Source organism: Schistocerca cancellata, unplaced genomic scaffold (genome assembly GCF_023864275.1).
Source record: "Schistocerca cancellata isolate TAMUIC-IGC-003103 unplaced genomic scaffold, iqSchCanc2.1 HiC_scaffold_1148, whole genome shotgun sequence".
Classification (NCBI taxonomy): Eukaryota; Metazoa; Arthropoda; class Insecta; order Orthoptera; family Acrididae; genus Schistocerca; species Schistocerca cancellata.
The window spans coordinates 5455734-5527822 of record NW_026047147.1 but is presented as its reverse complement, the minus strand read 5'-3'; the positions used below and the strand labels follow the sequence as shown (position 1 = coordinate 5527822).

General features: G+C 42.2%; 1 protein-coding gene across 1 annotated transcript; it reads right to left on the bottom strand.

The window, feature by feature from the left end:
- Nucleotides 1–15956: 15956 nt before the first annotated feature.
- Nucleotides 15957–71009, bottom strand: LOC126159859 (ankyrin-3-like). Its single transcript, XM_049916669.1, has 6 exons — nucleotides 70926–71009; nucleotides 51221–51355; nucleotides 51051–51098; nucleotides 36731–37283; nucleotides 32075–32224; nucleotides 15957–16619 (listed from the first exon to the last, which is right to left on the bottom strand). The coding sequence occupies exons 2-6, from the start codon at nucleotides 51306–51308 to the stop codon at nucleotides 16133–16135; spliced, it is 1326 nt and encodes a 441-aa protein (XP_049772626.1). The 5' UTR covers nucleotides 51309–51355; nucleotides 70926–71009; the 3' UTR covers nucleotides 15957–16132.
- Between the last annotated feature and the right edge of the window lie 1080 nt (nucleotides 71010–72089).

The window sequence follows — 72089 nt, the reverse complement described above, 5'->3', positions numbered from 1 at the left end:
GGCATAAAAGACAATAAATTGAATCAGTAGTTGCATGTAGTATACTCTGTGTTTTATTGTGCATTGTGCACTTGGGCTTATGAACATTTCTGCAGCAATATCCCCACTCTAAAAACCGCTGAGCTTCGTGGCAGTATGTGCTTCCCACTGTACAACATAAAAGAGCTCCTCCTGTTCAAATCATATATGTGGTGCTGGCAGAATGACTGCTCAACTGAATCCGTGCTTGCTGTAATTAGTCTATCTCCACTTCACTGTCCCTCATGTAGAGGATTGTAGGATATTCCTAGTATTCTCAAGCAGGAGTACGTATGTAGGCTTTCGGGTTAGCTTTCAAGACAGAGTTTGCGTCCATTTTCAAGCATCTGCCAGTTCCAGTTTTTCAGGATTTCTGTGGCATGGATGAAAAAATCTGTGATCACTTCTGCAGCCTTTTCTCTAAATTTCTAATATCTCCCTTTTGTTCTTTCTGCTATGGATCCTTGATACTAGAACAATATCCAACTACAGATTGTAAGTGAGGTACAAGCAATCACCATTGTAGAATCACTGAGTGTTCCTGGTATCCTGCCAATCAACCAAAGACTGTCATTTGCTGAACTTCTGACTGAGTCCCTGTTATCGTTATGCTGGTAGCTCTATAAACTGTTACCCCCACATAATACTGTAAGTCGACTGAATACCTTTTTCAATTATTCGTACTGAAATCAAACAGTACTATTTTCTTCCAGTTTTTGAAATGCATATTTTTGTTCATTTACAGAAAGCTGCTAACTTATGTACCACTATTAAATCTTTTCAAAATCTGAGATTTGCGCAATTTTTCTATCGTATTGCACCTCATTGTAGATAGCTGTATCATCTTCAAAACCTGAAACTTTGTATAGGTCATGCCTTTTCACTGATAAACACAGTGAAGGGTACACATGCCCTTGGCACACCTGAAATTATTCCTACTTACCTCGAATAATTTTCATCCAAGATGAGATGCTTCGTCTTCCCTACCAATAAATTCTGAGTCCTGTCACAAATTTCATTTGATATCTCATATGATTTTATTTCAGTTAAGAAATTTTGGTGTAGTACCGAATCAAAATCTTTTCGGGTGTGAAGATATACTGCATGCACCTGCGGCCGTTAATCTATTGCTGTCGGGGTATTCTGGTAGAAAAGCGTGATCGAAATCGTTTCAACTTGCCATATACGAGGTCATTCTTTGTTGATAATCATTCAGTGAACATACACTGAGGCGACAAGCGTCATTGGGTAGCGATATGCACATATACAGGTGGCGGTAGTATCATGTACACAAGGTACACTATCTGATCAAAAGTATCCGCACACCTGGCTTAAATTGACTTACTAGTTCGTGGCGCCCTCCATCTCTAATGCTGGATTCAATATGGTGTTAGCCCACCCTTAGCCTTGATGACATTTTTTACTCTCGCAGGCATACGTTCAAGCAGCTGCTGGAAGGTCTTTTGGGGAATGGCAATGCATTCTTCACGGAGAGCTGCTCTGAGGAGAGGTGTCGATGTCGGTCGGTGAGACTTGGCACCAAGTCGGAGCTATCAACAGGAGCTATAGCGTGATGAAAGAAAAATGGTTCAAATGGCTCTGAGCACTATGGGACTCAACAGCTGAGGTCATAAGTCCCCTAGAACTTAGAACTGCCCGCATCTCGTGGTCGTGCGGTAGCGCTCTCGCTACCCACGCCCGGGTTCCCAGGTTCGATTCCCGGCGGGGTCAGGGATTTTCTCTGCCTCGTGATGGCTGGGTGTTGTGTGCTGTCCTTAGGTTAGTTAGATTGTAAGTAGGCTGTTTAGGTTTTTTTATTGGTAAAGCCACCTCTGTATGAAAATCACTGGCTGTGCTGTGTGCAGTCTGTGGCTGCTTTGCATTGTTGTAATACTCGCCATTGTAGTGTTAGGCAGCTGGCTGTGAACAGCGCGTAGCGTTGCGCAGTTGGAGGTGAGCCGCCAGCAGTGGTGGATGTGGGGAGAGAGATAGCGGAGTTTTGTAATTTGTCATGAACTGCTATATATATTATGACTATTGAGGTAAATACATTGGTTGTTCTCTATCAAAATCTTTCATTTGCTAGCTATGTCTATCAGTAGTTAGTGCCTTCAGTACTTTGAATCTTTTATTTAGCTGGCAGTAGTGGCGCTCGCTGTATTGCAGTAGCTTGAGTAGCGAAGATTTTTGTGAGGTAAGTGATTTGTGAAAGGTATAGTTTAATGTTAGTCAGGGCCCATTTTTTTGTAGGGATTATTGAAAGTCAGATTGCGTTGCGCTAACAAAATATTGTGTGTCAGTTTAAGGACAGTCGTGTATAATTGTTCTAAGGGGATGTTTCATATGTCGACCCTTAGCCGAGGATACCTCACTGGAATCTTCTGATTTTTTCTTGTAGTTTGTGTAATTAGTGTAGATTTTGTTTATTGCTAGTGCGTAATTGTAGAGAGAATCTCCTTTGTAGTTGCAGTCTTTCATTGTTGTACAGTAAAACAGGTGTGGCACGCATGTAAATTTGCACCAAGTATTTCGCAGCTGCGCTTGCAATTAACTAGATATTATTTTCAGTGCTATGTTAATGTGTTCTCTTATTTTTGCTCTTCAAACTGTGTTTTTCTGTGTTGTTGTGTGAAATATTGTGACAATAATGGCGTGTGAAAAACGTAACACTAGGCTCCAAAGTAAACTGAGAAATAATAGTGACGACGAGCGTAGCTTATCAGCACCGCTGTGTAATGAATTAACAGACATTCAAAGTAGTAATTTGGTAACTGTGCATAGGGAAATGGAGCGGGCGTCAAATAATGGTGTAGACAGTGAAACAGGTAGTGAACAGGGAAGCATTATCGATCGATCGGTCGGCAACAGCTCGCCTCAGGAATCGGGAATGACAGAGCACAATATTGCAAATACTGTAGACTCAGGTTTTGGGTTCTCACCGTTTTCTCAAATGAGTCAAGACACATTTTCTGCTTGTCAAAATATGTATGTTGCCGGGGCAACTTCACTGCCTAAAAGCACTGAGGAACATGTTTCAGACACCAGTGCATTGTTATTACAATTAATGCAACAAATGGGACAAAGGCTACAAAAGTTAGACACAATGGAACAAAATCTACAAAAGTTAGACACAACGCTTAAACAAAATCAGAGACAAACACAGCAAAAGCTTCAAAAGTTAGACACCACACTTGAAAAAACACGTGAAGATTTAACTACTGAGTTACATAACATTGAATCGAAATGTCAAAAAGTCTTTAATGACGTAAAAACACAAATTTGTGAGCATTTTCAACCTATTTATTCGCGGCATGAAAATGCATTACAGAATCACAAAGCAGCCATAAAAGAACTGCAAACCATTGTTCATGAAAATCATGAGACCTTGTCGGCTAAAATTGACTCAGTTGCATCCACCGATTCGGTTACGCAACTTGCAAAAACACAAGAAAACTTAAAGGACACAGTAGATTCGATTTCAACACAAATGGACACTCTGAAACTTGGTTCAGAAAAACACACTGAGGAAATGTGTTCACTATCGGAGAAAGTAGCCGAACTTTCGGATCAGTTCACTAACTTATCTACGAAGGTAGATGATAATCTGAACGACACAAAACTGGTAGTCTTTAATGACACAGAAGAGTGCGAACAAATTAGGAAATTCAAACAAAATCAGAATCAAATTAATACGCAACACCAAAGAGAAATCCGGGAAGTACAAGATCAGCTGACTCAGGTAATACAAGAATTACGTATTTCAGAGGCCACTCGCGCTCCAATACGGGAAGAGGGACTTAGAAATACGGAACAACCACAAAATAATAACACAGGAAACTTCGGAAATTATGAAAGAAATTGGCAAGGCGCATTGAATTATGAGATGGAACCGCCGAAACGAAGTAACAATGAGCGATGTGCGACTCGCCGACACGATGATTTTGACTATATGCTGTTCATTACTACACGTAAATTCAAAACATTTAAGAATTCCGGCAACGACATTCATCCACAAGCGTGGCTTTCTCAATTCTCTCATTGTTTTCCTCCCAACTGGTCATTAGAGCACAGATTAGAATTTATGTGTGGCTACTTAGAGAATGAACCAGCTGTAAGAATGCGGTCGGTCATTCACGATTGCCACAGTGAAGGAGAGTTTCACCATGCCTTCCTCTCAGCATATTGGTATCAAGCCACACAAGACCGAGTAAAACATAGCATCATAATGATGAAACATTTCGAACAATCTGAATTTTCCAGTCTTATGAAATATTTTGAAGACATGTTGCACAAGAATCAGTACCTGTCAAACCCATACAGCCCCTCAGAACTCATCCGCATTTGCTTAATCAAATTGCCTGAACATTTACGACACATTATTTTGGCAGGACGTTGCAAAGACGACATTGAAGCTTTTCAGGGACTGTTATAAGAATTGGAAATTGACACTGACAATCGCGGAATGCGGAAACAGGAACACTATAATTACAGGTCACATCCGTCACAATTCCGCGATAATAACTGGACACGACAAGGCTATTCTCACAACACATATCGTGACCAAAACAGACACCACCCTTATGACAACCGTTGGCAGAGTTGTAATAATTACAGGGAAAGATCTCCTCTCCATAGTAATGACTATCACAGAGACAATCAGAGAAATAGACAATATGGTAACCAGAACTATTATTATCAAGGGAGACAGAATAATTTCAGACGCAACAGTTCAGCGCGCAGTTACGATTCAGGAAGAAATTCTCCACCACGTGACCGACAAGAAAGAAACTGTGTAAACTACCGACAAAACAACAGACCTGAATTCCATCAGAACTGGCGAACTTCAAACAGGGCAGGGCCTTCTCGTCAAGGTGAATTTGTAGAAGTTAGGTCTCCTAATCCCAGTAACGGCGCGCGCCAACAAAGAGACAGACAATGACTCGCACAGCAGGCAGCCGCGTGCGCCCGCTGGCTCTGAGAAAAATAACATAGACGCTAACCTTGAGAAAAATTCCAGCATTCTTTACCGACGTATACCACATGATAATTGCATTAAAGTTGAAACTCTGCGTACTAGGAAGAGCAAAGGGTTACACCACATTTCACATGTAAAACCATTTATTGAGAGATAATCTGCTTTTTAACTTAGTCTTTGCTATAAAATTTTTCACTTCACGTTACTAGTACTCTTTTTCAATCTTAGAAACTGTTAACATGAACTATGTTTTAAAGTTAACTATCCAGTCAAGAACCAAGAGAACGTATTTAAACAGAAATTACGAATGCATTGTTATTGTGAACAGACGACACAGTGTTATTGTGTGTGTGCATTCTTGCTTGTTTGTTGCACGATTACGTAACGACTATAAGGCTCACATACTTAGAACATTTACCAGTACTGCTAATGAGATTTTAATGCAACATTTTGGTTTATTTGAAAATACATTCTGAATTTAAAGTGCTTTCTGAGAGATACCAGACGACACAGAGGTTAGTTTATGTGACAGCCACACGATTTTTATCACGACACTACTAATGAGTGACAATTTACAATGTTGCTTTTGCGGTGTATCCGTTTTATATCTGCACAGGTTTCTGAATTCTTCTGGAAAGAAAAACATGTTTTAGTAGTAACTTTAGTGGTATAGCAACAATGAGACAGCCTTTTTCGTGGCGCAACAATACGTTACAGTACAGTACTTTCTTCATCACAACAATAAGCGTAATAACTACGATATCTATACAAAAAGCATTTCACTTTCGTTTATCATGAGGTAAGTACATTGACTTCTGCAGAACTTTGCTTTCGGAGGACGATAACTACGAGACTTCCACAGAGATTATCTTACAACATGACACACAATATTTTGTTAGCGCAACGCAATCTGACTTTCAATAATCCCTACAAAAGAATGGGCCCTGACTAACATTAAACTATACCTTTCACAAATCACTTACCTCACAAAAATCTTCGCTACTCAAGCTACTGCAATACAGCGAGCGCCACTACTGCCAGCTAAATAAAAGATTCAAGGTACTGAAGGCACTAACTACTGAAAGAAATATGGTTAGAATACAGAAAAGAGGTGTAGATAGGACTTTTTGGGAATAATGATGAACGAAGGGAGATCTCGAAGAACAAAAAAGGTTTTGTTTGCAAAATACTGCAGTAAAACCAACCCTGTCCTTTCCTCTTGTATTATTATGCTATGTGTTTGTGTACCCTTGTGTATTTGTGTACTTCCTGTCTTTATGTGATATCTGATAAGACTTATGTTGTAGAATTTTTCTAGTACTAAGCTACATTCACTATGATGAGGAATACTGTTATCCTCAAATATATTTTCCATTAATAATATGTTATTTTCTTTGTAAAGATGTTTATAGACATTATTAATTCTGTTTTGTTTCAATGCTCATGTGTGAAATTAATGTTTCGAAAACTATTCTCATTATTTTATGTATTTACTTATCTCATAATTCCTGTAACACTGATGTATATGTTATTTCGATTCTTTTGTAAAGCCCATATTACTACAAAAGTTATCTGTATTGATATGTTTTTAATTATGTATTTTGACCCTTTGTTATTGTATTCTTATGTTATAAAATTGTAATTGACACCAGTTCAACAAATTATTAACTTGTAAGTTACATTTCACTGCACACGTTTCTGTTGGTCATAGTATATGGACAATTTGTGAGAAGTAGGGACTGTTAGTGTTTGCACGTGTGTTAATAATTCAGCAAGGGACTGGATAACAGCATTGCTGGTTCTAAGGACAATTAAAAAACTTTGTGAGTGCACAAGTGGTGGTTTATGGACTTGCTATATTATCCGCAAGACTCTTCAATGATGATTGTGCACCTGCACAGTCACAACAGATGGCTGCTGGCCATCTCTACAAGGACTACAGTGGGTCTGCATCTTTGATGGCCCACCAGTACCATTATCTCTACAAGGACTACAGTGGGTCTACATCTTTGATGATCCATCAATACCATTATTTCTACAAGGACTGCAGTGGGTCTGCACCTCTGGTGGCCCACCAATACCGTAATCTCTACCAGGACTACAGGGGGTCTGCTCTGTGATAACCTACCTACCAATATTCTTCAAAACTTCGAATGACTCTGCTGTGGGTTTGCTCTGTTGTGGCCCATGACCCGTCTGCATGTCGAGAGTCAGCACTGTCTTTCCGTTGGAAGGACAACGCTACTTCTTCAAGACTGCATGGAAATCCACTACTTCCGTGTGCATTTTCTTTTACTGCTCAGACTTTGAGAAAAACACCGCTATTTTACTGTGATGAACGATTAGGACTGTCTTTATGGACTGTGAGAAAGTTAGCTTTTGACCAACATTGTATCAATAAGTGTGTGCAATTGATATCTTTGTTATTGTAATTATGAAAAATTTTATCAAATCACTATTGGCCACTGCCCAAAACAATTTGTAAAATTTTTTGTGGCGAGCATGGGGGCTATGTAAGTAGGCTGTTTAGGTTTTTTTATTGGTAACGCCACCTCTGTATGAAAATCACTGGCTGTGCTGTGTGCAGTCTGTGGCTGCTTTGCATTGTTGTAATACTCGCCATTGTAGTGTTAGGCAGCTGGCTGTGAACAGCGCGTAGTGTTGCGCAGTTGGAGGTGAGCCGCCAGCAGTGGTGGATGTGGGGAGAGAGATAGCGGAGTTTTGTAATTTGTCATGAACTGCTATATATATTATGACTATTGAGGTAAATACATTGGTTGTTCTCTATCAAAATCTTTCATTTGCTAGCTATGCCTATCAGTAGTTAGTGCCTTCAGTACTTTGAATCTTTTATTTAGCTGGCAGTAGTGGCGCTCGCTGTATTGCAGTAGCTTGAGTAGCGAAGATTTTTGTGAGGTAAGTGATTTGTGAAAGGTATAGTTTAATGTTAGTCAGGGCCCATTCTTTTGTAGGAATTATTGAAAGTCAGATTGCGTTGCGCTAACAATATATTGTGTGTCAGTTTAAGCACAGTCGTGTATAATTTTTCAAAGGGGACATTTCAAGGTTTAAGTAGTTCTAAGTTCTAGGGGACTGATGACCATAGATGTTAAGTCCCATAGTGGTCAGAGCCATCTTAGAACTAATTAAACCTAACTAACCTAAGGACATCACACACACCCATGCCCGAGGCAGGATTCGAACCTGCGACCGTAGCGGTCGCTCGGTTCCAGACTGTAGCGCCTAGAACCGCTAGGCCACCTCGGCCGGCCTATCGTGATGAAAGATGCAGTCAATCTCTCCGAATAACTCGTCAACAGTGGGATGCAAGAAGGTGCTTAAAACATCAATATAGGTCTGTGCTGTGATAGTTCCACGCAAAAGAACAAGGGGTGCGAGCCTCCTCCATGAAAAACCACAACATACCACCACAGCCTCCGAATTTTACCGTTGGCTCTATACACGCTAGCAGATGATGTTCACCGGTCATTTGCCATACAAACACCCTGCCATCGGGCCGCCACATTTTGTACCGTGATTCGTCACTCCACACAACGCTTTTTCCACTGTTGAATCGTCCAATGTTTACGGTCCTTACAGCAAGCAAGGCGTCATATGGCATTTACCGGCGTGGTGAGAGGCTTACGAGCACCCGCTCCACCGTGAAGTCCAAGTTTCCTCACCTCCCGCCGAACTGTTATTGTACTTGCAGTGAGTCATCATGCAGTTAGGAATTTCCGTGTGATGGTCTGGATAGATGTCTGATTATTACAGATTACGACCCCCCATCAACTGTCGGCGGTTTCTGTCAGTCAACAGAAGAGGTCGGCCTGTACGCTTTTGTGTTGTACGTGATCCTTCACGTTTACACTTCACTGTCACATCGGAAACAGCGGACCTAGGGATGTTTCGGAGTGTGGAAATCTCGCGTACAGACGTATGACACAAGTGACATACAATCACCTGACCACCTTCGAAGCCTGTGAATTTCACGGAGCACCCCATTCTGCTCTCCCACGATTTCTAATGACTACTGATATGGAGTACCTGGCAATAGGTGGCAGCACAATGCACGTAATATGAGAGACGAGTGGTTTTGGAGGTGTCCGGACACATATGATCACATAGTGTATGAAAGCGCCGTGCACTGTGAGAGCTGTCTTTTATACTCAGGTCATTCGTGTGAAAAGGTTCTCGTCGTGATTGGCCGCATGGCTGTAATTAACGGACTTCGAACGCGGAATAGTAGTTGCAGCTAGAGGCATGAGACATTCTATTTGGGAAGTCGAATTCAATGTGGCGAGCTCGAAAGTGTCAAGACTGAACCGAGAATACCAAATTTTAGGCATTATCTCTCACCACGGGCAACGCAGTGGTCGCAACCTTCACTTAACGACCAAGAACAACAGCGTTTGCGTAGAGTTGTCAGTATTCTCAGACAAGCTAACCTACGTTAAACGACTGCAGAAATCATTGTGAGATGTACGATGAACTTATCTGATAGGACAGTGGTGGAGAATTTAGCCTTTTGCCAATAACACGACATCGCATGCACCACCTCTCTTGTGACCTTAGACTTCTGGAAAACCGCGACCAGGTCAGATGAGTCCAGATTTCAGTTGCTAAGAGCGAACCCCGCAAAACCACGGACCCAGGTTGACAGCAAGGCGCTGTGCAAGTTGGGGATGGCTCCACAATGTTACAGGCTGTGTTTGTATAGAGTGGATTGTGTCCTGCCGTCCAACTGAACCGACCATTGCCTGGAAATGATCTTGTTCGGCTACTTGGAGACCATTTGCCGCCATTCACGGACTTCATGATCCCAAACTTCAGTGGAATTTTTATGGATGACGATGCCCCATGTCATGGGGCCACAAATGTTCACGATTGGTTTGGTGAACGTTCTGGACAGTTTGAGCGAGTGATTTGCCCATCCATATTGCCCGACATGAAAGGGAAAATATGGGAATTACAGTTACGAGCAACTTATATAAGAAGAAACACACCGAAAATGTTGTGGGGAAGGCTAACCAAAGACTGTGTTTTATTGGCGGGACACTTAGAAAATGTAACAGATCTACTAAGGATACTGCGTACACTACGCTTGTCCATCCTCTTTCAGAATACTGCTGAGTGGTGTGGCATCCTTACCAGATAGGATTGAAAGAGTACGTCGAATATATTCAAAGAAGGGCAGCACGTTTTGTATTATCACGAAATATGGGAGAGAGTGTCACTGAAATGATACAGGATTTGGGCAGGACGTTATTAACACAAAGGGGTTTTTCTTTGCGACTGAATCTTCTCACGAATTTCCAATCACCAACTTTCTCCTCCGAATGCGAAAATATTTTCTTGACACAGACCTAAATAGGGAGAAACGATCATCACGACAAAACAAGGGAACTGAGAGCTCGTGCAGAAAGATACAGGTGCTGGTTCTTGGCACGTTATACGAGATTGCAACCATAGAGAATTGTGAAGGTCGTTCGATGAACCCTCTGCCAGGCACTTAAATTTGATTTGCAGAGTATCCATGTAAATGTAGATGTGGTTGATACTCCCAAACTGAAGGTCAACAGCTGTACAACTGAAGTATGAAAGCCTCATTATCAGTAGGTAATGATAGCTTAATTTTTACAAACGTTTGGGACACATATTACGCTTTACCATTCACTGAGAGTCACAGAAGCTTTTCAGTTTCCATCAGTATGGTTATCAGCAACTCAGCTGACGTATGACTAACGTAATCAGAATTATTTACTTCATTTATGGAAAAAGTAGCACATTATTTCCTGTACTTCTGTTATTTAAATTACCGCCTCCGTTGCACCATTCTGCCTAGGGTGGGTCCCATTTCATGTGTATCTTTGTGAAATTTGTGTCTTGTGTTCATAGGTCGCAATTTCACTTTTGCCTTAATGGGAACTTCTATCCTTTTGACAACTTTATTTGGATGGTAAAATGTGTGCATGATGAAGTGAAGATGCTATCAATTTCATTTTTAATGTGTAATATATTCCATTTCCCACCCATGAACCGTGGACCTTGCCATTGGCGAGGAGGCTTGCGTGCCTCAGCGATACAGATAGCTGTACTGTAGATGCCACGACAATGGAGGGGTACCTGTTGAGAGGCCAGACAAACGTGTAGTTCCTGAAGATGGACAGCAGCCTTTTCAGTAGTTGCAGGGGCAACAGTCTGGATGATTGACTGACCTGGCCTTGTAACATTAACCACAACGGCCTTGTTGCTGCGAACGGCTGGAAGCAAAGGGAAACTACAGCCGTAATTGTTCCGAGGGCACCGCTTTACTGCATGGTTAAATGATTATGGCGCCCTCTTGGGTAAATATTCTGCAGGTAAAAAAGTCCCCCGTTCGGATCTCTAGACAGGAACTACTTAGGAGGACATAATTATCAGGAGAAAGAAAACTGGCGTTCTGCAGATCGGAGTGTGGAATGTCAGATCCCATTAATCGGGCTGGTAGGTTAGAAAATTTAGAAAGGGAAATGGACAGGTTAAAACTGGATATAGTGGGAATTAGCGACGTTCTTTGGCAGGAGAAACAAAACTTCTGGTAAGGTGAATACAGGGTTATAGAGGTAATGCAGCAGTAGGATTAACGATAATTTAAAAAATAGGAGTGCGGGTAAGCAACTACGAAAATCATATTGAATTCATTATTGTAGCCAAGATATACAGAAAGCCCTCGCAGTGGTTGAGAAGGGAGTGAGACAGGGTTGTAGCCTATCCCAAATGTTATTCAGTCTGCATATTGAACAAGTGGTACATTTTCTGCAGTTCATCACACTGCTGACTAGGGCACCCGCCCTGTCAGAGTTGCGGCACCTGCAGGCGCTCTGCCGCTGTGACGCCTGGTGCAGGGAGATGCACAGACGACGGATGGAAGGCAAAAATTGAAAAAGGGAAAATATGCTGCAGCACCCTGCAATGTCACCGTGAAGGTCTATTTCACCCCACACATCGTAATGTGTTGTGGAACTACAGTTTTACAGCTCTGTTGGGACACATGTTACTAACGGTTTTCTACAATTCGTTATAAATAAACATAAACCTACTATATTATTTCATATTATGCGCAAACGATATGGTGCAAATATTGGTAATAACGCCATGCTATGAATACACTAGCTTTCAAACCATCTCTACTGCTGACACATGAGTAAATTTAGTCTGGGATCAGAACTAAGCGGTGTAAATATTGCTATTAATGTCAAATTATAACAGAGGTCGCCAATTAATGCATCGTCTGCACACACAGAAGTAGTCCTAGATTTGAAGTTAAAATGCATTCTAACCATAGAGTTCATATGCCAGTAATATGGATGTGCCACACACGTGTTCTGTTTTCTTGGCACCAGTGTGTATCAGTAGCTCACGCGCACTCTTTGCTTCCAGCGAAACTAAGAGTCCCTAGCTCCGCTGGTCAGCTGTAGGTGCCCGAGCACAGGGTATTTTGGGCACATGAAGGACAATTTTACATGGCCGATGGAGAATTTCGTAGTCAGAGTCACGGACGCTGAGGGGGTCCTATTATTGCTGTGTTTGCGGTTATTGGACTTTGCAGAGTCTTGGATTGTAGGTGAAAAATGGAGCTGTGTGATTAATACATCAGGCCTTAGGCGGAAGGAAAATGCTTTGGACTGCCCGATACTGCGATTCTTCTAATTAACTATGACACTTGATATGTCTCACCAAGTACTGGTTTCACATCGGAGTAATCCATCGCATTCTGGTTCCACCTCTGTCTTTGTTCAGTTAATGTTCTCCTCTATGATTTTGCTAGCTCCTTTACCTGGTCAATTTGTACAAAGTTTAGCAGTTATATATTGCATGCAGTGGTGGAACTTCAGATACATTTCTGTGTGGTCAATTCATGGGCTGTGAGAGTAACTGATCTTCGGTGTTAACTGCAGATTTCGTTAGTTGTGATTGATTTGTGTTAGTATTCCGCGCTTCTCTTACAGACCTATGCTCTGGTTTACAATATGTTTTAGTGTGAGCCAACTGATGGACTGTTCTGAGAAAACTACTGATTTGGCTGCTTGTTATTTATTTTTGTTGTTGTGTACTAATTCCTACTATTCTTGCCAGTGACTTAAGATCTAGTATAAATGTCCATTATTAAATAAAAATACGAATAGTACAGGCCTAAGCCAGGTTTTGTGACCAAGGTCATTACTTGTCTTAAAGAGGAGTCTGGCTAACTTCAAAATTGTACTAATCCATGTAACACTGTTTATCCACCGTCACTCATTCTTTGTTCGTATCGTAATTGAGGTATTTGGATATGTTACGTTTCCTTTAATAGTAACCGTAGGCCAGTGTGTATTAATTGCATAGTGAGCTTATTTACTCTTCCTCGTGAGCCTCCTACAGGTATCCAGCGTAGTGTTAACTTTACTCTGTTTGTAACCTGTGGAACGCTGTTGGCTGTTGGGCACTACTCTGCCCAACAAGACTTCTGCTAAGTCGTTCCTGTTAGAGCAATTGGTTACTTAAGTTTATTTTCGTCTTCTTTTTATATACCAGTTTCACACAATAGGTAGAAGTTTATGTCAAATTATATGTATGGTCACATTTGACCGACATATATGAAGTTCCTGTTCATACATTCATTTATTTACAGAGAGAAGTTAAGCAAGAGCGCCTTATCTGATGCCTCTTGACCAGCTAAAACGCACACATCAAGAAAAGCTTTGCATCAACTCGGTTTCGGAGAGTTTCGGAATATGTACAGAATCTGGAATAGAGCTCAACATAAACATCATTTCCTCCCTTTTTATTGCCCATAAAAACCACACACTGCATGTTGAACCACCATAGAGCGAGATGTTCAGAGATGGTGATCCAGATTGCTGTACACACCGGTACCTCTCATACCCAGTAGCACGTCCTCTTGCATTGATGCGTGCCTGTATTCGTCATGGCACACTACCCACAAGTTCATCAAGGCACTGTTGCTCCAGATTGTCCCACTCCTCAATGGCGATTCGGCGTAGATGCCTCAGAATGGTTCAAGGGTCACGTCGTCCATAAACCGCACTACCTATCCCAGGCATGAGCGATTGGGTTCATGTCTAGAGAACATGCTGGCCACTCTAGTCAAGCGATGTCGTTATGCTGAAGGAAATCGGTACAAGATGTGCACAATGGGAGCGCAAATTATGGTCCATGAAGACGAACGCCTCGCTAATATGCTGCCAATATAGTTGCACTATCGATCGGAGGATGGAATTCACGTATCGTGCTGCCATTATGGCCCCTTCCATGACCATCAGTGGCGTACGTCGGCCCCACATAATACCACACCAAAAGAGCAGGGAATTTCCATCTTGCTGCACTCGCTGGGCAGTGTATGTAATGCATTCATCCTGACTGTGTCACCTCCAAACACATCTCTGACACTTGTCTGACTGAAGGCATATACGACTGTTTTCGGTGAAGAGAACGTGATGCCAGTCCTGAGGGATGCATTCACATATTGTCGGGCCAAACTGTACCGCACTGAATGGTGTCGTGGTTGCAAAGATGGACCTCACCATCGACATCTGGAGTGAAGTTGTGCATCATGCAGCCTATTCCATACAGTTTGAGTTGTAACACGACGTCCTGTGGCTGCACGAAAAGCATTATGCAACATGGTGGCATTGCTGTAAGGGTTACTCCGAGCCATAATCCGTAGGAAGCGCTCATCCACTGCAATACTAGCCCTTGGGCAGCCTGAGCGAGGGATGTCATCGACAGTTCCTCTCTCTCTTTATATCCTCCATGTCTGAACAACATCACTTTCATTCACTCTGAGACGCATGGACACTTCCCTTCTTGAGAGCCCTTCGTGACACAAAGAAAAATTGCGAACGCAATCAGACTGCAGTACTGACCGTCTAGGCAGGGTTGAACTACAGACAACACTAGCCATGTACCTCCTTCTTGGTGGAATGACTGGAACTGATCAGCTGTCGGACTCCGTCCGTCTAATAGGCGCTGCTCATACATGGTTGTTTACATCTTTGGGCGGGTATAGACAACTCTGAACAGTAAAATAGACTGTGTCTGTGATACAGTAGCCAAAGTCAACATCTATCTTCAGGAGTTCTGGAAACTGGGGTGATGCAAAACTGTTTTTCATGTATGTAATTGGCTTAGAATAACATGTAAACATAATCTTAAATTACTCTGGATGGGATGCAGCTCTGAGCATTGTTTGATATATTGTTACATTGTCTCTTAAGGTCAGATTAATAATATTTTACCTTTTCTTTCTTACGGTTTGCACTTTGTGCAGCATACTACATGGAAGAACCAATCAGTAATTGTTTTACCAAAGATGATTTATTTTCATGATGTGGACTCCTTCAATGAAAATTTCTGTGGGTGTATGCCTTATCATGAATTTCGGAAATTGTTGCATTGTGAACACATCTTCATCTCCGCAAGACATGGATATAATTAGTGAGTGTGTGTTTGTCTTGTAAATGCTTGTCTTGGCAAATAAGAAAATTCTTGATGTTTTTAAGAAGTGCTGTAATATCTTTATGGTATTGTAAGAGGAATGGTTTGTTTTGAGTAATCATTGTTATTTTTTCGACAGCAGCTGTGATACTGTATTACAGAATGCTGAGGCACAAACTAAGCCTCTGGGGTTTCCTTGGGGATGACTGATGTTCCTGCTCAATACAACATGCTCTTCTGTTCAGACGACTGTCTTTGGGCTTTCATCATAACTGTTTACTTAAAGTCATACTTGGCCGACCTGCACTGGCAGTGTTTACAAACTGCACAGTTGGCTCAATAAATGAATTAATCTTGATTAAATTAAAGATTTATTGTTACTGTGGTCCAACAACTTACCGCAACAGTACAGCGCCTTACTGCCACACTGGAGGTGGTGTTATTTGTAATAGCATATTCTTACCAATTACCTTACAATAATGAATTTAGTTAAAAACATGTTTATTATTAATGATATACGTTTCGATTATTGTTGAGTTTTCATGGAAGGAAACTCGCTTCTTGCTACACACATTAGTTTATATGAATCTCACATTGTCGCTACTGTTGTGATTTTGGTAGACTAGCGTTGTTTTTACTTCAGAGGTGTGTATTGTACTGCTAGTCTCGTCTTATCCTGTCTATCCAGTGTTGGTGGTTGAACTGCCTGGCGCGGTCCACTGGGGTTTTCCCCTGGTGATTCCTGGTCCCGCTGTCAGCCCCTGCATCGAGTAGTGCAATCGCCTCCTCTGTGCGGCCATGCTCTGCCGCGAAGTGCAGCGGCGTGTCCCCGTCCACATTCCTGGCATTGGGGTCTGCAGAGGCCGCCGCCAGCAGCCGCACCACGGCCGGCCGGCCGCCCCATGCAGCCCAGTGGAGCGGCGTGTCCTGGACCCAGTTCCCGGCGCCCACCTCCGCGCCAGACCCCACCAAACAGCTCGCCGCTTCCACGTGACCCTGCCAGGCTGCCCAGTGCAGCGCAGTGTTCTTGTTCCCATCCGTCGCACCCACATCAGCCCCAGCTGCCAGCAGCATCTGCAGCTCTTGCACTGCCCCATCGCTAGCTGCCTTCATCAGCCTCCTTCCTTTCTCCGCTGCCGAGAGGGTCCTACACAAAACACAGAAATTCTCGTACTTTTGTTCAAACACACACTTCTGATGAAGAAACGTATCATAGTGGTACAACTGTAAGCAATTCTATAACTCATCTCTCTGACAACTGATAAATCTCCCTTCTGTGATACAAAACACTGAGAAAGTTCTTTTATACTAACGTACAGATGCACAGTTACGTCATCCTCTCAAATTCTCCATGCACTCTCCACAAAAAATTCCTACACTCCAACTCTCAAGATACAAAGTTATCACATTTTGTCACTTTAATTCGTGATCGTTAGATTTTTGACCTTAGAATTCAGTCGTTATAGAAGTTGTTGCCTTCCACTTCGTTCAGACCATTACTACGTCTCTGTGTGCAGCAGTCCTCTCTGACACTTGCAAATGTGACAAATAATGCTAATGACGTCTCCTGCTATTTAAAGAGAAGTTTCTGTTATTACAGGAACAAAAGTAAACCCAATTATCAACAAGTTTCTTGACACAAACTCGTCAAACAGGGAAAGCTACTGTTAACCAGGAAACCATTTAGTAGTTACGTTTCGGATACAGCAATAATACCAAACTGGACTCCTCTACCACTACACACAATCACACTCATTGACAGATGCACATACACACAGGAACTAACACAAACAAACAAACACACACACACACACACACACACACACACACACACACACACACACACAGAGAGAGAGAAACATACACATAGAGAGAGAAAGAGAGAGAGAGACAAAGAGAGAGAGAGAGAGAGAAAGAGAGAGAGAAACTTTCGTCTTATATTCCTCTGGCTGTGATGCGCCTTAAGGCGACAGCGAGATCATGAGAGTAAATTAAAGTTTAATGAACTTGTCTTGATATGACAACCGTTGGAAAGTAAATCTTGTTTCCTGGAAAGTGCTGAAGTATGTAATTTGTATGCGACAATCTCGCTAGGACGGGTCTAAACGAAAATACCTACATGCTGATACAACGCACTGTGCGGCATGTGCTCAGGGGAAGAATTTAGTAACATTTTCTGAAACTAAAGTCAATTAAGAAGTAATTATTTCCATTATTCTGGTAAATGACGTATTAAAATAATGAATCCAATATCCGCTGATCGATAAAATACATAATTCCTTTTTCTAGAAATATTTTGGGCAGACAGATTTGCAAATGTTGCTGATTCTATTGAAAATCATACAGTTGACATACTCAAAACTCATTTTATAGTTCTGATAACTGCATCAGATAATAATGGATGTTTTCTATATAGAGAGAAACAGACGTGAATCCTGAATGACTGTACAGGAACGAACAGCTCTGAAGCCCTTTTGACTCCCACAGCGCTTAATTTGGTGTGGTCCTGGTGAAGGCAGTGTATTTATGTTTGCCTCGCACACATGTTTGAATGTGTGTGTGTGTGTGTGTGTGTTTTGTGTGTGTGTATGTGTGTGTGTGTGTGTGTGTGTGTGTGTGTAGTCTGGTGAAGGTGTACCCACGGTGTGACACTGAATGTTTGAAGTAGTGCTACTTAGTTTTTAAATGCACAAATCACTGACAGACGTCAATTCAAAAAACTCCTACAGATGAGAGCCAGACTGAGCTGTTTGGGCAATTTAATACGGAGCTGTGGAAGCTGCTTCACAAACAGGCGTTAATCTATCATTACTGGTACTTTAATGGTAATCATTTATAACCTGACCAGAAGCAGTGACGATTTAAGACACTTAAACTACTACGGTTTCTCACTACTACTGAATATGTTATGGAATCCCCACTTTAATTACAGCTCGTTGCCTCATGAGTACACCCAGAGCATGATCCCCTCTCCTCCAATCCAACAGATTTTCTGGGTGGACAAGATGCTGTAATTCTATATTCTGTTAGATCAGTCGTATGTGGGCTTCTGTGCCACAAAGTTTTTCGCTGTTAAAAAATGATCCGCTACTCTGTACTCTAAATCTGTTGCTGAAGCAGCCACACACAACTTCTACAGAGCGATGAGTCTTTGCCTTTCATATGTGTGGTTATTGGGGCTGGTAGTAGTACCTCGCCGCATGGGCGCGCCTCAGCTGTGAACCGATGATAGCCATCTCCTATACTCGAGTGATCTCTGATGGGGTGTTGTGTAGCAGGCCGTTTGTTGAGTGGTGTTTCTAGCACTGATGTACAGTGGATATGGTGGAGACCTGCAAACCATGCCCAAAATTGCAAGCATGAAACTGAAAACTACACGTCATAAGCTTTCCTAGCATTTTCTCTCATATTTTTGACTAATATTACATACATATAAACTTTGTTAGTAATAATGAGTCACTCCCAATTCTTTCAGTATTTAGCAGCGGTCTTTCCACTGCCCAAAAAATTTCCTAACAGAACGCAGCCAGTGGTGTGTCACTTTCTATGTAATGACAGCATCTTCAAGACTGCCTTTAGCGTCACAATGCTACAGTACATGCAGATGTAGGATCTCAAACCATGGGACTGACTGTGCTCCCATAAATTAAAAGTTTGCTCTCTGCATATGGATTACTGTATGTAGAATACTAACAGGAAATGGGGTAACTTATGATTCACTCTGAAATGTAAGAATGACTTTATAAAATATTTGTTATACTTAACGGACTTTTTGCCGAATGATTCTCAAAACAGTGGTTTTCATTTATAATTTTGGCACACAATTCTTCCTCTCTAGTGATGAAAAATAATGTTTCACCTCATGAAAGTAGCAGGAACACAAACCTACTATAAAAATATAATTCAGTTATAGTAAGTAGTTTTGAGAGGCACCCGGCTGGGGTGGCCGAGCTGTTCTAGGCGCTACAGTCTGGAACCGCGCGACCACTACTGTCGCAGGTTCGAATCCTGCCACGGGCATGGATATGTGTGATGTCCTTAGGTTAGATTGGTTTAAGTAGTTCTAAGTTATAGGGGACTGATGACCTTAGAAGTTAAGTCCCATAGTGCTCCAAGCCACTTGAACCATTTGAGAGACAGTATGTGCCATAAGCAATAATTGAAGTGAAATTAATCTAATGCACTAAGAAAGAAGAAGCCAATCACACTGAAAACAATGAACATGCACTGAAGTGAAATGATATCCTGGAAAACCACTCAGAAAAGGTGAACTTGCAAAGTAATGTGATGAACATTAGTGACAGTTTAAATTTTGTTTCACATCACGACCGCAAGTTAGATTCCCTGCTTAGCATGAACAGACACTTTAACAGATTTTTTTAATCTTTCACTTTGAGAGACAGTTAATAGGATTTCTTTTCTTTAAAACAGTGATTTAGTGCATTAGTGATCAGTATATTTCGCTTTAGGAATGCACTTGAATTCCGTGTGTTTGTAAGTTGCTCTGTTGGTGAACATGTTTTTTCCACCATGCAGCTCCATTCATCGTTTGTCTACTATTCAGAATTGCAGGCAAAGTAAACTTGGAGGGATAGGAAACTGTATAATTTATCTGTGACGGGAACATTATCACAAATTACCTCCTACCTGCTGGCTCTGAGTTTTGTGGTCAGCAAGGGATTATTTAGATTATTCCCTGAAAAAAAAAACTGTGTCCAACTAATACTCAGAAACAGAATCTAGCTTGTGATTTATTAGATCTACATTGATCGAAGTGTATCTGCTAGATGCTTCATATGGAATGAGAATGCATTTGGACATAGCAATAATTTCTTGTCTTTCGTGACGTTCAGTTCCATGGATTGAGATCCAACATTTGCATTTCCTGTAGCGTTGTGACACTAAAGATGGTCTTGAAGGTGCTGTCATTACACATGAAGGAATACACCACTGCCTTTGTTCTGTTTGGAAATGTTGTGGACAGTAGAAATACTACTGCTAAATACTTTTACCAATGGTATAAGTCTTCAAGAAAGTTACCACTTGTATCTTATAAGTAATTTTTGTGTCACAGACGTCTACCCTTTCAAGCACTGACATACGGTTACGTTCCTAACTAACTCAAAGTGTATTGTGGGAAAATACATAAGATCCGCAAGCATCCTCTCGTCTGTTACATTTATGGAGATGATATTTAGGCTAGTTTTATGAGCTGGAACTGTTTCGTAGTCAATTACTGGTCTTGCTGTTCAAACGTGTGCAGTTTTCTGCAAATTTGAGTTCCTGTTGAACTGCAAACTGATTTATGAGCATTTTTCTTACATATCTTCTTCATCTTGGAAACCTGAAGTCCTTGTCATATTATGAGATGTGATTTAAAATCAGTAGCATGTGATGTTGCTGGCAGCAGACATCCCATACTAATCTGGGTATAGTGGTGTCATAAGATGCTGACTAACGATGACTGTGGATGCCTCGTTAATTATAACACTGTATATCATGTTACTCACTCATCTGTTAAATCGCATTTTGCTCACAGTCATATTAAAAATTGTTTTTCACTCAGTCATATGCATTGTCAAACCCAACTATCATTTTCGCTGGATGTGATTTACAAGCTGAGGTCTGATATAAAATATATATGTACATTCTGGCAATAGATCTGACATGTTCCTAGCTATAGTACTACGAAAACTGCATTGAGCTCGATTCTTTATGAGAAGCAGTTTTAGTTGGTTGGTTGGTGTGGGGAGTAAAGGGATCAAACTACGCTGTCATCTGTCCCTTTCCCAACATTCAAACAGCTCTCGGGTTAAAAACATTACCAAAACGATTTCGGGGAAGTAAAAGGAGAAAGACTGACTCGAAACTACACTGAAGAAGAAAACAAAAAAGGCTAACAAAAGGGGAAAACGTAAACTAAAAGAAAAAACAGTGGATGGTATCAGAATAACATGGCATATGGCCAGGACTGGGTGATCACGACAGAAATAAAGGATGAGCGAGCCACTCTGCAACACACTAAAACCTCCAGCGTTAAAGACAAGGCTAGACGAACTTGGACAGGGAAAATACGAACACCAAGGCTAAAAAACAGCAAAGAAAGAGTGAGGAAGAGTTAAAATAAAGGTAGATTGTGTGATAAAAATTCCCCTCACAAATAAAACGTAAAACGATGTCAACCATTAAGACATTGACTCCCAACACCGTTAACAATGTGATGGGAAGGTTAAAAGTCCACTACAGAGCAACTAAACTAGGTCAGTCCAGTGAGATGAGGACGACAGTCAAGTGGGACCTACAGCAACACTGAGGTACGTCCTAGCGACGGAGGAGGTGTCTATGAGTCAGCCAGGTGCGGCCGATGTGGGGTTAGCAAAGGACAACAGACTCCCTGCGAGTAGCTTGCATGGATGACTATCACAGATTCGTATTCTCCTTGACAACGCATAGTTTATTTGGTGTACTGACCGTGTGTCATTCAGCATCCCAGATCCTGAAAACTTAACAGCATAAGACCAACTGGAGATCAGTCTCCAGTGGGAAGATCTCCAGAGTTGGTTTACTGGTAGCATGTTTGGTCAACCTGACAGCAAGTTCACTGCCCAGGATCCCAGCATGTCCTGGGGTCCTATTGTAGGTCACTGAATGTCCGCTGTCGCCGAGGGTACAAAAAGAGACTGCTGGATAGTTAACAGCAAAGGGTGGTGATGGAAGCACTGATTGAGAGCTTGTATGCTACTTAAAGAGTCACTAGAGATGACGAAGGACTCACCTGTGCAGGAATGGATATGCTGAAGTGTGCAAGAGATAGCTACCAACTGTGGAGTGAAAACACTGAAGCAATCCAGCTAGGAGCTCTGTTCAGCATGTCCAACGTGAGCATAAGCGAAGCCAACAAGAGGCATTGATCCATCTGTGTAGACGGTTTCTGAGTCGAACTCACCAACAACAGATAAAAACTGCCAGTGGAGGCCACAGGTGGAACTGAGCCTTTTGGGCTTTGCGATAGGTCCAGACGAATCAGTGGCTGTGGTATGGACTACGAAGTGAACACATAGAAAAGTGATAGAAGGAAAGTGTCGAGATCAGTAAGAAGCAAACACAAACCGCAATTGGCATCCCCAATCTGTGCTGCTGTTGTCAGGGATGGATAGCCATATTAGGGTAAGGAGATCATAATTTGAATGGTAAGGCGAATAATGAATATGGACAGTATAATTCGCAAGCAACTGATGTCACCTAATTCGCAATGGAGGAACACCAGCTGTTACAAGGACGCTGGTTTGGGAAGCTCCTGTCGCACAGTGGTGTATAGAGTCCAGCAGCTGGAATGCTGATGGCAATGCTGTACCACACACCAGGCATCCATAGAAAAGAAGGGAATGCAAAGTGCTTTGCACAGCTGCAGCAGTGTAGGGCGATCAGCACCCCATTCGTTGTGGTGCAGGCATTGAATAACATTAACATGCTGCCAGCACATTTCCTTAAGCTGACGAAGATGAGGAAGCCAAGTATCAAAGACCTGTCCCAAAAAGCAGAATGTCTCCACTACATTAAGTAGTTGGTCATCAAGGTAAAGTTACAGATGGGGATGGCAGTACAACAAAAACAGAAGGGCATGACACAAGTCTTGACAGCTGAAAACTGAAACCTGTGAGTGAGGGCCGACTGCTGCACCTTTTGTATGACTTCCAGCAGTCGACGTTTAGCCACACCAACAGAAGAGGAGCAAAGGGAAATACAAAAATCATCAGCATATAGGTGGGGAGATACTGAGGACCATTAACGATGATTAATAAGACTGGAACGCTCAGGACAGAGCTGTGTCGGACTCCATTCTCTTGGATGTGAGGCGACCAGTGTGAGGCACCAGCTCGAGCTTTGAAATGCGTATAAAAATTGGGAGCGGGCCACAAAGACAACACTCATGCAGAGTAGAGAGGATGTGGTGTCGCCAAGTGATATTGTACGCTTTCGTCAGACCTAAAAAGGCGAAAATGAGGTGCTGACGCCGGGAAAAGACCATTCAGATGGCAGTCTCCAGGTAGAGTAAGTTGTCAGTGGTGGAGCGAACTCGCCAAAAACCGCCCTGGAGCCAGAAGACGCTGAGACTTGAGGAGCCAACACCACGGCCAACTCACCATACATTCAAGCAGCTTGCCCAGAAAGTTGGTGAGGCTGATAGGACGATAACAGTCCAAATCAAGCAGGTTCTTACCAGGCTTTAGCAAGCTTACTTTCCTGGCACTGCGATGGGGAGTCGCATCGCTCAAGATTCAGTTGACGATGGCAAGGAAGTGACACTGATAATCCACTGACAGACGTTTAAGCTTTTGGGAATGGATGTGGTCTGCCCCAGGGGTTGAGTCAGGAGAATTGGCAAGGGCACTGAGCAATTCCCACTCACTGAAGGGTGCACTATATGGCTCGGATTGGTGTGGAGCGAGAGATAGGAATTGTCGTTTCACCACTGTTTAATTCTCAGATGCAGAGGTGCAAAGATAATGATCCACAAGACATTCTGCAATTATGTGTGGATCGGCATATACAGTTCCATCTAGAATTTCCATGTATACCTGCAGGACTCTCATATCCATAAAGGCATCTGAGCTTGGTCCAGACCTGGGAAGAAGAGGTTTTTGTGCAATGGTGGAGATGTATCGTTCCCAATACTCCCATCATTCAATGAGCTGACAGACCTGAACACGATGCTGTTTCAAGGTAATGAGGTGCTCTAGAAATCCATGGCACTTATGATGTTGAAGGGCCCACCTACAGTCTCTAATGGCCACAGCGATTCTGATTGACCACCAAGGCACTGACTTCCACTGGGGCAACCTGAGGAACAAGGGATTCAAGATTCAGATTGGGCAACAATGGTAGTAATGGTGGTCCCATTCAAAGGAGATTCAACAGTTGTAGTGCACTTGAAAGCATCCCATTCAGCATTGGTAAGAGCCCATATGGGCAAGTGTCCAGGCGATGCTGGGGTAGGGACTGAAAGAGTGGAAAGTGGTCACTACCAGTGGATATAAAGGAGCAGACCACGACTGCAAACCAAGGGATCAATGGCTCAGTATGTGTCATATGCCACACTAAAGTGAATGGGGGCACCTGTAATGAGGAGGCAAAAGCTGAGGTGAGTTAGTAGATCATTGAAAGCCTTACCACAGCAGCAATCTTGGTTCCACCCCAAACAAGGTTAGATGCATTAAAATCACCCAGAAGTAGGAAAAATGGGAGTGGGGGTGGGACTTGAGAAGTAAGTGCAGCTAATACGTGGTGCAAAACTTCATCGTCTGGAGGGACGTATATATTGCTGATGGTAACTTCCTGCATTGTCCTCACAGTTCCCAAAAGTGTTTCAAGGGGCATAGGTTCGCTACAGACATAGACATAGATGCAGACTCCACCTTGCAGTCTGTCACAGTCAGTGCAATTTTTGTAGTACCCATGTCTGGCACAAAGGGCTGGGGTCCACATCACAGGAAACCACGTTTCCGGAAAACCAATGCAAAACGCAAATGTAATGCTTAAAAGTTGTCATAATTCAGCGAGGTGGGAGAAAAAACCGCCGCAGTTCCACAGGAGCAATAGGTAGTCAGTCATTTAGGAATGCATGAAGGGATGAAGGAGACAGTTTATGCCTCAGTGTCACCATGAGTGCTGGTATCCAGGACTGTTGCATCTGAAGCGTCAGCAAGATCTAGGACCTTGAGGGATTCTACGATCTCCACCTCGTCCTCAGATCTGGAACTGCTAGGGACTGGTGGTGTTGGGACCACTGGTGAGCCATAGTAAGGTCAGTTTGAAAAGCACGCCACAGCACGTAGCGTGAAGCAGTCGCTCTCCTTTCTCTGGCGGTGGTGCTTTTGTCGCAATTGAAGGCTTCGGTGTCTCCCTCTAGAGGGAAAGGGGAAAAGTGGGCTGTTCGCGTGGGTTTATGATGTGGCTGTATGGGCTCTTGTGGAGAGTTTGCAGTTGCGGCATGAAGAAGCGACTTTTCTGCTGGTGCCAGAGGGACAGCGCGCAGACCGCGGCACCAGCGTAAGCGACGCGAGCAGCGGCTCCATGGTATGCGGCGTTAACTGCTCGACGCGAAAGGAATCTTCCTGAGCGTGGGTCGCGAGGGGCCTACTTTGCAGTTCGGCCGTATGCTGTCGACCGGCAAGGAGGTTCTGAAAATCGGCGCGCCTTCCTGCGTCCGTTGAAATGGCTGGCAGCGGGCGGCTCGGCAGAGGTTTTGCGTTGGTTCATCCTGGGAGTCGTAACGCACCAGAAGTTGAGTATTGATTGTTACTAGATTTTATGAAGTTTAATTGAATTCAATTTACTTATTCTTGTTAATTATATCAACCGTATATTTTGTGGGTTTCCCGCCATTCATTCTCGTCTGCCCACCTGCGGGAAGGTGGTAATATTAGAAAGTGTGGTCCGTTTGTCCCCTTTTGAGGACGAAAGGGGGGGTGGTGGTCAGATTAAATTTGTGGTTCGGATTGCTTCTTTCCTCTCCCAGCTTACCTACAGGTTTGGTTCAAATGGCTCCGAGCACTATGAGACTTAACATCTGAGGTCATCAGTCCACTAGAACATATAACTCCTTAAACCTAACTAACCTAAGGACATCACACATCCATGGCCGAGGCAGGATTCAAACCTGCGACTATAGCAGTCACGCGGTTCCGGACTGAAGCGCCTAGAACCGCTCGGCCACCGTGCCCGGCCACCTACGGGTTTATTCGACTGTTAGCCTCTACTATATCTGTGAAAGTCTAATGCACCAATGGTTGTACTGTTTAAGATGCAAGGCACTAAGAGTGATCCATTCTCTCGCCTGCCATAACTGGTATTACTAGACTCACATGTAAAAGGTTCTCCTAGAAAGAAAAAAAAATTCCTTTTTCCTCGTAGTAAGAACTAGTCAATTGCATAAGGAATTCCTGCTCATCTGGAAGCTCTAACTTATGTAAATTTGTGTTTATGTATATATGGCTATAATCAAGCAAGGTTGTTAATGTATGCCGTAGTGGATTATTTTATATTGTTTATAGTCAGCAAGAACTGTTGTGTGTTTTTTCAGTTCAATACCTTTTAAGGCTTTTACTCAAAGTGCTTACGTGTTTTATACAGTAAGTTGGTTATGAGTGTCTTTTCTTGCCATGCAAAAGTTTGCCATTTCATTACGGGTAGAAATGGTTGCCTTGAAAGGAGAATGTTGTAACGGTTCGCAAGTCTCAACATGTGGTGCTGGAATTGCTGTGGGAAAAGATATGCCCAAATTACCAGCAGTTAAAGCACCATATAGGGGGTAGGACGTATCACATCGATATACCATCACCTTGATTTTTTGGGAAGTGAACCACCCACAAAGGGCAAGATGTAGGCATCAGTAGCAACCCTATTGTTTTTCAGTCCTGTGTAGATATGCCGAATGAAGTGAACATCCCACTGCTCTAAATTGGTGTGGTGCTTGTCGTCAGATTGCAAGAGAAGGTCCTGGTGGAAAATAATCCCCTCGACCATGTTGTGGGGACCATGTTGATGGGGGATGACAGAAAGAGGAATATGATTGAGCAGGTCACAGGCGAGCAATGCCCAGGGCTGGGCTGAGGATACTGTCTAATTTAGGACTGCCACATTTCTCATTTTCGATAATACAGCCACTTCGACAAACTCGTCTTCCAGGTTCTTGATAAAGAAAATAGAGGCTTTATAGCCAGAAAGCAGTGCCCATCTATTCTGCTGCAGACTAAATACCTTGGCGAACAAGGTTCTCTCTTTTCCATACTCCTTTGTTCCTCCCATGGTGCAACTACGGAGGCCAACAATTCAGGATCATATCTGTCAACATTGTAGTTTACCCTGCCCTTCTTAGAGATTGCTGGCGCCAGTCCCCAACAAGAGATGACCTGGTGCACTTTATTGCAGGTCGTGCGCCCTGATGCCACGCACTCTGATGAGAGGCTCTCTCCACAGGGCCACCCAGCCACAGCAAGCCACCTGGCACGATGGCTGTGGCCGGGAGTCCTGATTCCCCAAGAAGATGGGCATGTACTCCTTGGCAAATGTGGGGAGTTTGCAGCTCAGGCATCAGCAGTGCGATCCCTGTGTTGCTAGGGGGCAAGTATCAAGAGGGTACCTGACAGCTGCCCAAGATGGATGGCTACCATGCTGGATAGTAGATGCAGAGAAATCCTCTATGGTGAGTGGGATGAAAGAGGACAGTGGAGAATGGGATGTACCCTGGAAAGTGACATCACCCAAACAGCTGAATTGTTGGCGGAGTTGAACAGCTGTGACAATAAGAGGTGGTGAAGATCTAAATGTATAATGGATGTCTGGTGCACCATGTAAGGTGTCCTTACCAAAATCGTCTGTATGTCTGTAGAATTTGGGAAGTTCGAGGTCAAACCTTAAAAGGGGACCAGAACTTATTAGGCTGAAAAGTGGGATACTCCATTCCATCGCCTCTTCCAATAAGCAGGAATACCTTGGGTCTAGTCTAACCCCCAAATCGACAGGGGGTGCAGGTGATTGCGTCTCTCAAGTTTTCATAACTCTATAAATTGGTATAATTCCTTTTCTGTTCTGTTACGTACTTTACCGAGATTCCACTAATATATGGAAATAAAACTGACAGCTGAAAGTTTGAGCCAAGTGAGGTCGTTTGATAGGATGACCTATTAGTTAAGGCTACTGCTTGTTGCAAATGTTAAAGAAGTATTTTACACCAATTATGGCGCAAATTTTCAGTTGTTACTAAATACTGAAACGTCAAAAACTAATTTGAAGGAAAAATGCAGGAAATCACATAAAAATTAAACTTCACTCTACAACATTCCATAACCTTATTCTGCTGATGGATATTATTTTTACGTCGTTCCCTTCATAATGACCCATCATAATTTCCTTTTGACGACCATAACGAACTGGTACATAATTATTTATTCGCATTAAAGTAATATTTTAGTTACAATAATATACTACATACAATATATTTTAAAGTTTTTCCTCGACAGTATGTACACTGTGTTTAACAATATCGTATGTTTTGTGGTGTGCATGTTTGTTTGTCACCTCAAGCAGAGAGGTACCTGGCATTTCTACAGATTCTCGCTGTGGTCTGTCGCTTTAATAATTTTTTGGATACTTTCTTCTCGTTGGCTGTTAGTATGCACCTCTTCTTGTGTTACATCACCTGCATTACTTTTATGCAAGACATTTGGCAAATGCTTGTCAGTTTCCAGTTCGTGATGTAACTTAAGAATAAGTGTTCTGTCTTCCATGATTATGTATTACTGTGTGTGAATTGTATTGTATGGCGTACGAGACTTTTAAATGTAACTTGGGTCCACAGTTCATGCATGCCCATGGCTGACTATCCTGGTTCACCAAAGCACACAGTGCTGGAATCTCTGTGGAGCAGGCGTTGTGTTTCCTTAAATTCACTTATGGACTTTGTACCAAAATATAAACTTTACAGTACTTCTTTCGCTCCCATATATTCCCTTGAATAATAACGAAATTCTTATGTCACACAATACCTTACTGTATAACGCCTTAATTATATTAAGAAGGCACGTTGAATACGGTCATTGTTGCTAATTGTGGGCATGCATACGCATTGTTCACGTGCAAAATACATTGTCTTTGACTTTAACAGTAAGTGCATTAGCAATGAAATCAGTATATGGCCCTGTCCATGCGCTACTAACATATGACACAGCTCTCTTGGAAGCCTTACTACGCTTCGCAGTAGGTGCATAAACACACTGCCTGTGTCCACTGGCCTATGGAGGCACAGTGAGGCTAGGACAGAGGAGCATGCTACTCAGAATGCTGCGTGCTTTTGGCACCTCGTCAGTAGAAGCCTTGTGTGTGATTCTGGGGTCTTGCCGCATTGACATCATTATCCACCACAGAGCGGCGGTGTGCTGGGTCATGAGGGGTACACATGACTAGATTCCAGTGATAACAGGGGAAAACATTGTAGACATGAGTCAATTAAATAACTGCCACCTTGACACCTGAAAAATGGACTGGGAGATGACCGACAAAGGCCATCGTGTTTTCTCCTTCTTCCACTATTTACAAGTACAGCTTCATCACAAGCATACGAATCCAAGCCGTGCCGTTGTTCACATTGCGACTGGGCTTGAACGGAGTGGTCCTTAGCTAGAGTACTACACGCACATGTGGGGCATATGGGTTTCCTGAACATGTGACATTACATTCAACACCCTCACACATATAAGATCTGTAACAGAGCATAACGACATCAAAGAAATGCTACGAGACCCAGACAAATAGTGTTCTCTAAGCAACGCAACTGTTAAGGTTTCAAGAACACTGCACGAAATCTACAGATGAGGGAACTCACATGGCAGATCTCAGACAAGCACATAACAACCACAACAACACGATCCTTGGAAGGACACAAACTGAGGCACACCACAGACATTGATGTAGGTGCAGGCACAGAAAATGACACAAGCACAGCAACAACATCAGACAAAGACTCATATTATAAGAGGTTCAATACCTAAAACAGACAAAAAAAGATAACTATAAGAAAGGAGGCATCACATGTGATTTTTTCATTTACCTGATATGCATTTTCAATACAACAGTTAAAAATGGGAAGGAAAACGACTAATTGAAGAACTGAGACACTCATTACATCTAAGGAATATGCTATATGGTGAGGCGAATCTTAAAGTTCTGTGGTTCCACTCCAGCCCATGACATTGCTTAAAGATAAAAACATCATGCTCAGAGACATACAAAATAACAGCACACATACGACATGTTTATGGGTAACTACATCTAGCCATGGCAACACAAATAGTGCAATAGTATGCCCTAAATAAGATCTAATAAGTGTCACTACTCCATAGACAGTATAAACAAATACACTCACAGTCATTCATGATGTATTTCATTTAGTAAGGTTTCTGCCAAGGCCCTCCCACATGGAATGGCCACCACACAAATCTTAATTTATATGTCATATTTTGTTTTAACAGTAATATTAGGAGATCATTCCTTTCCTATGTTTCTACTTTCTGTTCTAAATTACTATCACTAATTAATAATCTATTTCCTACAACTGATTTAATTTACTTTGTAATTCATTGTTATTACCCTCCGTTTATAGCTCAAAACTAATTTTACTAGTGATGTAGAACAATGCAGAATTATATGTAAAATTGCATAATGCACGACATGCTTTTTAAAATGTCAGGTAACAGGTCTTTAAATATGCAACAAATGTAATGCAATGTGCACTCACAGTTTTTTGTGAAGTCAACTACCATTATCTGCTACCATCGACAATCGATTTGCATAAATATAAGTCGATAGCACGATCCATTTACGCAGAAATTTCCCCATGCTGAGTCAAGATCTCTACCCACAACACCTGTGACACACAGTTAATTGCAGGGATTTGTTTACAAAAGACGTCGTACACCACAACACACGACTCGACCTGACCACACGTGCAGCAGGATTGCTTGATTAACATGAGCAGCCATATTGACCATTATGTAATGACCACCGAAAATTTGTCCCATACTGGCTGTCGAATACGGATTTCTTGCTCATCACAAGCAGTGGCCTTTACTACTAGGCTGCCTCACCACACGACTGCACGTGTGACTTCCAGTTTCGTTGAGTCTGATGTTCCAACAAATGATTTCCAAGAACTACTGCCAGACGACCTCATATTCGGCTCTTGTGGCAGACTGAACCTACGTCTCTTACAGACGCCATTTATCCAATGGTGCTATTCCGGCTCATCCTGTCAAACGCAATTATAGTGTCTGCAAAACAAACATGGAAATAAAACTGACAGCTGAAAGTTTAAGCCAAGTGAGGTCGTTTGATAGGATGACCTACTAGTTAAGGCTACTGCTTGTTGCAGCTGTTAAAAAAGTATTTTACACCTAGTATTGCGCAAGTTTTCAGTTGTTACTAAATACTGAAACGTCAAACACTAATTTGAAGAAAAACTGCCGGAAATCACATAAAAATTAAACTTCACTCTACAACATTCCCTAACCTTATTCTAGTGATGGATATTATTTTTACGTCTTTTCCTTCATAATGACCCATCATCATTTGACGACCATAACGAACTTGTACATAATTATTTATTCGCATTAAAGTAATATTTTAGTTACAATGCATAAGTATAGCTGTAACACCAATTTTATACAATTTTACTTTAGGAGATGCGAAACCACCACTGAAATGATAGCTTTCACCCGACACACCTATTCATTCACTACATTTGGAGAGTAAAAGTTGTTTATGGTACCTTTGTCAAATAACTGCATGAGTGGACCAATTGTGGTCTGAACAGGTTGTAATTCACACTCTGTTCCCACAAAAATATCTCGAGAAACACTATGATACATGCTTACACAAATATCAAAAATTAACAAATAAAATTCCGTTTCTTGACAATTATAATTTCTATTTTATCAAAAAATACAATAAAATGAAATTCTGTGTTTGGATAAGATCACTTGGCCAACGCCCTCATAAGTGGTATGGTGAATGTGGAAATCGTGCATGTGTAGCGACAGTACTCACCTCAGGAAAGAGACGGAAGCATCGTCAAATGTGGGAGTGGGGCAGGTAGCTGTGTGCTTCGCAACTGGAACAGGAGCCCTGCTGCAGTTTTTGTGGCCCATGTGCAGCCGACTGGTCGGGGTGACCTCGCTGTCTCCAGTGGCTGGAGTGCTGTGCAGAGACACAGGGTGTGGTCACGCAGTGCACACGGAGGACAGAGGGCAGCCCACTGCAGACAATGCTGCTGAGAGTTTGTCCAGACACAACTAATAGAACACACACTTTCAACATCAGTAGTGGGTCCTCTGAGATGAAGGACTTACCCCTGTGCTAATCGGTTTAGCCCCCACACTAGTAGCATCGCTTAGCAAACAACAGGTGCATAAATTAAAGTACAAATAAAAATACATGCTAAGGTCAACATTTAGGTTGAACTGATATGACAACTAGTCATCAGCGTAGTTTAAATACATAAAAACAACATTCCCACAGAAATAAAAATGGAAATAATCTTTACAGGTACAACTTGTACCATTATCATCAGATAGTATCGGTAGCTGTTAGGGACTTAGCTGTAGGATGCACAGCTGGTAAACTACAGAAGAGTAGATTCTGAACTGTGCACCAAAACAAATTTAGATAATCAAGGGATAGAGAATGTGTGATACTGTGCAGCTATTCCCTTAATACGTTTAACTGTCACCAAAATAGGCAAGTAAATATATTTGTTTCACATTGGCCAACGAGCACTTTCAATAAACTAGCGAACATTGAGCATTGTTAAGATAAAAAAGGCAAACAGAAGCATTCTATACATGCAGTTATGCGTGATATGTAGTCGGAAGTTATTCGAATGAAAATAGAAATTCTGCTTAATTCTTATATTCTATATATACAGTTCTATCAGACTGTGATAAGAAGGTTTCTTGTAGAACGAAGGAAAGAGTTGGATTTAAATTAAGGAGACATGGGTTACGTAACACAGGAGACAATGTAATGTTGTGTAAGTATGCATTAATATTAGTCATTAAATGTGACTAAAGTAAGCTGTGGTTGCTACAACTGGGGAGAAGATACAGGTTGATGAGTGGAAACTCTATCAGTGATGGAAGCATACATAGGGTGTTCGGAAATTCTCTTTACAAACTACTAGGACTTGTAGAGAGGAGAGAGTAGGTAATATTTTGAACAGGAACCCCATCTGGAAATGTACTGTATGCATTCTACGACAGTTTGAGTTCACATGTTTAAATGTTCAGGAAGGGAATTAGGCATGATGTAGTACAGTTATTAGGTAACAGTCCGAAAATAAACATAACGAAGCGTCCATTTATCAGTTCCGCACATTTGTTTGCATTAAAACTTAAACGTTAGCTTCTTCATGTACAGTATACTAGGTTGATTTTTTGTTTTGGAGTAATGTGAACACGTAATATTTAAGTGATAATACGAACAAGGAGGCTTAGCTGATAAAGGGATCTTTCGTTGTTTCTTTCGAATTGTTATCTAATAACTGTACTGCATCACACCTAACTCAGCTGTTTCTGGACATGGATTCCAGTTCTCACTCCCCTACAAATCATATATGTCTCTAAAGGAAGTTTCTGAACACACACACACACACACACACACACACACACACACACACACACATATATATATATATATATATATATATATATATATATATGTGTGTGTGTGTGTGTGTGTGTGTGACTAAAGTAAGCTGTGGTTGCTACAACTGGGGAGAAGATACAGGTTGATGAGTGGAAACTCTATCAGTGATGGAAGCATACATAGGGTGTTCGGAAATTCTCTTTACAAACTACTAGGACTTGTAGAGAGGAGAGAGTAGGTAATATATATATATATATATATATATATATATATATATATATATATATATATATATATATATATACATATATATATAACATCTGCAAAAAGCCAATATGTGTGAACTATTGGGCATTAGGATTTTATGGTGCATTTGTTAAGTGATACAGCATAAAAAAAATGATAATGAGACAAGTTCTTATCAATACTCATATTGTGGGAGATGTATCAGAATGTATGGCCTATGGAAGGTACTAACACTGTGAAGTTCTTTGGGCAGCCTTTAGAAACAGCATAGAGAAGTACAAGCAAGGCTGGCAGCTTGCTAGACAACTGACAGATGTTCCACCAAGAAGCACATACAGCGTTTTGACTAATAAAACCACCTCTCCTAATGTGCTAGAGAATGGAAATGTCCAAATTACAGCATATATCCTTTGGAAGAACTGAACAAAATGCGAAAGGATATGGGAAGCGTTGTGTGGATCTGCGCATTTTGTGGATCTTTCTGAGTTGTAGAGACTGGCCTGTTGTCTCCTGATGTGGCCACAGGCTGTTTGAGGAGTAAGTACCTACAGCTTCCTGCAGACGTACTTGTGTCACGTCCTGCAACGTCTTCCTCATGATTCGATTCAGGACCGCACCATTCTTCTTGGAACCTAGCACACATCTTAAGACCTGTATCTAATAACACTGTACTACTTGGGGAGAATAAACGAAGTTTGTTCTGCGAACTGTAGGTATATTTCAGAAATAAACATAGAAAGTGAAGGAGAAACATAGAAATCAAACTGCAGTAGTGATGTGGAAATACCGATCAGTCTGACCGTCTTTTGTAGAGCACCTATTTTTTCCAAGGTTTAATATTTATGTCATGACAACATCAGAGATGGAAAGTTTTAAATTCTTTTCTGATCTCTTTGAACTGTGCTGCAGAGTTCCTGGTGTTACTGTCGGACTACACGCTTGTGGATCAACGCCATCTTTCCTTTATGCAGCATATGTCACTTGTAAGTATCTCATTGTGAACACCAGCAGAGACAGCAGACAACAATATATGTAATACTGAGTAAAGAGATACATGGTGAATTGCACATCACACAGAATAAAGCCTGTAGGCTCGCTGCCCTGGCTGCTCACACTACACATCGTGTTGTCCACGGTACATCTGCTGTGAGCAGCACATCACTATGTCCACCACTGATATGGGTCCTGCCCTCTTCACAGCAAATTTACCACTTATTCAGATACTTTACACCAGAACCTATAAGGCTGTTGCACATATGCAGTTCAGCACAAGTAATGACTGCAGATAATGATAAAACCATTTATAAATCAACGAATAATTTAGTTCTCCAATGATTTTTTTAACCTAACCTATCCGTTAATAAGCCCAGTTGGATCTAGTACTTCTTTAAATCTAACAGGTGTGAATATTACAGTTTAACAAGTCAAGGCTGCATTATACTAAACACGAATTCTTTACAGACGAATGGAAATGGTAGAAAGCGAACACGGGAAGACCAGTTTGGATTCAATAGAAATGTTGCAAGACGTGAGGCAACACTGACCCTACGACTTACAAGATAGATTAACGGTAGGTAAACCTACGTTTGTAAGATTTGGGGACATAGAGAAAGCTTTTGAGAATGTTGACTGGAATACTCTTTTTCAAATGTTGAAGGTGGCAGGGGTCAAATACAGGGAGTGAAAGGCTATTTACAATTAGTACAGAAACCAGATGGCAGCTATAACAATTGAGAGGCATGACAGGGAAACAGTGTTTGGGAAGGGACTGAGACAGGGCTGTAGCCTATCCCTGACGTTATTCAATCTATATATTGAGCAAGCAGTAAAAGGAAAAAAAGAAAAATTAGGAGTAGGAATTAAAATCCATGGAGATGAAATAAAGACTATGAGGTTTGGCGACAACATTGCAATTCTATCACAGACAGCAAAGGACCTGGAGGAGCAGTTGAAAGAAATGGACAGTGTCTGGAAAGGAGAATATGAGATGGACATCAACAAATGTAGTTGTATTGGAATGTAGTTGAATTAAATCAGGTGATGCTGAGGGAATTAGATTAGGAAATGACAAACTTAAAGTAATAGATGAGTTTTGCTATTTGGGGAGCAAAGTAGCTGATGATAGGCGAAGTAGACGGGATACAAAATGTAGACAGCAGTGGCAAGGAAGAGATATTTGTTAACATCAAGTATAGGTTCAAGTGTCAGGAAGCCTTTTCTGAAAATATTTGTATGGAGTGTAGCCATGTATGGAAGTGAAAGATGGATGATAAATAGTTCAGACAAGAAAAGAATAGAAGCTTTCGATATGTGGTGCTACAGAAAAATGCTGGAGATTAGATTGGTAGCTCACATAACTAATGAGGATGCATTGAATAGAATTGGGGAGAAGAGGAATTTGTAGCACTTGAATAAAGTAAGGGATCTGTTGGTTGGACATATTCTGAGGCATCAAGGGGTCACTGATTTAGTATTGCAGGGCAGCGTGGGGGGGAGACCCAGACATGACTATATTAAGCTGGTTCAAAAGGATGTTAGATGCAGTTGGTACTGGGAGATGAAAAAGCTTGCACAGGATAGAGTGGCATGGAGAGCTCCTTCGAACAAGTCTCAGGACTGAAGACCACAACAACAACATTAATCTAACATGAGAAATCAATGAAAGCATCGCGAGATATCAGAATATGTCTGTCAGTGATGGTGTGTTTTGCTGCACAGATACACGTAAAGAAACTCAGGAGCTGGAAATACACGCACACACACAAAACTACACAGGACTGGACAACGTAGACATGTAGCTTGTCTTGTGTTTACCTTGTTTCTGCTTGTGGCTCAGACAGCAGCTTGAGCACTTCAATCCGATCTTTAGGCTTACGATGTAGCGCATCTGCCCAGCCCTTCGTGGCCATCACGTGTAAAATATGAGTCTTTATGAAGGCGGCGGCGGCCTTCTTAAGACTGCTGCAGGAGTTCCGAATAGCGAGCACAGCTGTGGCCACCGCAGTCTCAACAGACAGCTGTGCAGCCAACTGCTGCTCGCACTGTGCCTTCAGGCCTGACAAGCCGTACTTACCAGCAGCTGGGGGGCCATTCTGGCCAGCTGCGGGGCCTGCAGGGTATACATGTAGGCCACGAGGTGGCGCAGCAACGGGCCCCCCCACGTCTGGGACTGCGACCTCCAGCGTGCCGTGGCTGAAAACAGCGGCGAACACGGGACTCCTGGCGGCCAGGACGGCCCTGTGCGCTGCCAGACGGGTGTCGCCCGCCACCAGAGTCACCACGGCGCTGTCTCCAGCGTCCAGCAGGGTGCCCAGTTCCACGGCTGCAGCCTCTTTCCCCTCCTGGACCTGTCCTGCTGTGGGCGATTCTGAAACACAGCGTCACTGAGTAGACCTCTCCACTTGCACAGCACCCTCCATGTGAGAACATGCTTGAGCCAGAAGTGGATCTGCGTCAACCATCACTACCTAACACTAAAAGAACTAGACTCCGCCATACCCCTGGTAGTACCATGTGGGTCATTTTTTACCTGCAGTAGAAAACCACCATTTTGTTCGTATTTGGGTGGTATTTTGAGTGTCTTCATGTTGACAATTCGTCTCTAAAATGAATAGTACAGGGTCAAATACAAATTTTCTCTAAGTAAATATTTTTTTATTTTAAATGTCACAGAAGAAATTCCACAATCTTTCGTAAATTTGGTAAAGCAATGTTGTAATGTTTTTCTTTATAAAAAGATTGAAACAGAATCAAAGCATATTGTTTATGTATTAATAGTATTTTTCATTGTATATAAGAATAAGATAAGTACCAAATATTTGTGAAAGATTCTAAAAAGCAGTAGGTGACTTAAATGCTCTGAATTTTTTGTAGTTATTGCAATGAAGGAAATAAAACATAAGAACAAATAACTTCAGCCTATAATTATAAATATTTAAGAACGAGGACGCGACAGAATTGCCTAATCTGGGATTCAGAAAGCCGACAAGAGTTTTTGCACGTCAACTTTTGCACACATACTTGTTGCACTTGACGTTTTATTTCCCTTTGTTGTTTTGTTGTCTGCAGGAAACCTCAATTTGAGAAGACCTTCTAATTCCTTATTGGCCATTGGCAGTATCGAGTGCCTGTAAGGGGAGACTGAGCGTTAATCATGGCGAGGTCAAGGAAAAGACACGTACAGGGCATCGTTGGGTAACAACTCAGAGATTGTAGTATCTAGCGATTTGGTCAAAAACATTATAAAACTTCACAGTTTATGGAAGTTACCTCTCAGTATTCTCATTCATCTGACATCCAGCAGGCATGTTATTTTTTTTTTCTTTATTGTTACTTAAACACCTTTACAAGAAAGGTAGGCCGCCAGTGGCCTATCTATGCCGCTCTTTGGTCACAGGTAACACACATGCCTCATGATGAGGGACGAAAAAACAAAAAGAACATGGTGGATAAAAAACGGTACTCAGACATATTAAACTACATGTAGTCATTCACAGGCGCAATGTTCGAATAAAAACCGTTCAGCACTTGTTCACAAACAGAGAAGACAGAAATATGTGAAACGGTGGAGCACTAACATAGACACACTTAAGCACTAACACGAAGACACACACAAACACTAGCGACAGTCTCCGGCGCATGAATATTCACTGTTCATGCACAAAGCCAGGGACCTGCCAAAGGGAAAAGGTGTGGGTAGGACGGAGAGGGGGAGGGTGTAGATGCCAGTGACAGAGGAGAAGTGAGGGGGGAAGAAGGAAGAGGAGTACGGGAAGCCCGGGGGAGAGGAGGGATGGAGGAAGAGACGAGGAACAGATGGGAGAGAGGGTGCCCTGGGGAAAAACCACAGGTGGAGGAAGAGGAGGATTAAAATTGGTAGGAGGGGTAGATAGAGGGGATGAGGGCATCATCAGGGAGGGGGGGTTGGCAGAAGCCACCTTGGGGAACGGTATGGAGTCTGGAGAGATGGAGAGTGGATGGGATGTGGGAGTATAAGCGCGGAAGTGGATTGGGGTGGGAAAGCATGGAAGAGACAAGTGGGTGATGGGAATCAAGTCTCAGGAGGTGCAGAGGATTTGTATCAATTCAAGGAAAAGGAGGAGGTGTGGGAACGGAATGAAGTCATACAGGATCCATGTGGGGGAGGGTAGGCAGATGCAATAGGCGAGGCAGAGTGCATAAGGTTCAACGATTAGAAGGGATTTGTAGAAGGTGGAAGAGTCAGAGATCCAGGTGGGATGGGAATAGCAGAGGATAGGGCGGATGAAGGATTTATATGTGTAAGCGATAGTGGAGGGGCCCAGACCGCATGTGCGGCCAGAAAGGTGCTTGAGGAGGCGGAGTTGGGAGTGTGTCTTGGCTTGGATTGTCTGGAGATGGGGGATCCAGGAGAGGTGACGGTCAAGGGTGATGCCAACGTACTTGAGGGTGGGGGTGAGGTTGATAGGATGGCCGTAGATGGAGAGATAGAAATCAAGGAGACAGAAGGAAGGGGTGGTTTTGCCTACACTGATCGCCTGGGTCTATGAAGGATTGACCTTGAGCAACCACTGGTTACACCATGTGATGAACCGGTCAAGATGGGATTGGAGAAGATGTTGGCAGCATTACAGGGTGGGGGCGAGGGGAAGGAAGGCAGTGTCATCGGCGTACTGTAGAAGGTGGATGGGGGCTGAAGGTAGTGGCATGTCCGCCGTACATAGAAGGTAGAGAAGAGGTGAGAGGACAGAACCTTGCGGCACACCGGCGGAGGGGTAGAAGGTGTAGAAATCCGTATTATTGATGGTGACAGAGGATGGACGTTGCAAATGATAGGACCCGATGAGACAGATGTAGTTAATAGGGAGGGCGAAAGTTTGGAGCTTGAAGAGGAGACCGGAATACCATACACAGTCGTAAGCACGTTCAAGGTCGAGCGAGAGGAAGATGGCGGAGCGACGGGAGTTGAATTGTTCAGAGGGGAAGTGAGTGAGGTGAAGGAGAAGGTCATCAGCAGCGAAGGAAAGCCACATTGGGTAGTGAGAAGGAGGTGGTGCTGCCTGAGATGCTGGTGGATGCGTCGGGTGAGGATGGAATGCATTCTACTCAGGATATGGTAAGCTGCGAGAAGATGGTCGCCTGACTTGTAAGTGTGTTGCATACCACCTCGTGCTGCAGGACGAACCACATTGAGTGATCTCCAAAGACCACTTACTAAACTTGTTCCTTTTTGTTTCAGCTCATCTGCCTGTTTCATGGAGGTGAAGAAGCTGTCAGTCGTGACGTTCCATAAGGGCGACGCGACTGACATCTGCTGTAGTGTAAGAGAACTGTTAGCAGTGCTCCAGACAGTAGTGTAGGAGGGGGCGAGAGGATTCTGCACTGTATAATATGTTGTCTCGAATGAAAAACAGCTCACAGTTGCACTCATTTTTGTTTATTTTAAATATGGACCATGGTTTCTGCTATAATAATATAGCCTTGTTAAGAACTAATATACACAAATAAATGAAAAATATCTTAGACCAGCAGCTGCGTCAAGACCAATAAAATATCTTTAAGAGACATAAGCCTGTTTCGAACATAAATAAAATTACATATGGCCACGTATGTCCTCCGCCACTACCTCTGTTATACTGTCGCTGCCACGATGAAAATAATGAAGTCTAATATATCACATGTTATTCTGTAGTTTTGCAATGTTACTCCGCATAGGTCTGCATGTCGCCAGTCCAAAGAAAACGGAAAGCCTCGCTGATATAAAGTATCATTCGACAACCGAATAATTCGTATTTAACGTTCTTTTTGGCCCAAAGTATAATATACTCTAACAGCTCGTGAATAACGTTGAGGCGTGCCCAGAAACTATTTAGTGCCAGAAAACCGGTATTACCTGATATCAAACTGTGCGTTAAATAGGTATGGGTCATAAATGACCCACATCCTACTACTAGTATAACAGATAAATTTTTCGTACTTCTAGGTGAGTGAGCTAGGGGAGATGAAATTTTGGTAAGTTGTACAACCCCATAAGTCACGGGAGCGTTTGGTCGTGCGATGATTATAGAGATGGGTAACGGCCTCGAAAATCCATCGTGGGTCAAAAATGACGCACATAGTACTCCTAGTAGAAATATTGTTCTTCACAAGTCAGTACAACAATACGACATTCTTCCTGTGTCAAAATAATGATTCACGCGAATACCCACATACCCTTAACGACACCATTTCATGAAATCACTATTTGATCCAGCACATCTTAGATTCCACCTTAAATGAAGTGGACAAAGTCATGACGAAACTGTATTACTAATGGTTTGTGACAAAACGACGGCAAATCAACGTCCGAGTACATGTCGTGGATGGCCACGTACTCTAACACCTTGTTGCTTATTTAGGAAATAAAATCGCTGAAGGAGTAAGAAACGAGGAAAAAATAAGAATCAGAACAAAACCTAAAAAAAATATGTTAGCCTCTAAAACTGACTGCTGACACACCAGAAAAATGCTTCCGAAAGCGTGTTTGTAGTGTTGCATCTTGTAAATGTGAGACCTGGACTCTGTGACATAAAGAACTGAAAAACGGAATACTTTTGAAATGTGTTGTTAAAGGCACATCGTGAAAAGTCAAAGGGACTAATAAGATAACAAATGACGAAATCAATAAAATAATGCTGGCTAGAAGGGGTTTGTTGATTATCTGTTTAGGTGCAATGGACATATATATATCATAATAAAAATACCAGAGGAAGTCCACGACTGAAGTTCCAGAATCAAACTACGAGAGATGCCTGCTGCTACATCCACACAGAGGTGGCAAAATCATGGGATAGCGGTAAGCACTTTCACATATGGCGGTAGTCCGGCATACACGAGGTATGAAGCGGCAGTTATTGGCCGAGCTGTCGATTGTGTTCAGGTGATTCACATGAAAAGGTTCCCAGCTTGATTATAGCCGCACCAAGGGAATTAACTTTGAACGCTGATTAGTAGGAGGAGCTAGACTAATGGGACATTCCATTTCAGAAATCGTCAGACAGTTCAACATTTGGAGATCCACAGCGTCAAGAGTAGGCTGGGAGAACCTCTCACCACAGACAAGGCAGTGGCCGACGGCGTTCATTTAGAGGCCGAGAGCAGCGGCGTTTGTCAGTCAGCGCTAAGAGGCGAGGAACACTACGCGAAACAACCGCAAAAATCAATGTGAGACGTACGATAAAAGTATCTGTTAGGACAGTGCAGCGAAATTACGTAAATGGGCCATGACAGAAGGTGACCAAAGTGAGTGCAATTGCATAACAGCACGACTTTCCCTGTAGCCTCTCTCCTGGTCTCGTGATCACCATGGTTGGACCCTATATGACTGGAAGACGGTGGTCTGATTGGATGAGTCCCGATTAAAGTTGGTAAGATCTGATTGTAGAGTTCGAGGATGGTGCAGACCCCGACAAAGTCATGGCCCTAGTTGTCAGCAAGACACAGTGCAAGCTGGTGCTAGCTTCATACTGGTGTGGACTGTGTTTACATGGAGTAGACTGGGTCCTCTGGTCCAATTGAGCCGATCATTGACTGGAAATGGTTATGTTTGGCTGCATTGAAACAATACACGATCGGGGTGTAACTATGAGATAAGTATTTGTTCGCTAAGTATCAAAAAATCTGATTACCACATGAAGCTACAACAATTCCAAAACTTTTCGGTGCCTAACGCAATTTACAGATTTCCCCTGATTTTGCAAATTTGCCAATATCGTACGTTCAACTTTATTTGTACGGAGACATTTTTTTAGTTGGTATACTCTGCCAAAGAGGACGGTGCCTTCTGTAAGTACGGTTTGTTTTTCGCTATGGCAAGTTCTGGTACAGGTACCAATCAAAATGTTGCAGCCCTGGAAAACTCCAAGTTTCTGTTGTGGAAGCATGATCTTTAATATTTCAACATCCATGAATGCAATGCTAACCATATGGCTACTCTAATCGATGGTCAAAATTTTGTTCACATGATGATGAACAAGGAAAATGATATGAAACATTGCCAGGACCAAGGCTTAGTGGAGCAGGTGGGAAAGAAATAGAAAAAGGCTAGACTGTGTAATCGATTTGGTGATTATCTGTGGATGACTTAGATCATACTGAAGTTGACAAACAAGATGACAAGTACATGGGTAACTTTTGTGCCATTGTAAAGCACCTCCCAATAAAATTCAGTCTTAATGTCTCCTGTTTTCTAGGTTTACCTTACTGCATCTATGTGGGGGAATTTCTGCGGGGTTTATGCATTCATACAACAGAACTACCGTTTAGCTGTATATTCTCATTGTGCAGCTCATAATTTCTGAAAAATCCATCCATTTTTCTTTGTTGAGGGTCCCAGTTGAAGCAAAAAAGTTTCTTAGTTTCTTAATTGTCTGTTGGAAAGGCAAATTAACTATTTGTCACAATTTATAATTACAAACTGACTATACATCCTCTGTGTTTCCGAACAAATACAGTTCTGTGGATTTGGCTCCACCTAACTCCCTGGAGCCAGAACTAAACATTGAAATGACCAAGACTTGGTGAGAGCCGATTTCCAAATCAGAAACCTACTTCTCGCCGCTACACTGTTGTCATCGATGGCGTATAGACAATAGCATGAATCGGCCAACTCCCGTCCATGGGATCTGTGCACAGTGATCCCTGGGTTTACTTAAACAGTTATTCTCCAGGAAGAACCATGCTGTCCCGTTCTAACTCGTGACCGGGTACAGGCATGGTCTGGCGATAAGACCAGCGACCTCTTACTGTTGCCTGGCGAGATATCTGTTGGTCGGTAGCTCTTGCTGCGCCTTCTGAAAATACTGCATGGCTGCTATGAACTGCATGAGTGTTGCATTCTGTGGCTTACACGGTACAACCATAATTCATGCAGCCGCTGCCCGCCCTTCTCCCCCACCAGTGCGTCTAGGCAACAGCAGGTCCTGGAGGCCTCGACAATTGTGCAGCATGTGGGGGACTGGATCCACTTTTATTCATATGGGATGAGAGATGTGATGAATTGTGGTTGGTCACAGGAGGTCTTGGGTGGGGGAAGCGGCAGATGGTGCAAAGAGAGTCGCATTACAGGCGTTTGGAATGGAACAAGAAGTTATGGCACCCTTTAGTGGTTTGGATCCAAGATGGGCCCATACTTCGTGGATATGCCAGCAACAATAGCCGCTTCACAGCAGCTGGAATTCGAACATTGCCTGCCCAGTCAAATTGGAAATAAAGGCAGGCTGTCCACAAATGCAATAAAAACCTACACCATCCATTGATCCAAGTAGGTATGGGGCTGTTCTGAGAGTATACTAGGGAAAATGGTAATCTGTGAGGTTAGCCATGTGGATTGATGAAATTAAATTGAACAGCAAGAATCTCAGAATTCTGCTGATGATAACTGGGGCATCTGTCAGTGACCAAGGCTTCTGGGACGCCTTTAAGGGTGAATAACTATGCTACAATCTTGATCGTCTTCACTGAGGTTATGAACTACATGAAAAACACAAAGCGGAACCTACTGCTCACATTCAAAACCAGAAGCCACACTGATCCAAGGAATGAGCAAGCAAAGTCCAAATGAAGAAAGGACCAATGACTACCCATAGGGAGCCATGGAAAATACTGACAGGGGGGCATAGATTGCTAGTTTTGACATGCGAGGCACTATTTCACCATCCTCGCATTAAGTGTCTCCATACCCTTCCAGTCAATGTATTGCTAGGAGAGTCAAAATGACTTCCCAATGACCATCATGGAGATGCCAAAGAACATTATGCCATAGGGTTCTGGGAATGAGCACCAGAGTGCGGCCCATCATGACCTTTATCAGCACAATGCGATGCAAGAATAAAAACTTTTGCTGCGTGTTACCCTCCGCCACACACCGTCAGGTGGCTTGCAGAGTATGGATGTAGATGTAGATGTAGATGTAGAAGGCTTGGAGGTCTGGGTACATGAGACATTACTCTGTCTGCAGCCCATCCTTCTGTAGTATAATGCAAAACCTCCTGGAGGACACAGCCTGTCACCGTGTGTTATCCCACAAGGCGTGCACCAATTGGAAGATGGGCCTTTGATGATGGCAGCCTCACTCTCCTCATGAAATTCTGGTATCTGACTGACTTGCAATCGCGATAGGATATTGGCATTGGCATGGGAGGCGTTAGGGTGATATTGGATACCACGGGCATATCCTGAGAGAAACAGAACCCACAGTGGCAACTGGTGCACTGTGTGAGTTGGTATTGTTAGGTAGGTATTGATGATGAATACTTGAAGAAACGCATTAGAGTTTTATGATCTGTCATAAGTGTGAAACGATGGCTATAGATGTAGTCATGGAAGCGTTTGCTGCCAAAGATGATGACCACAGCCTCCTTTTCTATGTGATTGTAGTTCCTCTATCCTTCAGTATGTGTCTTCAATACAAATGCAGTGGGTCACTCCACGCCATTCTCAATATGGGACAAATTGTGGCAGTCAGCATCAGCCACTAACACCAATGGTTTCATTGGATTGTACGCCATGAGACAAGTAGGTGAAAGAGGGCCTTCGTCAGGTTTTGGAACGCCTTATTACATTAGGATGGCCACTTCCAGAGAACTCTGTTACAGAGTCGATACCAGTTCGGCTGACTTAAGACAGACTTTAACTGGGATGCATCTATCAAGGCCAGTAAATTTCTGATGGCAGGCACACAATGTGGTGTTATACACATGCCTGATGTCCTAAGGATGTGTCCTAAATATTCGATCTGGTGGACGAAAAATTAACATTTGCCAAGATTACAACGAAGGTAAGCTGCTGTGAATGTGGAGAAGAGCAACATCAGCTGTATTCTTTCCAACAACCAGAAAATCGTAAAGGTTGCTCACGATCCCTGACACGTCCTTCAAGATTTGCTCTTAGTAACTCCAAAACATTGATGTAACACTGACGATGCCAAACAGAAGCTGTGTATATTGGAGCAATCCAAAATGAGTGGTTATGGTGGTTATGATTACAATCTCCTGGGAGCTGTTATGCAGTGTGAGGTGGAGATAAGCATCATGGACTACATTTTTGGCAAATACCATAGAGCCGGCGAGATGGAAACAGTGTCCTGAAGCATATGAGTGGGATGTCTGGTGACTACAGATTGGGCATTCACAGGCCCTGGAAGTCACCACAAATGCAGCCAATATCTGATGATTTCTCCACAGTCAAAATGGAAGGGCCCATTGGCTATCTTTTACTGGGATGTGGACGACACCATCTGGAAGGTGTTGCAAGTCTTGTTGAACCTTATCCTGGTATGATAACTCGACGCTACAGGCCTTAAACAATTGTGGAGCTGCAGTAGGTATATGGGTTATATGTGACTGGAACCCCAGAATGCTCACTGGCAGAACACTGGTCCTAACTTAACCAAGATGTTGGTGATGTAGGGAGAGGCCCAGGGCTTGGACTGTATCAGAGGTGGTGCAGATCTCAAGCCCCAAGGCATGGAATAAGTCTATGCTGGACAGGTTAGAGACCCCACGGGCCACAACCATCAGAATCCATCATGTAAAAGATACGTCTTGTAACAGAAATGGTGTTGTTACTAAAAGTACATAACTTTGTTGTGAAGGGGTGCCTGCAGGAGACTTAATGGTTTGTGTAGCCCAGTCGATTACTGTAGCTGATGACGCAGTGTCAGTATGGAAAGTGTCTGGCTTGCTTTACAACTTGACTTGTATAGACAGCAAGTGAGTGGACTGAAGGAGGATAGCCTGTACCAGTGTCGCTTCTGTAAAGTATGGTTGGGAAGAATATTCCTTGGCGTCGCCCAGTCACGAGTCCATAGATATAAAAGTGGAGGTGTGGCAGATTTCAGCTTTGTGGGCACACTAACTCCTAGTAACACAGTTTGCCTTGTGGAAATGGCATTGGGGACTTTTCCAGACTAGGGCAACAACCAATGTGGCAAAGCTTCCAATTCGGAATAGATGGCAAATACCAGAGTTGGGTCTTCGATAAAAGCTGCTGCTATGGCAGACTGCTCAGAAGCCGGAATGACAGGAAGTCATGAGATGAGCAATGGATCTTTGAGGTTCAGGAGATTCTGCTGGAGGTTATTATCAGGAGTGTGAGCTAAAATCATGTCACAGACGAGAGCTGATGCACAAGGGAGCTGGCATTGTGGCACATGGGGACCAGCATTACTGGGAGAGACTCTGGAGCCTAGCTATTGATTTCGGAGTGCAGATTCTGACAGCTAAAGAACTTGCTTTGAACCGCAGCAATGTGTGTCTGAGCATTGAAGTTTTATGTGGCTTTCATGTGTTCATGGCTGGACTATGGGTGCATGGTTTATGCATTGGCGAGGCCTTCTGAATTGAAGAGAATTGACACTGTCCACTTTGAGGGACTCCAGTTGGCCACAGGTCGCTATAGGACCAGTCCCATACCCAGCCTATGTGTTGAGGCTGGGGAATCGCTTCTTATCGTCCACCAGCAGTTCCCCCTAGTGCATCAGGTGTGCAAGTTCTTCACAGCTCCAACTTTACCCATACACTATAATGTTGCTCATCCCCCTCATTTCCAACCGTTTAAGAGCCACAATGCCATTTGGAACCCACGTGCACCATCTGCTGGGGTATCTCAGTGCAGAGCCAGTACTGCCCCAAATCCAGGGTTTTAACTGCCTGCTGCCCTGGTTACTGGAGAGACCCAGAATGATTTTAGATTTGGGGCGCTACAAGAGAGATTACACTCCTGTTTCCGTTTTTAATGACATATTTTCTGTCATTTTACCTGGGCACCACATCAATATAGGGGTTTTTAATGCATGGATCGCTACAAGGGGATTCTGTTGGTTGCTCTGTTGTTTTGCCAGATCTTTTCCTCAAGATCAGACTGCCTTAAGCGTTTACTGTCTTTGATGCAGAATTTTATGCGATCTTGTGGTCATTGGAGTAGGTGAGACATTCTTCCAGTGATAAATTTCTTGCCTCTTCCGATTCTCTAAGTGCCCTTCACTCTGTGAAACGTTTGTACTCAGCAGGGAAGCAATTCCCTTCTCCATTTACAACGACTGGGAATTTAGGTGTCTTTTTGCTGGGTGCCAGGACACTTTGGAATTGCGAGGAACGAAAGGACACATCTGGCAGCCAAGAGGATTGTCTCGATTCTCAAGTATTACAGTGTTCCATCCCCCTGTATGCCATCACCTCGCTGTTGATCCTAAGAGTCTTGCATCGGTGGGAGGGTGAGTGGCTGGAAGAGATTGTGGTCCACATAAAAAGCTGTGTTCTGGAGAACAGATGTAGCGTAGGTACATAGGAAACACGACAGAACGCAAAAGACACCTGCTACATTCCAATTGGTAATGTATGCAAAAGTTAAGAAGAATCAGGATACTTGTATAGAATTCTTCGACCTAGAAAAAGTGTTCTACAGCGTAAAATGATTAGAAATACTCAGTAATTTGGGTAACATATAATATGTATGCGAACGAAAAAGAAGCTATAAGATTGGAAGACTATGAGAAAAGAGGTCGGCTTAATGAGGGTGTAAGGTAGTGAAACGGTGTTTCTCCCCCGCTGTCTAATCTGTACATTTAGGAAATCGTAATGAAAATAAAAGACAAGTGCAGGAGTAGGATTAACATTCATTGTTATAAAGCGTCATGGAGAAGATTCGCTGAAAACATGTCAGTGAAGATCAGGAAGAATTACAAGGTCTGTGGTATGGAATGGGGAGTCAAATGAATGCAAATACGTACTGAGTGTAAACAAAGAAAAGATGAACGTAATGAAGAATACCAGAAATGAGATTAGCGTTAAACTTAACGTCGAAGTCTGGGATCACAAAATAGATGAAGTGAAGGAATTTTGCTTCCTTGAAAGCAAAACTATGGATGAAGGACAAAGTAAGGCGGATTTAAGAAGCAGTCTGGCAGAGGGAAAGATGGATTTCCTCCGTCGAAGATGTCTACTACAATCAAACATAAGGATAGTATTTCTACGATTTTTCGTCCTGAGTCCAGTCGTGTATGAATTTTGAACATTGAACATGAGATACCAAGTTCTACTCTGAATGTAAGAGGTTGGCACACGGAGGAAGTCGCGACAGTGCATCAGACAAGGCGGAAGGCATATGACACACATTGAATAGGTACTTGAGATGCTCAAATGTCACTGACATTAGACTTGCAATGTATTTCCTACAACAACTAACTCCCAATATTTGGCATGTAAGTTATGAGTCGCCTGTCTGTAACCAAACCATCCTGCGTTCCAGAAATAAGCATCACATGATATGGCAGTACAGCATGTAAACAGCCGAAAACCTACTCTGGGGAAATGGATGTAATACATGGATTTCACTCATGTTTTAATGCAACACTTTACCATGGTATTTGTCTTATCAAAATGAAATACACCATCATATGAACTCTTATGAAAATGGCACCCCACACAAAACCCAGAGAACTCTAATTGGATGTTACAAATGTGAAGAACCTCAAATTATTAAAATAATTAATTCATACAATCAAATGTATTGAATGCTTTGACATTACGAATAAAAATAATTTGGTTTCCAGACGAATATTCCAATCTTTGTATTAGTGAATACCTTAGAGCATCGAAACAGAATTTGTTTTTCTGTAAATACCTTGTGTGAATTGACTAAAGCCTTTGTGCTGTTCAGCCTGCTATTAGCAATTATAAAATCAGTAACTCATCAGTTAACCGGCTCATTCACAAAAAGTTTCTGTGGCATCAGAATATGGAGTTACATTTTTGTATAGCCTAGCGTCCCCTTATGCTTCCAATTTGTGGTAACAATCTGCACACAGCAGGCGTTAATTTAGTGTGAAATTAAATTAATGCTTACAGACAACACCAACGTGGTTACTAAAAATTTATGATCTACAGACATCTATTACTTCCCATTCCTGAATGACATTTTGTTTACCATGCGGTTTCTTTTAAACAATGTACATATCAACTACATACTGTTACGAAAATGTAGACAAACTTGTAGTTACTTTCTGTAACGTATTATTACAGAAAGGATATAGCAATAATTCGATGGACATCCACTCAGATAACAATTGTAATAGGGAACATTACATATCTCACACTTTGAAGAGGTAACGCGACGAGATTTGGTTTATTATTGATTTAGTAATGTTACTAACAAGAAAATCAAAAAGCTACTGGTATAGTTGCAGCATGTGCCACGTAACTGGTTCTTAAGGGCATACCTGTCTTCCTAAAATAACCATTATAACCATTATTACCAAGGAAAGAGAAACTAGTACATTGTTGAAAATAAATTCGAGGAATAAGTGCTACAAGTTGTCTTTATAGATGGGAATAGTTAACACTCCTTCAAAATTTACTTTTTGTGTCATGTGAACGGTTCTATGGAACTCTGTTTTACATTAAAGCAAATGTTCAGCTGAACCACAATGATGACATCCACTATTAATTTAAAAAATCTGCCATTGATGAAAGGACATGTTGGAAGCTAATGTACAATAATTTTGAACCCACACCTCACTGAATTTAAAAAGATAAGAAACAGGGATATAACATAGTTAGCACAAGCATTACAATTTCTGATGGGTACCTCCTGAGATGATTACCATTATCAGAATCATGTGTTTAATTGCTTATATAAGTATTGTGAACGTGAGAAGGTGTTTCTGTAGTCAATATAAATTTATGAAAGGCAGTGTACAATGTACTACTGTAATCCTGGAAGACATGTTAAATATCTGTATACCATAACTACTTATGTAATATAGATGCTTAGTTTTGTCTGTTCATGTGCTATATTGATCTAGATGGGACAACTAAACCTTTACGAAAATATTATTAATACGTTTCACAAAATGGGTATGATTATCTCTCTAAAGATCTACCAACACGTATGTAACACATATGTAAACTGTATTCCAACTCATACCGCCTATAAAGTAATGGATATAGAAACTCAGTGATGTTACAGATTTCATACATAATAATCAAATGACTAAACGGTGACCCAAATCAGTCATTAACTCAAGAAATAAGCCTAGCAGAATGAGATAAGTTTGCACTGCATCAATTTCTTGAACCATGAAAAGTTCCTGGAAGTAATGGAAAATAATGACACTTACTCGGATTGTCAGTTCCTAAGTGGTAGACTGTGAGTTCAGGATCGAATCCTGAGAAGCAAATTTATAAAATATTTAATGAAAATATTGAATATGTTTTTCAATACCTAGTAAAACTGGTTATTCATTATCATATACAGACTTGTGTCAATTGATACAAGTAAAATATTTACCTGTACTGGCGTGAGAGTCAATATAGTCGGCAGCTGTGAGTACTGCGACAAAAGTGCAGATGAACCAACTAACGCTTCTGCAGAACATGATGTAAGGACAATGTCGTCAGGCCAAATAAACAACTGCTGGAGAATCTGTAATTTTATGAGTAAATATAGCTCCACAATTCATTTACTTTCAACAAATTGGATACAAATATCAACAAATCTAAATTAATATTATAACCTAATTTGGATTACGACGGTTAATGGGAAAACCACACTAGGTGGTTCTAAAAATCCAATTTTTATTGTATAAATCGTTATGTTAACTATCCAATAATACTCGGTCAAAATTTCAAAGAGAAATTCGCATTCATTTAGATTTTGTGAACATAGACCAGACTTACAGAATGAAATTATTCCGATATATGAAAATTTATCACGGGATGAATTACTGGAGAAATGTTTAGGTGGCTACACACAAAATGCTAATGAAACTTTTAATTCCACTATTTGGCGATTAGCTCCCAGACACTAGCACTCCGGACTAAAAGTGGTTGATTTGGCATCGTATTTAGCAGCTGGCTTATTCAATGAAGGAAATTCATACCTTCTGATGGTCATGAACGGAGCAGGAATTGTAGGAGACACGTAAAGCTTCAATTATGTCGAACAAATGGACAACCAGCGCGTGCGCCGACGGAGTCGACGTAGTTCATTGAATCGAAGGAAAGTCGGAAAGTTCGGAAAGTGCTGCTGCAAGCGCAAAACGAGACCTGAGAGGAAGAAGAATGATTACTCTATGGCGCTGGAATGGCAGATTAATAGGCAAGCATTTTATATTATTGTTGACTTCCTTGAATTTCCAGTTTCCAAGAATTTATTTTTCAAACGCGTTCATCTCGGAATGACTTTTTTCACATTTGCGTGCAGTCTACCTCAAAAAGTATTTAATCGATCATTATTAAAAGTGATAGTATGATTATGTATAAAATTACGAATTATATGAACCAACTTATAAGGAAATATCATGATTTTAAGGGTATTTTTCTTAGCTTAACCGGAGAAAAGTCGTGAAGATCGAAGTAAATTGTTCCAACTCCTGCACAATTTTTAGTTTTCATTATTTTCACCTGCATTGCGGTTCATATTCTTAGAAAATAAGTTATTAATGTAAAATCAAATCCTTCCCGATTTCAGATGAAAATCAGAATAACTACACTACACGTAATTGGAGAAATATACCCACAACCTTCAGCGTATATCACAGACCAACTTTGTTATTTTTGGCTGAAATTAATCAAAAAATTCACAAATACTCACGGACTTCGAACATGATCAGACGATAGGACGTCACTTGTATAATACGTCTGTACGCGAGATTTCCACAATCCTGCACATCCCTAGGTCTACTATTTGCCATGTGATAGTGAGATGGAAACGTGAAGCGACACATACAGCACAAAAGCGTACAGGCCGACCTCGTCTGTTGACTGACAGAGACTACCAACAGTTGAAGAGGGTCGTAATGTGTTATAAGCAGACATCTATCCAGACCATCATACAGGAATTCCAAACTGCAGCAGGATCCACTGCAACTACTATGCCAGTTAGGCGGGAGGTGAGAAAACTGGGATTTCATGGTCGAGCGGCTGCTCGTAAGCCACACATCACGCGGACAAATGCCAAAAAAAGCTGCGCTTGCTGTAAGAAGCGTAAACATTGGACGACTGAACAGTGGAAGAACGTTGTGTGGATTGACTATCACGGTACACAATGTGGCGAACCGATGGCAGGTGTAGTTCTCGAGAATGTCAAGTGAACGTCATTGCCAGCGTGTGTAGTGCGAACAGTAAAATGTGGATGCGGTGGTGTTATGGTGTGGTCGTGTTTTTCATGGAGGGAGCTTGCACCCCTTGTTTTTTGAGTGGCACTATCACAGCACAGGCCTATATTGATATTTTAAGCATCTCATTGCTTCTCACTGTTGAAAAGCAATTCGGGAATGGCGATTGTAACTTTCAACACGATCGAGCACCTTTTCATAATGCAAGGTTTAGGACGGAGTGGTTAGACGACTATAACATCCCTGTAATGGACTGTACAGTCCTGACCTGTGTCCTATGGAACACCTTTTGGATGTTTTGGAACGCCGACATCATGCCAGGAATCACCGACAGACATCGATATCTCTCTTCAGTGCAGCACTCCATGAAGAATGTACTGCCATTCCCCAAGAAGCCTTCCACCATCTGATTGAAAGTATGCCTGCGAGAGTGGAAGCTGTCATCAAGGCAAAAGGTGGCCAACACCATATTGTATTCCAGCATTACCGATAGAGAGGCCACAAACTTGTAAGTTATTTTCGGCCAGGTGACCGTGTACTTTTGATCACATTGTGTATTTTCAAGGGCAAAAGCTTACATGAGTCATCTGGCATATATTAAGAGAAAATCTGGCACTCCCTCATACATTACTCACTCACTATCTTTATCTACAACAAAACATTTGCACAGCAATAAACAGAATGTTACCAGTTTAATGCGTAGTGGTAAAGTCAAAACTAATTCACAACAATTGTACACATCGAACCATTTGTGGAAGTGCACTGTGTCAAGAATGCGAGAGAAGAGCACTGGCAGGGAAACCAACCTTCTGGTACATTTTGAAAATTACGGAATACACGAGGTCTTGTCCACGCTGGACTTTATGGACGTTCCTCAGTCTGTTGGTGAACTACTGCTGCAGGAAAGAGAGAAGAAGTTAGCGCGCGTTTAGAGAAAGCTGGTTTCTGGTACCAGAGAGCAGAGAAGGGAACAGTCGACAAAGTGCGGTCAGGTACGACAGAAGGCTGCAAATACAGGAGCGTCTGCTCTGCATGGTGACTGCGTCACAAGAGGGCGACACTTCAGAGTCCTCTGCTCCACAGGATGCGCCCAGTGGCAACATGTGACCCCTTTCTCAAGCTTCCCAACTGACTGTTGGGTACATTCAGCAGAGGACTGAAATTGTAACCTGTCAGCGGATTTTTCTAGATAGAACCCCATATGCTATGGAGGGTTCTACATCTACATCTACGTGATTACTCTGCAACTCACAATAAAGTCCATGGAAGAGGGTTCGATGAACCACCTTCAAGCTGTCTCTCTACCGTTCCACTCTCGAATGGCGCACGGAAAAAACCAGTATTTAAATTTTTCTGTGTGAGCCCTGATTTCTCTTGTTTTATCGTGGTGATCATTTCTCCGTATGTAGGTGAGTGCCAACAGAATGTTTTCGCAATCCGAGGGAAAAAATGGTGATTGAAATTTCATAAGAAGATCCCATTGCGACGAAAAACACCTTTGTTTTAATGATTGCCTCTCGAATTCACATATCATTTCTGTGGCACTATCTCCCCTATTTGGCGATAATATAAAACGAGCAGCCCTTCTTTGAACTTTTTAGGTGTCATCCATCAGTACCACCTGATGGGGATCCCACACCGCACAGCAATACTCCAGAATATGGCGGACAAGCGTGGTGTAAGCAATCTCTTTAGTTGCACCTTCTAAGTGTTCTGCCAATGAATCGCAGTCTTTGGTTTGCTGTACCCACAACATTGTCAATGTGATCATTCCAATTTAGTTTATTTGTAATTGTTATCTCTACATATTTAGTTGAATTTACAGCCTTCAGGTCTGTGTGAGTTATCGCGCAGTCGAAATTTAGTGGATTTCTTTTAGTACTCATGAGAACATCTTCACACTTTTGTTTATTCAGGGTCAATTGTCATTTTCCACACCACACATATATCTTATCTAAATCATTTTACAATTCGGTTTGGTCATCTGATGACATTACAAGACGATAAATGACAGCATCATCTGCAAAGATCGTAAGACGGCTACTCAGTTTTTCTCCTATGTCGTTAATATAGATCAGGAACAATAAAGAGCCTATAACACTTCCTTGTAGGACGCCAGATATTACTTCTGTTACTCGATGTCTTTCCGTCTGTTACTACGAACTGTCACCTTTCTGACAGAAAATCACGAATTCAGTTGCACAACTCAGGCGATATTCCATAGGCACGCAGTTTGGTTGGAAGAAGCTTGTGAGGAACGGTGTGGAAAGCCTTCTTGAAATCTAAAAGTAGGAATCCCCCGTCGATAGCACTTATTACTTCGTGAGTAAAAAGAGTTAGTTGTGTTTCAAAATAATGATATTTTCTGAGTCCGTGTTGATTATGTGTCAATAAATCGTTTTCTTCTCGGTGCTTCATAATGTTCGGATGTACCGGTTGGTCACATAGGCGCTGCAAAAACTCATGCTAGTTTCCAGGACAGGCTGCAGATATGTGTGTAAAAGAAAATTTAGAGTATACATACAGGGCGACTAACATAAAATTAGCACCGATAATATTGCGGAGATGGAGAGTGCTGTTGATGCGCAGTTATCACAGAACGTGCAGGTAGACAGGGGCCCGTATTGTTGGCCAATAAACAGTTTGTAATAATATTTATAAAGTGTATTTTTTGTGAAAAAGTACACTTTTGAATGCAATAATGCTTATTGACATTAAGAAAATAAAAGTAGCGTAAATTATAATGTTAGTTGGTTTGTTGCAGGATTATAGGGCAAGCTGCTTACAATATAAATACTTTGGAAAGTTGCCACACTGTCACTTGTACAATACCTGTGGTAGTACATACTGAGGGACAACACAAATGCATGCTCTAGGTATGTGGATTCTGGGCAGTAACGAGGTAACTGACCATCACAGGTTGTGTTCAAAATGACCACCAGCAGTGGCAGCACACGTTTCCTATCTGGTATGGAGCGACTGCTGCACACATGCTAGCATTTCGCCGAACATCTCCGAGCAGGCTACAGCTGTGCGTCGTTGCGTATCATCGGGTGTAGTTGGTATGTCCCTGCAGACAGCGTCTTTCAGTTTTACTCACAGAAAAAGTCAACAGGCATCAAATATGGAAAATGGGGCAGCTAACGTACTGGTCATCTGCATCCAATCTAACGTTTTGGAAACAATTTGTGAAGACGCGCTGTAATAATCCACGCACTATGTACCGGACAGCGGTCATATTGGTAACACAGGTTCCTCCTTGTGTGCAGAGGAAATCCTTCTAGTATCTGTGGAGATGGTTTGCTAGGAGGCTGTGATAGTTGTTCGCATTCAGTGTTCTACCTATGAAACGCATGCCTATGATCTGATGGTTTACTATCCCACAGCAAATGTTTACACTCCATGGGCGCTGATGTTCCACCTGAGGCAGCCAATGGGGATTGTCAACATACCAATCGTGCACGTTCTGGGGAAATACCTGGCTTCACTACTAAACAAGACACATGAAACATCTGGAGTACTAGTCTTAATGCCCATCTACAGAAGTTAACACTATTCTTATAATTGTTTCCATGGAGCTCTTGATTCAGGTAGACGTAATAGGGATGGAATTTAGGCTGATGGACAATGCATAAGACACTTGCCTGACCCCTGCCACTCCCACAAGCGATTGCACAGGAGGTAATGTGTTGATCAACTGCAACAACAGCAAGAAAATTATTTACCCCCATTTGTCATAACTTGTTTCATTCTGTTATGTTTCCTACTTGTTACACTATCACTTTAACACAACTGATTGAGAAGATGGCAGAGATTGGGAACCTGCTGCATGCACTGTAGAAGAACGAACTGCATTCTTCCTACACTCTCCATGCACCATGAACATGTCTGCTTCTTCTGCAGTGATAAATTCCATTGTACACACATGAGCTACTGCTTAGACTGCCTCATAGTAACTGATAGCAGTGCACTCCAGGAACACACAAGCACACTGTAAACCATCATAACAACACCGATCTAACAACTACACAGGTTGAATGGCACGAAGAAGTGTCAATGTGGAAACTTTTCACAGTGTGATATCCCATAACTGGCTCGCACTAGACTTCTGCAGCATACAGCACTGAAATTCTAGTTTACACTATTTTTAGTTTGTTACTGGCAGTAAGATTTGTTTCATTTGAAAAAGTGCAGATACAGAAAATATACTTTCTAAGTATTGTTGCAATCTGTGTATTGGCTAACAGTACGAGACCCTGGCTTCCAATTCATTCTGTGAAAACTGCACGTCAATATCACTTCCCATTTCCATAATATTTGCAGTGCAAGTTTTAGATGGTTAACGCTGCAGTCGCCTTACAGAGCACCACAACATACAAATCAAGAGAAGAAACTAGTTTCAAGCCTCTGACATGTACGCCACCCAGTATTATAGGTGTGTTGTGGGAGTATTATCACCTCGTTTTGTCATCACGTTTAGTAGGGGCTACATGTCTGGGCGGGTATGGTTGGGGGAGGTTAAAATAGATAGAGGTGCTAGAGAGAGGGGCAGATGGTGGTGGATGGGGATAAAGAGGGATGGAAAGAGAGATGGAGCACCAAGAATAATGAGAGCTTTATAGCGTTAACTCACGAATCCAGAAATGTAATTTTATTAGAAGCTGGTTGTGAGGAACGGTGTCAAAAGCTATCTGTAGGTCTAGAATTATAGAATCAACTACAGGTCCTCTGTCGATAGCAGTAATTACTTTGTGTGGACCAAAAGCCCGTAGGGTTTCATAAGAAAGATATTTTCTGAGTCAGTGCGGTCCACGTGCCAATGATTTAAAGTATAAAGTTGGAACAGCCTGTATGCTCCAAAATCTTACTGACTATAATGTTTGTGATATGGGCGTAAAGTTTAGAGGACCAGTTGTATGTCACTGTTCCCACAGTTCCAGTTGCAAACGTATATGGCACATATATTGTATACATCTCTGCCTGCACACTGTATTCATCCATCTCCTCTTCATCCCTCTGTCTGTCCGTCTCGTCCTATGCCCTCATCATTTTCCATCTTACTGCTACTCATCTACACTATCCATCTGGCTCCTGCATCCCCCCTATCAGTTCACCTCATTCTCCCTCTACCTCTGATTATCTCCTCCACACTCTCTCTACATCTCCTCCTCCCCTCTCTCACTCAGTCCATCTTCTCCACCCCCTCTCTCCATTTTCTCCTTCCCCTTTTGTCACTGTCCATATCCTCCTCCCCACTTTGTCGATAGCCTCTCCTCACTCTCCCTGTCCATCTCTTTCTGCCCCCAATCTGTTATTCCATCTAAATCTGGCCCCTCTCTATATACATTTCCCTTTGCACCCTCTCCCTTCGCATCCCCATCCTTCCCTAACCATCTCCTCCTGGCCTCTTTCTCTTATCCATCTCCTTCTGCCACCATTTCTCTTTCCATTATCTCCTACAAATCTTTACCTTTCTGTCCTCATCGCCCTCTTCTCCAAACCCATCTCTTCTTCGCTGGCCATTGTGGATGAGTGGTTCTAGGTGCTTCAGTCCGGAACCATGCTGCTGCAACGGTCTCAGATTCAAATCCTGCCTTGGGCATGGATGTGAGTAATGTCTTTAGTTTAGTTAGGTTTAAGTAGTTCTAAGTCTACCGGACTGATGACCTCAGATGCTTAGAGCCATTTTTAACCGTCTCTTCTTCCCCATCGTTGTTCCTCTCCTCCTGTTCAACTCTCTCACCCATCTGCTTCAATCCCCCACTCATCTTCCCCAGTCCCCTCTCCTCAATCGTCTTCTACTCCCAGCCACTCAGTTTTCATCTCCTCCCACTCCAATCTCTCTTTATATTTTCTCCTTCCCCATCTCTCTTGGTCCATCACCTCCTATCATCTCACCCTGCCTCCACATACCCTGTCCATCATTTCCTGCATCATTTCCCTCAGTCCATCCCCTCCTCTATCCATTTCAACACTCCCCGACCATGCCCACCCACATATGTAGCCCCCACTAAGCAAGTGGATAAAGTATTGTGGAGTACAGCTTACATATCAGGGGCTTGAAACCAATCACTGCCCCTGACACATATATTGTCATGCAAATAAAATCGATAAACCAGGTCGTTTCTACTTGAAACCAACACATTGTCATTCAGTACAGCCTACCCACTGTAAAACCATTTCGTACTCTCGATTAGTAGGCTTCACAGTAATTCAGATTCCTAAGGCCAGCCACTACATATGCCTATTATATGGAGCAGCCAATATGGCATGGCCTGACAAAATACGATATTGTCCATATTCCCACTCCTATCGAGCTGGAAGGCTACAAGACAAGCAGTGATGATGCTCATTCAGGGATGTAGTTTGTTGGCCATATTTCGGTGAATTGTGCCCAGGAGTTTAACGGGAGATCATTGGCATACACTATGTGAACAAAATTATCCGGACACCCCCATTAACATCGGTTTTTCATATTAGGTGCAGTGTTCTGCTACCTACTGTCAGGTACTCCATATCACCGACTCTGTAGTCCTTAGTCACCGTGAGATAGCAGAATGGGGCGCTTTGCGAAACTCACAATGTGGCCAGGTCATTGGGTGTCACTTGTATCATACGTCCGCACACGAGATTACCACAATCCTAAATATCACTAGGTCCACTGTTTCCAATGTGATACAGCACAAAAGCGTACAGGCCGACCACGTCTGTTGACTGACAGAGAGCGCCTACAGTTGAATGAACAGACATCTACCCAGACCATCATACAGGAATTCCAAACTGCAATACGATCCACAGCAAGTACTTTGGCTTAAGTTGACTGTGAGAAAACATGGGTTTCGCGGTCGAGCGGCTGCTCATAAGCCAAATATTACGCTGGTAAATGCAAAACGGCGCCTCGCTTGGTGTACGGAGTGTAAACGTTGGAAGATTGAACAGTGGAAAAACTTTGCCTGGAGTGACGACTCACAGTAGACAATGTGGAGATCCGATGGCAGGGTGTGGGTATGGCGAATTCCCAATGAACATCATCAGCGGAGGTGTGTAGTACCAACAGTACAATTCGGAGGCGGTGGTGTTATGGTGTGGTCGTGTTTTTCGTGGAGGGTGTAACGCTGGAAATGCATATCCTCCTATTTCCATCTATTGTACTATAATTTTTTTCCTTGTTTTGTTACCTCAAGATATGACATTTCTGTGTCTTTATATATTGCAGTTGTTTTACTATTTGTATATACATATATATATATATATATATATATATATATATATATATATATATATATGCATTTATGTCGATGTATAATTGGTTTGTTTTGTAAATATTATTTGTATTTTTACGCTGGGTCTTGCCTAGGAAAAACTATGCTATCGATCGAATACATCGTTAGGTCGTGTGGAGAACCAAAGTGTTTAGGATCTTTGGTAGTGTGAACTCGGCCGCGTGGAGCGCGGGCAGAGGAGATTGGCTGGGGTAGGGCGGTGGAGCAGGTGTGTTGAGTGACGCTCCCCCGAGTTGCCGCGCTTTCGGGGTTTGACAGCATGTAATTGCGCTAGACTTGCTGTGATAGTTTCTGACACGGTGTCGCGGACGGGAAGCATTAGCTGGCGCACATCAAGAGCCCGTTTCGCCTGGTGACCGTGTCGAGAAGGAGGCGCGCCAACATCCAGCTTCAGCAACAGCGACGGCCGACAATGAGTGACGGTCGCCACCTCCTCGACCGACGACTTCAAACCTTCAATCAACCAACAAGGAAGACTGGAAGCACGTAAAATTTTAGAACTGTATGCCAGACCCCATCTTTTAAAACTGTTGCATCACAAAAATACAGCAACTTATCATGAACCTTTGTTGCTCATTGTCCCAATTGCATTACCAAGTAGGGTCCTTTCCTTTTCTGGAATGAACCCGAGTGTCGTTGAAATTCATACACCAGCAATAACAATAGTGGTTCGAGCCGTAATGACAATCGGTACAATGCAAATAACAACAGGAATGACCGAAACCAGTATCATACTAGCGTGATACGGGCTTCGCAGAATAGTAATAACGCCAGAGGGTATGATCAGCCGCCTCAGCAGCATCCGGGGAGCGTACCTGCTGGGACGAGACAGGGAAACCATTAGCCGCGCCGGTGAGGGGCAGACCGGGCGTGGAGAAATTTTGGCGGCCCAATAACAGTAGAAAACCGAGGTGTCGTCGTTATGAAAATAGCGTATGGAATATTCAACGGCGAGAGAGTGTGCCAGTGTTAAGAGAAAGGAGTGCGCCCACAAGTAGTAGATCAGTTGTAGACACGGCAGTAGAAAATACATTCACTGTCAGTAAGAAGAATTTAAGTAGTGTTCCGGAAATCGATTATAAAGTGACAGCTGTAACACCCACAGCGGAAATGGAGATTGAGTTTAAGTATGATTCGCAATTGTTGAGAGTAGATCAGATGTCTGATAACACGTCCGTCATCGAGCGAGGGGATGCAGAGAGGGATGAGGTCTGGTTAAGGTAGTTCGGTCGCTTATACGACGAACTAAGAGATTATAGGGGCCTGTACGGGAGAAGTGTTTATGGGGAGTGCGGGCAGGATTTGCCGCGTATCGTCCCGCAGGAAAGTAGTGTTTGTGAAGTGATAGAAAGTTCTGGCCCTAACCGGCAGACCTTACCAGAAATAGTTTATGTTAATGCGGAGCATGAGCAAATTCCTCGTGTTTCGTCCCGCAGGAACTGGATGTTGAAGTAGTAACGGAAAGTTATAGTGGTAGAAGTAACCGACCCATCCGACGCAAAACTCCAGTTTAAACATTGCGAAAGTATTAAGGAGAAAGATTACGAGAATTTTAGTGATAACCGGACACGATTGGTAGAAAAGCACGTAGATTACAGCGTGTATGAGCTTAGAGCTGACGTTATACGGTCGGACGATAGCAGTGTGGGTTGCCCAGATCCAGAGGAAGTAATTGCAGATACTACTGGGCACATTCCTCCAGTTTATCAAAACTAGACATAGTTGTCTCACTGGGAATTCCGCGATCGTTCAATAAGTAAAATATGGAGTTTCAGTCTTCTATCGCTATTCTTATTTTCAATTACCGGTTTCGGGCTAGCTGCCCATCTTCAGATCATATGTTGTAGTTACAGAGTAACTTGTCCGTACAGAACACACTGTTCACTGTGAACAGTGTGTTCTGTACGGACAAGTTACTCTGTAACTACAACATATGATCTGAAGATGGGCAGCTAGCCCGAAACCGGTAATTGAAAATAAAGAATAGCGATCGAAGACTGAATCTCCATATTTTACATTCCTCCAGGTAGATTGGCAGATGAGATCAATCTGACCAAAGAGGAATCAACAAAGGTGACAATTAGTGAATTGATAGCAAAGCAACACTCACTAGTTGACGACTTACAGGAAAAGGTTTCGGTATTGGAGGCGAAGTTGCAGACTAAGCCTCAGGACAAAAGTGTTGATATTAAAACTGTATGTGAACAGAAGCTGAAAAAGCCGCCAGATAAGCCGGATTTAGGATCAAAGCCGGATGGTTTTTTTCTGGAATGACCTGGATATATTGTGGGAAAATAAAGAAACAGTCAAGGACAAGTGTAGACAGATAGTAGTGTCTGTTAATATGCACGACCTACAACAAAACGTGTTGATTGACACCGGTGCAGAATTGAGTACTGTATCTGGGAAAATATGTCAGTTACTGAAAGACAGACCTGGTATCGTAGTTATGCCAGTAACAGGAGTGAAAATTATCGGTGCTACTGGGAAGGCCAGTAAACCGATCACAAAACAGATTTTTGTCAACTTCGAGATATGTCGGTCACGATTTGAACAAGAGTTTGTCGTCGTGCCAGACTTAACTACGGAGGTAATTATCGGATTAGATTGGTTATTAAAGTACCGTGCAGTGATTAATTGCGAAGCAAAACTTTGACATGTACGTCACAAGATAAAAGAATAGTAGTTAGTTTTGACGAGGCAGGAGATGGTGTGCATAGGCAATACCAGCTTATGCACATTGTTAACTGGCCGGATGCCATTGACGTAGGCATGGATTTGAACTACTGTAACGTGAGGAATCTCGGCAGTGACAATAGTGCAGAAAGTGAACTGGAAAGCATTGTAGACGGTGTGTCAAACATAACACACGAACTAATGGTTCAAATGGCTCTGAGCACTATGGATGTTAAATCTGAGGTCATCAGTCCCCTAGAACTTAGAACTACTTAAACCTAACTAACCTAAGGACAGCACACAACACCCAGCCACCACGAGGCAGAGAAAATCCCTGACCCCGCCGGGAATCGAACCCGGGAACCCGGGCGTGGGAAGCGAGAACGCTACCGCACGACCACGAGATGCGGGCACACACGAACAAAGACGAGGCCTGTATGAAGTAATAATGAGGAATAAGAGTGTGTTTTCAGACAAATCGGGACTTGTGGAAGAGATAATCAAATTCCCTTCACGTATTGACATTAATATTGGTGTGAAAAAAGATCGTTTGGGAGAAATAATGAAGCTAAAAGCCGATGCTCGCATACGCCGTCATGACGCTAAAGCGCGTTTTGCTAAGTTTGCAATCGGAGACTTAGTACTTGTAAAAGCCAATGAGAAATCGAGCGAGATAGACAATGAAATCTCTAAATTTGTTTGTTTATAATGGACCATATAAAGCCATTGGTATACCTCACACAAATGCTTATTGCTTCAAGTATCCAAGCTCTGGAAAACTATTAGGTATACGGAACATTGTAGACTTGAAATTGTACCAACCTAGGACTGAATAATACCAACGATTGGGTAATTTGTGCAGTATGTAAATATAGAGTGTAAGATTTAACGATTTGCTAGATTGCCATGCTTTGCCTGACCAAGAGGTCATTAAAGAAGTTGTAATTAACAAGTAATTAATTTTGACTGAATGATTTAAGAGTAACTGATTATTAATCAATCGAAAAATCCAAGCTGCTAGTTTAAGGGGCTCCGGAAAGGCTCAAAATCATGAAAAGTTCAATTTTTACTTTTTTGCGTTTTCTGAATCTGCAGACTATTACCTTTTAATAGATATATAATTTATTCAATTCCGAAGACTCCAACTATTTTTAAAGTTTTTTTGAAATGTGTTCTACATGGGCGTGACCCACTGTGGCGCTGTTAAACTGCTGTCAAATGGTGTTATTATTAACGTCCGTGTTCATCAGGTACATTTTAGTGATGTGAGATAAAGTATGTGTTGTGGCTAACCTGTGATGGTTCAATATATATCGCTGGTGTGATTGTCGATTGTTTCATGTTTATTTACTCTGTCGTTATCTCGAAAATATTCGTAATTAATTCTGTTTCTTGAGTCTGTTTTGTTGAAGTATAATAATGAGTAAAAGTAAAGTTATTAGAAATCCTCTGAAGGCTTTTAAGAATAGGAGAAATGTTGGAAAGCCAAAGGTATGTGTTATTATGGGAATGAAGATAGGTTCTAACATGGTATGAGCGATGCTTGCTTTAGACAAGGAACGCCTTCGGGCTGCAGACAGGGCTGTAAATAGTCTATAAATACAAGCAAGAGTAAACAGGAGGAGCAACAAGAGGAAGCTGGAGGAGGAGTTTGCAGAGGATGAAGATAATCCATCCTATGGACCTGGAATGCACTAAAAATCCAATCTTTGTCGCTCGATTCCCAAAACTTTTATTTTCTCATACTAATAACATGTTTTCTAAGGATCTTCCAAACATATTTGTTTCAAACTTTCAGTAAATGTTACACAGTATCTTCTGCAGAATTTAACACAGCTTTTTCCAAAAAACTGTATATTTTTGAATATATAAATAAAAAATTGCAAAAAATGTTGTGAATTTTCATTACAATTGAAAAAAATCATCTTTAATAACTGAACTAAAATTTTGTAAAATCCCTGTGTTAAGTTGTAGCCCATATTCCAATAAATAATCTGTAAAAAGTTCAACTTCATACCTCAAATACTTTGTGAGGAAAGATGTAATTTATAAGCGTTATTTTAACATTGCAAGTATAGGGCGTTCCAGAGCCCCTTAAGTTTTCAGCTGAGTCACAGTAGATTAAGGAATTTAAATATGATTTTGTAACTAGCTGTAAGATTTCATGAATATGTGACTTACTAGTCATTGCCGATGTACTTAGAAGCTGTCTTAAGTTTCAGACCTGTACATGCGTGTGATGATGGACAGTGTTGAGTTATCCACTGTGATAGTATTAAAGGACTGCTTGAGATTACTTGGGAGTGAGTTTTTCTGAAAGAATTCAGTGAAACGGACGTTCTGGAAATGCCGTTACACAGGCGAGTGAGATCAAGCGTGCCGCACAGGCGGGCGCAACAATACTGGCAAGACGGAGCCGCTATCGGCTCTTGTGCCACTCTCGGCATTCTTTGTACTTGCGAGTACGAAATGCGGAGTTGTTTTTCTTCCCGGACAGCTGATGTGAAAGAATTCTGTTGTCAATATGTATGTTTTTTTTGTTCGATCTGCTGTATATTATTTTCTTGTTTAGCGTTAAGTGGACTCTCATGACGAGAATATTAATTATGAAAAGGTTTTATAAAAATGTGTATTCTATGTAATTAATTATTAATTTGCGTATTTTGATCTACCTCTTTTTATGACCATCCACTCTGATTAATTTTGTAAATAGCATTCCATTTCTTGATACTGTTAGGAATTTTGATGATTTTAGAATAGCTAAATCATTTTTTATGTTGTCTATGAATTTTAATATGTTGTCAACCTGTTTTCTTTTGTGTGAGATGACGGAGTGGAATAAGGTTAGGAGTGTCTCCACTCAATTACTATGGTCTAAAAATTGGTTCATGGTTAATTAGCCGAATGCTAAATTTTCTTGATATTTTGAACATATGCATTTCCGTTGCTTTTGTACCTTTTTGGGACATTTTCTGAGTCTGTTTCGGTTACACGAACATCCTCAGACAATGTGGGGCACGTGTAACGCCGGAAATGCATATCCTCCTACTTCCATCTATTGTACTATTTTTTTTTCCTTGTTTTGTTACCTCAAGATATGACATTTCTGTATCTTTCTATATTGTAATTGTTTTACTATTTGTGTATATATATATATATATATATTATGCATTTATGTCGATGTATAATTGGTTTGTTTTGTAAATATTATTTGTATTTTACGCTGGGTCTTGCCTAGGGAAAACTATGCTATCGAACGAATACATCGATAGGTCGTGTGGAGAACCAAAGTGTTTAGGATGTTTGGTAGCGTGAACTCGGCCGCGTGGAGCGCGGGAAGAGGAGATTGGCTGGGGTAGGGCGGTGGAGCAGGTGTGTTGAGTGACGCTCCCGCGAGTTGCCGCGCTTTCGGGGTTTGGCAGCATGTAATTGCGCTCGACTTGCTGTGCTAGTTTCTGACACGGTGTCGCGGACGGGAAGCATTAGCTGGCGCACATCAAGATCCCGTTTCGCCTGGTGACAGTGTCGAGAAGAAGGCGCGCCAACATCCAGCTTCAGCAACAGCGACGGCCGACAATGAGTGACTGTCGCCACCTCCTCGACCGACGACTTCAAACCTTCAATCAACCAACAAGGAAGACTGAAAGCACGTAAAATTTTAGAACTGTATGCCAGACCCCATCTTTTAAAACTGTTGCATCACAAAAATACAGTAACTTAGCATGAACCTTTGTTGCTCATTGTCCCAATTGCATTACCAAGTAGGGTCCCTTACTTTTCTGGAATGAACCCGAGTGTCGTTGAAATTCATATGCCAGCATTAAAGTAATATGAATCCAATACACTGCTTTAATTTCAAAGTTCAGTTAAAGTATTCATAGCTGGCTACAATATTTAGATTACACAAGCAGAAATTAAGAGTGCGAGTCTTGTTACCATATTTTAGCTTACCTGTGACTGCAGCTCAGCTTGGTATGTACTACATTTTACTATTGTTAATTGTTCAGAATCATTTATTTCAAGTTCAAAGGTAAATCTCTTATTTCTAAATTGCGTAGATTGAAGTAGCTTTTGAAATGATGGTTGAGGTAGCCCAAGACTAACCTTATTTTACTGACTTTCGTAGTGCTTCAGAAACAAATCTCGCTATTAATTTTAGTCACTAAATTAACTTTCAATTTTCCGGTTTTATTAATTCTTTTGGTAAGTTAAGTCAGAGTGTAGGGAAATTTATTACTTCTGACAAACATTCAGTTTTCACACAACACATGCCAACCTTCAGTTACCACGCCTTTAGTGCTAATTATATGTGCAATAACCTTTCTTTTTCAGTTATTATAGTAGTTGTCCATAGGACTGGCGACCGTAATTTTCCCCAAATCTCAAATATCTAATTAACGCCTATTAATTGTTAACGTGACGACTGCACAATAACTTTCTTTATTAATTTTACCCCTTTCTCAAAATTAATTTCCACCAATTTCATTTGCATTTTTCCTTTCATTTAGATGTAACCCTTTCCTCCCTCTTTACCGACAGATTAACTTCGGTGACGATTGCTTTTCCCAAATTTCCATTAGGTACACGCGGTTTAATGTTTCACTGTCATTAAGGTCGATAAGTGAGGGGGAGGTTATTTTGCGTGGCACTATCACAGCACAGGCCTAAACTGATGTTTTAAGCACTTCGTGGTTCTCAATGTTGAAGAGCAATTAGGGAATGGTGATTGCATGTTTCAATAAGATGGAGCAACTGTTCATAACGCACTGCCAGTGGCGGAGGGGTTACACGACAATAACATCCCTGTAAAGGACTGGCCTGCACAGAGTCCTGACCTGAATCCTATAGAACACTTTAGCTATGTTTTGGAACGCTGTGCCAGGCCTCACCGACTGACATCGATAACTCTCCTCAGTGCATCACTCCGTGAAAAATGGGCAGGCGTTCTCCAAGAAACCTTCCAGCGCTTGATTGAACTTATGCCTGCGAGAGTGGATGCTGTCATCAAGGCTAATGGTGGGCCAACACCATATTGAGTTCCAGCATTACCGATGGAGGGCGCCACGAACTTGTATGTAATTTTCAGGCAGGTGTCCGGATATTTTTAATCACAGTTTACGTTATGCACAGCAGAATGTCTTCAGTATCGCGAATGCCACTTTCACTACAGTGCATAACATCTTTGCAGAGAAGTCTGGTGCGCTCTCCCGAGTCCATTAGGCATCTAGGGGGGGCATAACCTTCGTCAGATGAAGCAGGTATCCTGGCGAGAAGAGGTCCAACGTCAGAAACTGGTGGCACATACCCGGGGCCTTTGATGTGAACCCTCCTCCCGCACCGCTGTCAAGCTTTAATGACGTCCGACGTTCGAAAACAAAACTAAAGAGGTTGCATGTTGGGTCAGTTATCAATCCTGAGAGTCTCAAGCTGGGCCACATCGCAAATACATCTTCCATACAGGGTGATTCATGAAGATATGTAAATATTTTAATATGTTGTTCTACATGTGAAAATAAAGAAAAAAAGGTCATATAAACATAGGTCCGCAAATGTTCAGTTACGGCGTTACGGGTAATAAAAGGTTTTACCTGATATTTAGCAACTTCGCTAGTAAGAAGATATCGCACAACTTTAAGAGGTTAAAGTAAAGCACGATTTCCATTTATTTTGTTATTACTGGTGTGTTGAATCTAATAAAACATGTCCCAGACGTGTGTCTGCAGTGGATCGTCCAGAGAAGGAAAGGTTGTTATACAAGCAAATTTGTTTAATTTTCATTAAGAATGTAGAAACTCTTATGTCATCGTTGTCTACCTTTAGTGAGTTGTTTCAGTCGTTCCACAACCTTGATAAGAGTTAGTTTTCTGTATTGTTCAGTGAAAGAAGACAATAAGAACAGTGTAGTTAAGTAAAACCACATAGTATCTGTTATAGTTTGTAGATTATTTATCAAATAGGGATGCCTTTCAAATTTACGACGTAGGAACACGCTGATATGGTGTTTATTTATGGAAAATCTGATGGCAATGCAACGGCTGAAATTAACGAATATCGCATTCATTATTGAACATGAAGGATTCCGAATGGAAGAATGTTCCGGGAGACAGGTTCTCTACCTAGCGTTGATAATCATTACGAGAGCTCGATACGTGAAGACGATTATGAGGATATTATGGACGCTGTTCAACTTAGCCTGGGCACAGTACACAGCGTATCTCTCAACTATTAGGCATTTCACAGTGTAAGGTATGGCGCGCATTGAAGTAGAATAATGTGTGTCTCTACCGTAAACAAAAAGTGCATCACTTATCCGGGAGATCCTGCCCTCCGCTCGGAGTTGTGCAGCTGGTTAAAAACTAATCTACAGTCACACAAATACGTTTTATTTATTGATGTGGCACAGTTTACTCGAGATGGTATAAACAATTATTTCAGCGAGCACGTATGTTCTGAAGCAAACCCACAAGCAACAGTGCAACGCAATTTTTCAGCAGCGATTTAGCATAAATGTGTGGTCTCGTACAGTCAACACACACCTTATTGGACCATTCATTTTCCCAGGACGTCTAACTGGCGAGTCGTACTTACAATTCCCTCAAGAAGAAATGCCCCACTTGACTGAAGATATTCCGCATGCTACGCGATTGCAAATGTATTTTCAACATGACGGCGTGCCTCCACATTTTACCGACGCAGTTACTGCGCAATTAAATGAACATTCATCCCAGAGATGGATTGCTCGTGGTGCTACACGTCTGTGGCCACCCAGATTTCCCGATTTAACAACAATGGATTTTCTGTGTATGGGGATGGGTGAAGACATGGATTATAAGGACAATGTCAATAGACGTGAGGTGTTACTTGGTCGCATTATGAATGCAATAGACGAAATTAAGAACAACCCTGTGAAACTGAAACGAGCAACAAAATCTGTTCATACACGTGCAGCTAAATGCACTGAGCTCGGTGGAGACGTTTTTGAACATATATTGTGATTTTGATTGTATTGCGAAATTGTATGTACTTTGTACAAGTTTCTTAACAGTGAGCTTTGTTTTTTTCCGGTTTAACACCAATTCACGTGTGCTGTGGAATAAATAAAAGCAGATTATGTGACACATGGATACAGTTGCAGTTAACGCTTTTATCACAATTTTTCCAAAATTAAATTTTCTACAACTTCTGTTGAAAACTTTCAGCAATATTCTGGAATTAAAAAAAAACGAATTGGGCCAAGTAGTTAAAAAATTTAAAATTTTACGAAATTACGCCTTTGCTTCTCTGGATATTCTGGAAAACTATTGCAGATACACGCCTGGGACACGTTTTATTAGATTCATCAGACCAATAACAACAAAATAAATGGGAATCGTGCTTTATTTTAACTTCATACAGTTTTGCGATATCTTCATATTTGCGAAGTTGCTAAATTTCAGGCAAAAGTTTTACTAGCCGTAACTCCGTAACCAAACATTTTCATGTCTTTGTGAATCACCCTGTGTATTAGGACTGTACGACAGTATTCCAGCAGATCTCTGCTGCTTCTACTGTCGGATCTGACAAGTTTGCATCGAAAGTAGCATGCGCTCGGGAACCTGTTTGTAGTGCACACAACATGTAACAATAGTTAGTGTGACCAGTGGCGCCATTACGTAGACTGTGCCGTAGCAATGAGTAGCTGCCGAAATGAGTAGATGACGTGAACCGATACCGGAATGCATATCAAGAGCTTTTGCGCTAGAGGTGGTAGAAACATTTGAGAAAATTGCATTAAAACTCGGTACCACCTCTAGCTACTCTCTTTTCCATAGATACCGATTTTAAGGAGGGTACCATTGAGAACAGAAGACCGTCAAGTCGAGGAAAGTGATACGCTCAGCACACCGCACAGTGATGGAAGAAACACATAGAGACTTACCAGATGTGTGAGTCCTGCTCTGTGCCGCTGCAGCCAGTGTAGTGGTCTGTCGTGAAGACAGCCTTTTATCCATATCTTGGCCACTGCTGGACTGGGTTGACACATCCCACCTACTCTGTCCACAGCCTACCCTCTGCTCCAGAACCCCTCCCCCTCTCACCACCCCCCTCCCACAGGCGTCGCCAAACTTTCCTGACATTGGAAGTCTGACATTGGAAGTATTCTTGTGCAACGCCTCGCAGCACTGACCTCAAGGGCACGAGATAACTATGGCAACCGCCCTGCTGCTCATTCTGACCTCGCGGCATCTTCCAAAACGACTCCGTGATAGCCAGGTACCTGCTCACCGCAGGCTGCTCACATCAGAGCCCGTTCCAGTCCGTCCCATGAGAAGCACGCCCTGAAGATGCAATGGTTCAAATAGCTCTGAGCACTATGGGCTTAACTTCTGAGGTCATCAGTACCCTAGAACATAGAACTACTTAAACCTAACTGACCTAAGGACATCACACACACCCATGCCCGAGGCAGGATTCGAACCTGGGGATGCAAATACCGTCAACATTGCGTCCACCCTTGACAGTGGCCACCTTTCGGCGGCGAAGAATGTTCGCGGATTTCGTATGATCTGCACCAAATGATGACTACATCTCTAGAGCTACTTGTTGGGGGTGATCTGCGATCACACACTGTCCCAAGAAGTCGCAGACTCGCATTTCTATGGGACTAAGATGGATTGATTTAGTGACGCCATTAATATGTGACTGGGTTCAAGAGCGTTCGTCAAAAGAGGGAACTACCTGTTAATTTCTGTCAACACACCTGTTGTAATCTATACAAACGGGAGTGTCTACAGCACGCTCATCAGGAAGTGGAGAAGTGAGTGGTAAGGTGGTAGATTAGTAAGCAGGGCACATGGGCTTCTGGAGTGGAATGCTGACCCCATTTGAGGATAGAAAAATTTATTTTTACCACGTTAATTAAAACAGAGCACTGGTAACAACACAATGATTAATTAGTTTTTGAAAATTGCGGTGCTCTACACCGATTATTCAATTGCATGAAAGCAATGAGAGTACTTAAAAAATCTTTTAAAGAAAAACAGCCTTATGGGCGCAACATTAAAGTAATAAAAGATTACTTTACACAAATGTAACCGTATCA

Coding starts and splice junctions, on each gene's coding strand:
- LOC126159859 (XM_049916669.1), bottom strand. CDS start 51,308: ATGTTCTGCAGAAGCGTTAGTTGGTTCATCTGCACTTTTGTCGCAGTA. Junction 51,099..51,220: donor TGACTCTCACGCCAGTACAG/GTAAATATTTTA, acceptor TTTGCTTCTCAG/GATTCGATCCTGAACTCACA. Junction 32,225..36,730: donor GAGCCACAAGCAGAAACAAG/GTAAACACAAGA, acceptor GTCTCTGCACAG/CACTCCAGCCACTGGAGACA.